The sequence below is a fragment of the Gavia stellata genome, chromosome Z (genome assembly GCF_030936135.1).
Source record: "Gavia stellata isolate bGavSte3 chromosome Z, bGavSte3.hap2, whole genome shotgun sequence".
Classification (NCBI taxonomy): Eukaryota; Metazoa; Chordata; class Aves; order Gaviiformes; family Gaviidae; genus Gavia; species Gavia stellata.
Genome location: NC_082637.1, coordinates 57,479,380 through 57,540,327, shown reverse-complemented (window position 1 = coordinate 57,540,327; position 60,948 = coordinate 57,479,380). Strand labels below are relative to the sequence as shown.

The window sequence follows — 60,948 nt, the reverse complement described above, 5'->3', positions numbered from 1 at the left end:
ACAAGTTCTGTGGCACAGTGCAGACTCAGTTTTAGCACTAAAGATAACAATTTTCTTTTTCAAAGAGGGCGAAATTCACCAGAGACTTGCACCAGTTCCTTCTGGAGAAGAAAAATGTCCCCTGAGAAGAATTCTGACCAATGTTCTCAGCTGATGGGGAATCCAAGCACACTTAATATGCCTTATTGCATGTCAAGGATCTGAAATCAGTGCTGCTCTAAACCTGCATACTTTGATAGGTTTTCATGGAGTCGAAAGAGAAACATATACACAATTGCTCAGATCCTCATGGAATTTTAACAGGACTATTGAGGTCTAACTGACTAAATTCCTGCTTGTTACCATCATTCATTTTGCTCCAAAATTTCTCAAGATTTTGTGTCTTTAGCCAGAAGGGCTCCTGCTAACCAACTTCCAGTGAAATCTGATGAAAAACAGAAACAGGAGCTTAGTTTCAGGTGAAATTATGATTGTGAATGTGCCTGATTGTCCAGGAAGTATCCCTTTGTGGTTAGTGCCTTGAAGTCCACGTTTTCCTGTTCAATTTTTGTTGAATCCCGTAATTGTTCAATGCTTTGGCTGTTCCAGCTGTTCATGTGACGATTGAGATTTTTTTCCTCTGTGCCTTGTCTCCTATGCCAGTTTAGATGCTGACTCTTTTGAAGACGGGCTGTCTCTCAGTGTGTTTGTGCGGAGCTCATGCAAAGTCAATCTTTTTGACGCTGGAATATTTGCCTGCCCCAGCGTTATAGGACTGCATCTTCACTGCCCACTGGCTTTGAGAAACTCCAGAAACCTTTAGTGATGGGTTGGGAAAATCAGTGGAGAGAGAAATATTGGGTTCTCTCAGACCCAAACATTTTTATTACTACTTTTGCTTTTCCAGAGTGAGGATGTGGCCTGTAGGAGCAGAAAGGGAATAAGCCAGGTTTAAAAAAAACCACATTTATACTTACTTACTAGAAAGGATCAAAACTACTCATTAAACCGAGCACAGATAATCCCAAACAAGATGGTTTCTTCAAAAGCCACAGGACACTAAGGTTGAGAGCATCTCACAGACTCTGAAAGGAACAGGATTACTTAACTTTCCCAGCTCCCTGGCTCATTTTAACAAAGATTGGAGAGTGGAGTTCATAAATTTTTTATATTTTTGCTCAGCTATTTTCCATTCATTTGCACTGAATATGGCAAATTCCCACAGAAACTTTTAGAGGTATGTCTTAGATCTATTTAACCCTTACAAAATACTGCAGCACCTATCTTGCTTCCAGAAGGACATCTTTCTCTGTCTTCAAGAGTCCCCTTTATCATATGCAAACACCCTTGCAGTGTCCATAAAAATGTTGTAATGCCCTGGGAGATGTTGGGGGGCTAGACGTGAAGAATTTTTAAGGGAAACATTTGTAAATCATGCCAGTGTTCCAGCATAAGGAACCATATAGCATCCATTTCTCCTGCTGCAGAATTAGTCCTCAGCCAAGAAACTGAAGTTGTTGCATCTCTGCATATTCTGACAGACCCACTCAGGTGAGCACCAGGCAATAGCTAAAGCAGCTGCTTTTGGATGAGTGTTCTTTAAGCAGTGGGTGGAGGGCTGAGTGAATTCATCCCCCGGCTCCACGGTGGCCGCCCTGTGTCTTGCCTTCCCTCTCTCTCCTGCACTCCTGTACATGCCCCCAGAGGCAAGGGTGCAGGTGACTGGAAATGTGAAAAGTCACCTGATAGAATGCTGCCCGACTCCCTTCTCTCTGCACAACATAAGCTCTCCTTGTCTCAGTCTGCTCAACAGACTGCAGTTTGCTGCAAATGCAAAACTGAAATCCATCTTTGTACCGCCTACTTACAGTCCAGGGGGCTTGTACATCTTCTTGCCTTCTGTTTCTTTCCCCAAACCTCTCTTCTCAAAAGGAAGCTCTATTCTGCTGCTAGCGATGCATCCTGAGGGGTGGCTATGTTGGTGTTACCCTGCTTTCTGTGTGTGGGCATTCGTGTTCACATCCTTGATTAAAGGTAGGCTCTCTTTGATATTAGTCTCTAAAATATTTTCTAGTCACTGTCTCTGCTTCTGTTTTCCTGGAATTAATTAAATGTAAAGCTTCTACCAGCTGTTTCTAACCTGAAATCTGTAACATTTCAACAGTATTTTAAAAGAGCTAAAGCAATACTAGTTTTCACACATAAAACTCCTCATTCTGGTTTGGTAACTAACTGAGAAACTGTTTCTAGCAAAGAATGAAAATTAAATAGGAGTTCTAGTAATTCCATTTGGTGCTTGAATTTTGCAATTGCTTAAATAATGCAGGCTAAAGATGTGCACATTCGGTACTCACACCTTCAAAAGTGAGAACTTGGTATGTTTTTGTTCACTGTTGTTTGTGATCTATGGTTAAATATGCTGGAGTGATTTCCGTGCACAAGTCTCACTAAGGTTCAGCAGCGTTTTTGCTTTTAAGACACTACGTCTTTTCTGAAAGTCTGACTTCTGCTGATAACCAAGACATGTATGAATTACACTGCTTGTGTTAGCAAGGCATAAGGCATTGTCTTAAAGCATCACCAATGGGATGAACATCTGTAACTGAAGTATAAAAATGAAAGGCCTAAATACTTGTCTGTTCCTATGACTGTATTTTAAAGCATATGTCTGTTAAGAAGCCAGTAGGAAAATTTCAAATCAAACATGATTTTAGACTCACCAGCTTTAGTCATTGAAACATTGGTAAGAAACTCTTGTTCCCACAGCAGGGTACTTCTAGTCACAGTGCGATGGATGAGGGCGTAGAAATCTGAAAAGGAAATTTCCTTTTTGAGTGGCGTAATACATGATACACAAACATCCAAACTTTACAGACATCCATGTATCTTCTCTGGATGATGCTAAAAGGATGAAACAAAACATCATGTCATGGAAGTTTTACTAGAATTTTCTTTCCATACATGTAAGTTACCAGTAACCAACATTTCAGCTTTTAATTGTGATAATCCCCTGAATCTAAGTATGCTTTGTATCATCTTAGAGGCAAGAAATGTCATTTTTTTCAAAAACAGGGGAAGGATGGCCTAAGCTTGAAAACAGTGCAGTATGCTGAGACTAAGCATCTCCCTGTAGGACGTCTGTGCAGCCACAGGCCCTTGTGTTCACTGAAGGAAATGTGAATTGCAAATTTATGTCCTATGCTGGGCCAGAGACCACACTGCCTGACACAAACCCCTTCTATTTTTAGTATTTGCAGTCATAGAGGCTTATCATGATTGCTTTCCTGACATGTTCTAGCGCAGTCTGGGACTAATGCAAAAAGTTATGACCATCTGAAAAACTAATTTTTCCTCAGCTGTGTCAGTAATATCTTTGGCATCATCATAGAGCTTTGATAACACAGCTGTGCTCAATATGAGGAGCAAGTTCTAAATCTTTGCCTCATAAAGTATTTTGAATGTAAATGCTGTATTATAGTAGTGCATTGAAATAACAAAGTTATTCAAGGAAAGTATTTTTCTGAGCTGATGTCACCAGAGTCCACATGATTTAATCTTTTGTTTTGAAATCAAAGTCTGTAGCTTTTAGCACTGTGAAAATAACTATTTCAGGTTTGGGCTGTATCTAACAGATTAAGAGCATTCTTCTTAACTCTGCAGTAAGGCAGCTCAGTGCCTGTCATATACCTTATTCCCACTAAGCCATCTGGTCTGTCCTGCACTGACTGGGGGTTACAGCTATGATCTGCTTGTTCCCAAAAAACAGCTCTGTATTACAAAGATGCATGCTATTCTATAAGAAATTTCAGTATTTCCACTGTTTTTTCTCGTAGAACTTAATAAATGAACTTCATTCAGAGCAAAAATTGTGCTATCTAAAGAGCTGAAATAGCAAAGATGAAGACAAAATATAGTCATAGTTTTTAAGACTAGGAGGCATCATTATAATTACCTAATCAGAGTCCCTGACATAGATTTTGATCCAGTAGTTGCAGCCTCAAGCTTTTAATTTCTGAGTGAGTAGCTATGCTTTTCGTAAACTCTCAGTTTTACCATAAAAACTCCCAAAGATTAAATCCACCACATTTCTACTTTTTCTATGTCACATCGCCTTATTCTACTTTGGTCTGATACCATGGTGGGCCAAATGGAGGCCCATAGGGTAGATCCGACTTAGGAGGCATTTCCATTCCGGCCATTACCTTACACTTTGAGGAGACAGGGAGCAGTGGGCAATGTCCTCCAGGAAAATGCTTTCAACTGACAGCATACTGGCAGCCCTCTTCCCTCTGTGCTCCTGTGTCTTGATACATGGTCACAAGCACAGGATCCAGAGGTATGGTATGGACTAGTATGTTATCCAGCATCTTCTTTCCTTCTTCTTTACCTCTGACATAGCTGTTCTTTATCTCTACCAACACAGATACCACAGCCTGTGAATCAGAGGAACGGTTATTTCACAAACTCTTCTCCCAGTACAACCAGTTCATCAGGCCAGTGGAAAATGTGTCTGAACCTGTCAGAGTGTATTTTGAAGTGGCCATTACCCAGCTTACAAATGTGGTAAGACTCATTACAGAATACTGCTGAGATCTGGGAATGGTTGCAAATTGCTAAAGCAGCAGGTGTAATTGTGATGGTTGCACCTACAACTCTTATAGCTGATGTTGTCATGTGTGCATATGTGTACATGCTGAGACCTTTGCTGTTCTTTCTGTCAGCTGAGTCGCTCCAGTTGCTTGAACAAGCAGTTCGAACTGCACAGATTCATCTTCTTACTCTGTAGCGTCAAATCCTTCTGCTCTGGACAGCAGCCTCTGCCACCCGGAGCAGCAGTACCAAATGCTCAAGTCTGCTCTCCACAGGGCGAGCCCACTCCAGAGACACCTCATTGTGTCCACGTTATGTAGCATGAGGTCTAGTTCTCCTGTGGGGCCCTTGTCATTTCCCAGTGGTCCTGAGAGATAAAATCTTTTTTTTGCATGCTTTTTTAATCTGTTTGTTTCAAAATAACCTAAGAGTCGTGCAGCCTGCAGAGTGGTGTTTTAAAGCATGGAGTTGGGGATGAATGTTGTGTGTTCTGGGGTGCACTGTATACAAGGATGGGTGCGTCTGAGGTGGCAGACCTGCTGGGCAGGGCGGAGGGACTGTGGAAGAAGCAAAACCTGACCTTAACACTTGCTGAAGTCTGTTCTGTGAAGCAAATTATCCACAAAACAGAGGCTGAGTTTTGATTCTGAGATACCTAGTTGATTCCATAATGAAGTGACAGGCAAATAGTGAGGGGCAACATTCAACAGCAGCCAGGGAGCTAAGTTTATACTATAAAAGAAGACATTTTAAGTCCTCATGGTGAAGGCAGTTGTCACCTTTTGGAGTTCCTTTGTCAAACTGTTTTGTTTCCATGTTGCAGTAGGTTGGCAGGTTTCAGCAGTTCTGTCTCACATTGTAGCCCCTGGCTCCCAGTGCTGTCTTTGGAGAAAAAACCAAACATCATAAGTAAATCAGTTGGATTTTCTCAAGAAAGAGTAATGATTTTTACAATAACTTAGATAGTTTAACCCATAGACAGGAAGCCGGCAGGCCTTTCAAAATGATCTTTGTGCTTAATCTTTAGTACGCAATGTTGAAAATTCATCTACGACATTTTCTATCTTTGGCTTGTAAACATCTTAAATTTTTTGAGTCCACATGCTTAAAAAATAAGAACTACCCGAAGCAATATTCTTGCAGATATTTTCATTGTGAAAGTCAGCCTGCATTGATAAATATATGCAATATGAGTCTTTCTGAATACTTTCAGGCTGAAGGCTCATTAGAACAGGATCCAATATTTTATTTTTGTGTCTCTTGGCAGCACCTTCCTGATTCATTACTGATTGGCAATAGCAATAACTGACTGTAAAAAGAAGGTCTTAGTACAACAGTGACCTACTTCAGCACTGGTTGAGTGTATCTACTCTAGAGGTTTGGACAGACATGCAAGAACACTGTAGTACAGAAGCAATTTTCCTTGAATCTTGAACAGTACTGTACTGTGTAAACAGAGCTTTTTAAACACTGAATCCAACAAAACAGATAGCCACCAGCAGAACCTTATTCCTCTGGTGCTGGTCAGAGCAATTGTAAGTTTTGTGTTCTCCAGGTACTCAGGCCCCTGGCAAAACAGTGCAGCTCTTTGTATGTGTGATATTTGTGGGGCATAATTTTTCAGTAGAGCTTTAAAAATTTTTCAGTAGAGCTGCACATGACGGTGCACATGACTGTGCACAATGCCTCCTGAAAATAGCCAGAAAAAATCTGCTATCAGAATAAGTTTGTGGCCATCTCAGGATACTGTAACTGATTCATGGAGTGAAGTTGTGCATGCCTGTGTTTCTTTCTAGGATGAAGTCAATCAGATTATGGAAACAAATTTGTGGCTAAGACACGTAAGTGACTGCCTTGCATTTCTCATGCATTTTGCATTGATGTGATGAAATGTGTGTTACCTTGTAAGCTACATCTATAGAATAAGTGCTTGTTTTGTAACAAGGATTTTAAAAGTATGAATAAGGAGAAGCGCCATTAACCAAAGCCACATTTGAAAAAGTAATTTCTTTATTCTCATTTTCAAGAAGTTACATCTCCCGTCTTTCCCGTGTGGTATATTCTCCTCCAACTTCATAATCATTGGTTTATCTGGTAAATGTAGTTGGATGTACCCATTAAAGAGTGATTAAATATGCAGTTCTGCAGTCCTAGGCCATCTGCATATTGAAGATTCCAACCAAAACATTTATTAGCAAAAGGAACGTGCCTCTATTTTTCCTGATGATTTTAGCATTTATACATAGACAAAGATCCTTAGAAGACCTAAACTGCTGAGAAGGACAAGCCAACTTCCACCAAAACCAGTTTCCTTCAGGCGCTGATTGTGGTCCACACAAAGCTTTCTGTGAACGATACTGTACTTACGATCAGGATCATCAGGGTAGGCTGCAAGAGCATGGAGCATGGCACCATGATAGGGCACTAGATAGCAATGCAAGAGAGCTGCTGGGCATCCCTCCCTGCCCCTGACTTGGTAATTTGCTACCGCTGTGGAACCAATAATGTCCCCTGGCAGCAACTGCCTGTTAGTGTGAAAACTATGCTAGGGCACATGGAAAACAAGGAGATGACTGGTGACAGACAGCATGGCTTCACTAAGGGCAAATCGTGCCTGACAAATTTGGCGGCCTTCTATGACGGTGTTACAGTGTTGGTGGGTGTGGGAAGAGCAACTGACATCATCTGTCTGGATTTGTGCAAAGCATTTAATCCTGTCCCACATGACATACTTATCTCCAAATTGGAGAGACGTGGATTTCATGGATGGACCCCTCAGTGGATAAGGAATTGGCTGGATGGTCACACTAAAAGAGTTGTGGTCAGTAGCTCGATGTCCAAGTGGCAACCAGTGACGAGAGGCGTTCCCCAGGGATCAGTTTTGGGACTGGCACTGTTTAACATCTTTGTCAGCAACATGGACAGTGGGATTGAGTGCATCCTCAGCAAGTTTGCCAACAACACCAAGCTGTGTGGTGTGGTTGACACGCTGGGGGTGAGGGATGCCATCCAGAGGGACCTTGACAGGCTTGAGAAGTGGGCCCTTGTGAACCTCATGAAATTCAACAAGGCCAAGTGCAAGGTCCTGCATGTGGGTCGGGGCAATCCCAAGCAAAAATACAGCCTGGGTGGAGAATGGATTGGGAGCAGCCCCGAGGAGAAGGACTTGGGGGTGTTGGTTGATGAGAAGCTCAACATGAGTCAGCAGTGTACACTCGCAGCCCAGAAAGCCAACCGTATCCTAGGCTGCATCAAAAGAATCGTGACCAGCAGGTCGAGGGAGGTGATTCTCCCCCTCTACTCCACTCTCGTGACACCCCACCTGGAGTACTGCGTTCAGCTGTGGGGCCCCCAACTTAAGAAGGACATGGGCCTGTGGAGTGAGTCCAGAGGGCCACGAAGATGATCAGATGGTTGGAGCACCTCTCCTATGAAGACAGGCTGAGAGAGTTGGGATTGTTCAGGCTGGAGAAGAGAAGGCTCCAGGGAGACCTTCTAGCAGCCTTCCAGTACCTGAAGGGGGCCTACAGGAAAACTGGAGAGGGACTTTTTACAAGGACATGTAGTGATAGGACAAGGGGTAATGGCTTTAAACTGAAAGAGGGAAGATTTAGATTGGATATAAGGAAGAAATTCTTCACCATGAGGGTGGTGAGGCACTGGAACAGGTTGCCCAGAGAAGTTGTGGATGCCCCAATCCTGGAAGTGTTGGACAGGGCTTTGAGCATCCTACGGTCCCTGCCCATGGCAGGGGGCTTGGAACTAGATGATCTTTAAGGTCCCTTCCAACCCAAACCATTCTAGGATTCTATGATTCTATGATATGTACCTCCTTTCTCATTAGGATGCTGTTCTCCTTTGATGCTGGCCTCCTTTAACCTGCAGGGTGCACTCTCATGACAGCAGCAGCAAGGCCTGTATTTCCTCTCTGTGGTGGGGAGGTAACCTTGCACAGGTAAGGGTCTATACTGATGTAGCAAGACACATGAGAGATCTCAGCATGTCAACAGTGGATAACAGTTTGCATCCCATCCTCTCACAGAGGAGTGAGTAGCAAATCAATGTGAGCAATATTCATATATGTCCAGTGTTTCTCCAAGTCATGGCCTTGTTGTCTTTTGGACCATTGTCCCCTTCTACATGTGCTGCACTTTCAGTCTTTATCATAGCGTGTCGTTTTACAGGAATATCTGAGAAGCAGATATTTGCTAGTAAATACAAGGTTTTAAAATCCTTGTCCGTTCTTCTTTTAGATTTGGAATGACTACAAGTTGCGATGGGATCCCAGAGAATATGATGGCATTGAATTTGTTCGGGTACCAGCAGATAGAATTTGGAAACCAGATATTGTCTTGTATAATAAGTATGATGAACACTTTTCCGTTTTACCCTTTCTCTCAAAAGTACCCTCTTGCAGTGTCCATGAAAGACGTTTTTCTTTTCTTTGCCTCATTTGTCTTTCTAGTGCTGTGGGAGATTTTCAAGTTGAAGGCAAGACCAAAGCCCTCCTTCGCTATGACGGAATGATCACCTGGACCCCACCAGCTATTTTTAAAAGCTCCTGTCCTATGGATATTACCTTTTTCCCATTTGATCATCAGAACTGTTCACTGAAATTTGGCTCATGGACCTATGACAAAGCCAAAATTGATCTTCTGATCATTGGATCCAAAGTAGATATGAATGACTTTTGGGAAAATAGTGAATGGGAAATAGTTGATGCTTCTGGCTACAAACATGACATCAAATATAACTGCTGTGAAGAGATCTACACAGACATAACATATTCCTTTTATATTCGAAGGTTGCCAATGTTTTACACCATAAATCTGATCATTCCCTGTCTCTTCATCTCATTCCTGACTGTGTTAGTTTTTTACCTGCCATCTGACTGTGGTGAGAAAGTGACTCTTTGCATCTCTGTGCTCCTTTCTTTGACTGTATTTTTACTGGTGATCACAGAAACGATCCCATCCACCTCTTTAGTAATTCCCCTCGTAGGTGAATATTTACTCTTCACTATGATATTTGTGACTCTGTCAATTGTCATCACGGTGTTTGTCCTGAATATACATTACAGGACTCCAACCACACACACAATGCCCAAGTGGGTAAAAACCGTCTTTCTTAGTCTGCTCCCCAAAGTCCTATTGATGCAGAGGCCCCTAGAACAGCAGAAAAAAAACATCTCCAGGAAAAACAAGAAAGGATCAGCCAATGCAACAGGCAAGCCAAAGCACAGCAAACACAAAGATACCAAATTACACAAGGAGCAGCGATGCAGTCACTGTGATAAGGCAACTGAACTCACTGCCACCAAAAGAAGACAACTAAGCCATCATTCACTGAAATGGATGGCAGAGCACGTGGAGTACTCCCCAGAAGTGAAGGATGTAATTAGCAGTGTTCAGTTCATCGCAGAGAACATGAGGTCTCAAAATGAAACCAAAGAGGTAAGGCAGGTAACCACCCAGCTGGGCATGGGGCCACACTTCCAGCAAGTGAAAACATGATCTAGGAGGGCAGCCCAGAGGAACTCGAGTTGTTGGGTCTAGAGAAGAAAATTTTGAGATTTGTGAATGGGTCAAAGTTTCCTACAGAAAGGGAGGACATAAATCATCCATTGGGGATGGAACAATAAAAGTGATCTCATCTGTTCTTCTTCTATCCCCAGTGGATAATTTAAGCAGCAAGACAGTTTTAGATTAGACATGAGGCTCACCCTTCAAAGGAAAAGAAGCATCAGCCTGTTGCGGCCATGAGGAATAAACTTTGATCAGCAGTGATTCAGGCAGAGATGATCCTGCCATGGGGCAGGGGATAGACTAAATGGAACCTTCCAAGGTCTCTTCCAACCCTACTTCTGTAGATCCTGAGAAGCACCCCTCTTCCACTGCTCACCAGCTGCTCAGCCCTGATAAGCAGTGACATCTCAGTACTAAGCAGAGTGCTTTTCTGTGTTAGTAACGGAACAAGCAAATTTGGGAACTGCTTTTTAAAGAACAGGGCTTGTCTAGCAATGCGGTAGTTGATCTGGAGAAGAACTATTCTTAGCCAGTGATAAATCTGGTAAAGATATTCCTTTCAGAATGCTGTTGTCTGTACTTTGTTTCAGTCGGGTGTGTTCTGATTTTTGATTTCTGATCAGTGATTTGACTGATTGTGGCATCAGCAATACAGTGTTTTCAGCCATGACAAACATACGTTGAAATAAAAGTTGATTTTTGTGGGAAGACAGCTGAATAAAAACAGACAGCAGATGAATAAAGACATATTAAAATAAAAGAGAGAGAGGGGTTTAAAAATGAGACTTGGCATTTGAACTAATGGATTTGCTTGTGTGAGGTTATAAATCTTCCATCCTAACTGGGATTACTGTCGTAGAAAATGATGCACATTGGAATTTAGAGAATTCTGGGGCCATGTCCTCAGATGTTCAAGATGTTTTTAAAAAGTGTTTAGAACCTAATGAAACATTTATCTTTGATATGTCATGAATTATTTGCTTTTGATTTTGAAGTTTTTTAGATACTCTATGATGGCCAAATCAATTTCAAAATTAAATACTGCTGTATTTGTATTTAAAAACACAAATACTTTGTGAGGGAAATGTTGAGAGGTATTCTATCAGAATATTTTGTTGAAATCAGCACAAATTCATGCAACTTCTGTGCAACCCAAAAATTACTTTTTTCCCCCCCTTTTTTTCCCCCCTTTTTTATGTCCTGCTGAAGAAGTTGCATCTGAAAAGTCCGTAACTTTCTGAATAAAGGGCTACAGATAAGGCCTGGTGACAGAATTCATAGGATGAGTGGGTAACACATGCCAGCCCAAAGCAAAGGGCAGGAATCTATCAGCACAGAGGAGGATGGGGATTGAGCTGAGCCTTGCTTAGTACCTACGTCCTTAATGTTTTGCTTAACCCTAACGTTTTAGCCCTGCTCTCACTGCCACACCAGATGCATAAAACAGATCCATATTCAGCTGATTTCTCCGATGCACTCCAAAAAAAAAGAGGCTTTGCATGAAGCAGTCCGAATAACATGCCACCTTGATTATACAGCTCATAATAAGTCTTCCATTGCCAGTTTTGCTGATTTGCATTTTGCAAATCTGTCCTGCCACATGAAATTGTATTCTTAGTCTGGTGGGTGCATCAGCAGCTCTGTATATTACCTTTCAAAACATACTAGGGATGGGAAGCAGGATTTTTCATTTGAGAAAAATCCTCTCTTCAGGGAAAAAAGGGGGTTTGTTCTTAGGCAAGCACTGAGGAAGTGATTCTGCAGGCTGCTTCTGCTTCACCCAGATGTACAAAGACATGGGTGATATCATGCACTAGTCCTGTATAAATAAAAGCCCTTTAAAAATTGTGGCAACATTTACAGCAGCTGGCATTTTTGCTGCTTTTTTTTTCACAAGAAGTACAGCAGCAGCCTCTTGGGAGAAAACATCAAGAAACTGGGAAAACAAGTGGAAGATCCCTCAGCAGAGAGCTCTTAACCAGTCACTAGTTTTATATGAGTGAATGTTCTTCTGATGCAGTGGTCCTTGTATGTAGGTATAGTTTAAAGGACAGAAACTTCATTAAATATGGTTCTAAGGTATATTTCTCAGACATACAAAATCCACTCTGGCCTGCTTAGCACATGACATTGTGGTTTGCTCAGTCAGGGCCCGTGCTTTACTATAGCCCATGTGTCTAGCTGTCCAGTTTGCTGAAATCAATAGGGCTTGATGGGAGCAACAGTGTGGAAAATCAGGCCAAAATAGCAAACTGGCTCTTGTGTGGGCTGTCAGGATCTAGTGATGTGCAGCTATGGTGATTCTGCCTGCTGTTAAACCACCCCACTCTGCACCCACCCCATGATCAGGTCCTATTGTTAATGTCAGCGTCACAGCCATAGCTTGCCAACAGACTTGAATATTTAGAAAAATTCAGCAGACTAGGACAGTTTTGAATGTTCTCAGACAAAAATTGTAAATACTATTAGAAAATCAGCTCCCTCTAAAGACACTTGAAAACTGCAGTAACTATAAGCACGACAAACAACATTCTTGGCTGCGTGTATGTTCTTCCTCACATTCAAAAGCACAAGGGACATTTCTGCTGCATAATGTCAACTCACAATTGCATGTTACATTACATGTAGTTTATCCTTTTCATTTTTTTTTTCTCTTGCAGGTGGAAGATGATTGGAAATACGTAGCTATGGTGATAGACAGAGTATTTCTCTGGGTATTTATAATCCTTTGTGTGTTTGGGACTGCAGGGCTCTTTATCCAGCCGCTAATAGCAGATACATAACTTGATCCACTGCTTTTTATCCACTTTTGTTCTTGTTTCATTTTCGGTTCAGAACTGTCCCGTATATTTCTCTCCTCTTACATAACCTCTCTGCTCGTCGCCTCCTCAGCACCCAGCCACAGAGGAAAGGAGAGGAAGAGGGAAGGGTTCTCTGGGAAAGCAAACAACCCAAAATAGAATGAGGACTGAAAATGGGAGATGAGCATGTGGTCTTTCTACGATGGAACGCCTGGGATTTTTGGAGTGCCTGCCTGTCTTTCCCTCAGTGAGATCAGCAATAACAATCACACTGAGGATCACAGGAGCAGATTGAAGTTACTGAGCTTTTCCCTTGGTTTCTGTACAGGGGGCTATTAGGACAGTTCAGGCACTTCTGAGTGCACTGCCCAAAGAGGACTCTACCTGGCTTCATTTTTCTTGCCTGATCATAACTCTTCCTCAGCTTTGAGTTAATTTACATTTTCTCTCTATTTCTCTCATTTTACAACAGCTAGTCTTTGGTATGGCACTTAGATGAGGTACCACAGTCCTACTGACTGGACCAATGCTCTTTTTTGTGTTCTTGTGTAGGGCGGCCAATAATAAAAATAAAAGTACAATCAAACCAATCCCTTGACCTTGTAACATTTTCAATACAATCTAAAAGAAGGGGTCCCCATCTTCTGCAATGTATGTACACAAATGAGGGTCCCAGATCAAAAAAGCATATGTTTATGTTTGAAGTCAGACAGGTCTAAAGCACTCAATCATAGTTGAAGACAAACCAACAATGTTGTGCACTGCACGTAGCCTTGCTGACACGAGTTGCAGTATCCTAGAGTGACCGAAGAGGAATAACCTGGATGCACTATGGAAAACCAGAAAAGACCTGAACTATGTAAGGCATCCACATTTGAATGTTACCATGTAAGGCATCCACATGCTTCTAAAAGCTTTAAAAACTAGTTCATCTGCCACTTAACTTTGGATGTGACCAAAGTCCCCTTTACTTTCTGATACTGAATACCAGACCTTGGTGAGCTCCAGTAGGATTTCGAAGCCACAATGCTTTCATCAGGTTAACAGTGGTCCCAGTCCACAGGGTCTGCTCTGAAAACTCTTGTTTGCTCAGACTCAGACATAAGCCCAGAAGGAAAGGGTTTGTCCCTGAGTAGCTCCTCATCACAGACAGAATGGCTTGACAGCATTAGATTGATCTGAGTTTTCCTGTGTTTTTAAAACCCAAGACCAACTTGGATTACACACATCCCAGCAGGAGAAGGCTGGCTATCATGAATCCTATGCAAAGCTGGGCACCTTGGTCTGAACAGCTCTGCAGCAATTTTCTGTTTGCTGGTTCCTCATGGGTCAGCGCTGTGTGTGGACCCTGTAACTGTAGGGACACTTCCTGTGGGACTAAGGTTGCTGCTGTGTAACCAGGTTCTCAATCCTAGTGCGCTTAATCCTGAAACACTTTGTGGATGTGCACCTGATGTGGTTTCTGTACTATGTGGACAGTTTACCCTCAAGTCCCTTGTCTGTTTAGACTCCTGTTGGTTTTGTGCTGAAGGATTCTTCTCTAAAAGGCACTATTCCAATTAAAGCCAATGGCTTCAAGAGTAAAAAGCCCTTCTCTCTTACAGGAGGCTCTAAATTTAACTGTGCAGTGTCAGTGCAGTGATTTCAATGTGTGCCATTTATCAGTGTCTGCTTTGAACCTCACCAATCCTTGGAAAGTATGACTCCCTGTTTCTGAAGTCCCTGACTGGCCTTTTACTCTTTTTTGATGCTCCATAGTAAAGAGAATAGGACTGAATAAATGTATATGTCAGAGATAAAGGTGGAATGACAAGAATATAACTGTCTTAATCAAGTAGCTTAATATGTAAAGCCATGATTTTCTAAGAGAAAAACATATTTTCTGTAATCCCCCTGAATGTTGCATAATTATGTAGCGACTGACAGACAGATATATGAACAAGCATGGTTTGTTTTGTCAGCCTGTCAATTAAATATCACTCCTGGGATATACTTTCTTGAAGAACTTGTATTTTTTTAAAAACTCCCTGCTGTACAATGTGTTTAGAGCTGCTACTAAATGACATTTGCTATGCTGACTGATTAAGCAGAAAGGAGGAGCTTTTGCTGCGACTCGGGAAAAAAAAGGAGAGTTTATCACCTTTGGAAGAAGGGGCAGGCAGCTGAAGAAGAGTACAACGATCTCGTTAGGTCATGCAGAGAGGGAATTAGGAAGGCAAAAGCCCAGCTAGAGCTCAGTCTGGCCACGGTCATAAGGGATAACAAAAAGTGTTTTTACAAATACATTAACAACAAAAAGAGAGCCAAGGAGAATCTCCATCCTTTACTGAATGCAGGGGAGAACATTGTCACGAAGGATGAGGAAAAGGCTGAGGTACGTAATACCTTCTTTGCCTCAGTCTTTAACAGCCACAGCAGGTATCCTCAGGATATTCAGCTCCTTGAGCTTGAAGACAAGGATGGAGAGCAAAATGAACTCCCTGTGATCCAGGAGGAAGCAGTTAACAACCTGCTATGCCACCTGGACACTCACAAGTCTATGGGGCCTGATGACATCCACCCAAGGGTGCTGAGGGAGCTGACAGAGGAGCTTGCCAAGCCGCTCTCCATCATTTATCAACAGTCCTGGTTAACAGGGGAGGTCCTGGATGACTGGAGGCTTGCCAATGTGACGCCCATCTACAATAAAGGCTGGAAGGAGGATCCGGGGAACTACAGGCCTGTCAGCCTGACCTCAGTGCCAGGGAAGATTATGGAGAGGCTCATCTTGAGGGCGCTCACAGGGCACGTGCAGGACAACCAAGGGATCAGGCCCAGCCAGCATGGGTTCATGAAAGGCAGGTCCTGCTTGACCAACCTGATCTCCTTCTATGACCAGGTGACCCGCCTAGTGGATGAGGGAAAGGCTGTGGTTGTTGTCTACCTGGACTTTAGTAAAGCCTTCGACACTGTCTCCCACAGAATTCTCCTGGAGAAGCTGGTGGCTCATGGCTTAGACACGTGCACTCTTCGCTGGGTGAAAAACTGGCTGGATGGCCGAGCCCAGAGAGTTGTGGTGAATGGAGTTAAATCCAGTTGGCGGCCGGTCACAAGTGGAGTCCCCCAGGGCTCAGTTTTGGGACCGGTCTTGTTTAATATATTAATCGATGACCTGGATGAGGGGATAGAGTGCTCCCTCAGCAAATTTGCAGATGACACCACGTTGGGTGGGAGTGTTGATCTGCTCGAGGGTAGGAAGGCTCTGCAGAGGGATCTGGACAGGCTGGATCGATGGGCCCAGGCCAACTGTATGAGGTTCAACAAGGCCAAGTGCCGGGTCCCGCACTTGGGTCACAACAACCCCAGGCAACGCTACAGGTTTGGGGAAGAGTGTCTGGAAAGCTCCCGCACAGAAAAGGACCTGGGGGTGTTGGTCAACAGCCGGCTCAATATGAGCCGGCAGTGTGCCCAGGTGGCCAAGAAGGCCAACGGCATCCTGGCCTGTATCAGAAATAGTGTGGCCAGCAGGACCAGGGAAGGGGTTGTCCCCCTGTACTCGGCACTGGAGAGGCTGCACCTCGAATCCTGTGTTCAGTTTTGGGCCCCTCACTACAAGAAGGACATTGAGGTGCTGGGGCGTGTCCAGAGAAGGGCAATGAAGCTGGTGAGAGGTCTGGAGCACAAGTCTTATGAGGAGCGGCTGAGGGAGCTGGGGTTGTTCAGCCTGGAGAAGAGGAGGCAGAGGGGAGACCTCATCGCTCTCTACAATTACCTGAAAGGAGGTCGCAGAGAGGTGGGTGTTGGTCTCTTCTCCCATGTAACTAGTGATAAAACAAGAGGAAATGGCCTCAAGTTGCACCAGGGGAGGTTTAGGCTGTATATTAGGAAAAATTTCTTTACTGAGAGAGTGGTCAAGCATTGGAACAGGCTGCCCAGGGAAGTGGTGGAGTCACCATCACTGGAGGTGTTCAAAAAACATGTAGATGTGGCATTGTGGGACATGGTTTAGTGGGCATGGTGGTGTTGAGTTAATGGTTGGACTTGATGATCTTATAGGTCTTTTCCAACCTTAATGATTCTATGATTCTGTGAGGGGAGGGGGAAGAAAGGGAATTTGAAAAGGAGAGCTGCATTCTGAGCCCGAAAGCTGACATCTGACTGCCAGCATTCACTGTTGCAGTCTATGACCATAAAAACAATGAAAATATTGTGGCTGACAGTGTACTGCATTGGTGTCTTAGGCATAATAGCTACTACCCCATAGCCAGTAAGCTGGCTTTAGCAAAATCCCTGGCTTTTTGTCAAAGCATTCATAATTGTACAGCTCCTCATCTCCAGTTAGGAGGCCTCTATGCCCCAGCACCGTCTCCCTGTCTTTGTCATTTACAGTACTACACATCTCTCCGTCTTGCCTCTGGACCTCGGACAGTTTAGCTCATCAGCCTGGTATCCTAAGAAAGTAAGATTTACAAAGTCATGTTCTGTCTGAGTGTACTATTTTCCCTTCCTTCCCCCCACCCAGTAACTTTTGGAACTTTCTTTTGCCATTTTCAGCTATGTTTGACACATTCAAGACTGGGAGCCTTGTGTACTGCTGTCAGCTTTGTGAAAGTAGTTGGCTGATTAGAGAGAGTGAGGGAGGGGGACATGATGAGCATCTCACCTTGGAGAAAGCTGCAGTAGAGGCCCACCTCTGAGCAGTCATGGAAGAACCCACACCAAAGTGGCATTTATGCTTGCCCCAACTCTTGTTGGGGGACCTTCTAACTGAAATACCAAGAAAAGTTTCAACCAGAGCTGGTGCCATCTCCGACACTGAGTTGGGTCACACACTGCGCACAGCCACAGGAAAAGTACCCACGTTCATTGCGGAGCACACAGAGTGGTGTGTCTATTCTTAACCCATCATCTCCAAAGCCACATCAGCAACATGCCTTATTATATGTCCCAGTGTAGCGCTGGCAGCAAGAAATCTCCTTTCCTTGAGAGTGATGGCATCTATGAATCAATTCCAAAAGCACAGAAGCAATTTGACAGCTCGACCAGCTCATGACATTCTCTTCCCAAGGGACACCATCTTTCCACTTTCCCCCACTAAAAGGCCCAGAGAAGTTTGTCATATTTGTCTCTTGATGAATGGATGATACACATGGTCCTGCCAAGCAGTGTCCAAGCCCTGGCAAACCCGTGCCCAGAAATTAAGGCAGCACATGTTGAGGCAGTAGTAAGGCAGAGGGTTGCTGGGTTTTTTTAAGATTTGCAATTTGCAATTTGTTGTCATCCACAGGCAGAGCACATGGAGCAGAAGGAAGGAGCCTGTCAGAGGACTGTGTGCCCAAATGTCCTCCCTAGTTTTGTTTCGTAGTGACAGGTCAGGCTGTGGGGCATGCTGAATGCATTTGTGGGTCAGCAGCAAAGAGATTCAGGGAAGCTCAGAAAGAGCCAGCACAAAGAAATAATGAGTAGTGAGACTACAGATGTAGTAGTCCCAGATGCAATGCTAGGAAGACCAGAGGCCAAAAGCCATACCTGTGTGGTCTTCATACATCTCTCACTCCAAGGACCTGAGGTCTGCTGACCTTTAGCAGCATAAGCCAGAAAAAGCAGCTTGGCATCAGACACAGCCACGTGAAACACAGCCATGAGTTGCCTGCAGGTGGGCAGCCGAAATGTCAAAGGTGAGGACAGGACCATCTGCCAGCTAAACACCTGAAGCACTTGCCCAGGAGAGGATTTTGTCATCTGTCATGAGTAGCAGGCAGCCCCCTGGCAGCAGTGCTCAGAGGGAAAACTAATTGATTTCAAGAGTCTGTAAATGCTGGAAAGAAGAGCTTCCTGGCTGTTTTCCTACGGATATTTCACAGCACTGGCCAGGGGAACAAACTGACTCAAACAATGCAAAAAGAGAGGAGCATCTGGTAGTAAAGTCAATGTGTAAAAGTTTTATACCAGTGTCTTAACATAAGACATCTATCTGTCTGTATATGCTCAACTAAATGGGTCTGTTCTAGGTTCCTGCAATATAATAACCAGATCTGAATGCTCCCTCCTCAAACTCACACAGAGAGCTAAAAAGTTGTGAGGATTTCCCAAGAACATGACAACCCCTCTGTTTGAATAGATTTGAGACAATGCTTTTAAAATGGACTACAGCCTAGATTTTGTTAACAACAAAACAACGCAGCCCAGCGTATGAGCACTCTCACCCCAGGAATCATTTACTAAATACATCTTTATTAGTAGTGATTGCACAAGAGAACAGAACTTTCTGCAGTGACACAAGAAGATGGGATGATATTAACTCACAGAGGTCTGGTGTGCACACATAATCCAAACACAAGAATACCTCTGTGTATTTTTAACACCTAACCTCCATCCCTAGGGAGAAAGTTTCAAGGCTAGCTAAAGATTTAACAGTAGATTCACATTTAGGTTGTCGAAAATTGGATTTCCAAATCCATTGCTAGCCTTGAAAACATCTGCAAGTTCTGAATGGGATTTTCTAAAGCACTCCATGTTGGCAGAACATTGCCCCAGCAAGGGTAGTGAGAGCTTCACCTGTTCATTTTCTGTCAGGTCTCATTTACACTTTTAACAGCTGTTTCTAATCATGCAGAAGGGTCCCATTTAAATGAATCAAAGGAATGAAATTCTGAATTGCCTGGGAAACATGAACAAGCCAACACCCAAAGATGTGTCTTCCCAGTACCCAGCCCTGTCCCCAGCTCTCAGGAAAAACTCCATTTCTGCATAAACCACAAGTTTCATTTGCTGAAAACGATGTCTGCAGCTTCCCTCCAACTGAACTGTTTAGGAAGGTCACTGTTGCTTTATGGAGTAGCATAGCCACCTTTCTCCATGTGATATGCTTCAGGTGATCTTCCACTTCTCTTGTGAACAAGCAGGTGCAGGAATCATAGTTTCTAAATGCAAAGCATGGGGAAAATCCTTACTTGTTGAGCCTTTTGATACATTACAGAGCAGCAGGCAAAATTGCAAATAATACTGAAATGTGGGTAACACCCTGTAGCTCCCTGATGGCCAAGAGGACAGATGAAGTGTGCATGCCATAAAGGCTGGTAGCAGATGGGCAGACTGGTAAGTTCTACCACTGCTGAGCTGACCCTGTAGCAAGGTGAGGCCACAGAGTCAAGGGTTCAAACATCCCATCTAAAAAGTATTTGTACTTTTTCTGATGCGCACGCCATGCGATTGTCAATTCTCACATATGCACAAAGCAATCCAGAGATTTTGTGGGTTTTACTTGGAAATGTAGATAAACTGAGTACTGATTTGTGATCCTACTATAACTTCTTTTATAAAGTAGCATTTTAATTGACAGATCTGCCTTTTAAGTATAATCATTGTGCCAGAAGTACTATTTCCAATTTTAACTAATAATCTTGGCTTTTATTGTAATATAACTAAGCTACTAGTAAAATACTTATAACCCAATGGTGCAACCCCCATTCACTTTAGGACTCAGCTGCGCACCAACCCCTTCTTTGATCTCAGCCAAATCTGTAACTGGTAGAGTTGTATGAAGATAGAAATCTCTAGTCAATGCCCACTGTTACCGCCACCTTCCCTTATTCTTGCTGTTGCTTCCCATCCTGTCCAACAGAGACCAAGCTTGAAGGCACCACCATCCCTTGGCATTATACATGTTGTATGCTACTGTGGGAGCATTTTCTGCAAAGTGCTGTTCAGCCACATCTGTAACGCAGGGGTAAAGATGAGAACCGAACCCGTCACTGACGCCACCAGAAATAACCACAGGAAGATCCGATCCAGGACTTGAGCTACAAATTTCCAGTCTTGGACAACCTGGGAAGGAGACAAGGAGAACAAACAGAAACAGTAATGAGCCCAGTACTTTCTTGATACCACTACATATATTTCAGCTCCAAAAATCTGTTTTTAAAATTAGAATTTTGTAGTGTGCTGTATGGGTCACCTTTTGAGCACCCAAAGCTGCAAGTCACTCAAAACACTAAAACAATTCCATAGTTTCACACACATGGTAATCAGACTTCTTTCAGCCTGTGCAAATGCTTATAGCTAAGACCCTATGTGAAAGTTTGCAGATTCAAGCTTGAAGGTGGCTTTATAATGAACTGGGTTTCTTTTCACAGAACAACATTTCCCATGAAGTGCCAGGACTTGGCTCTAGCACAGCACTTTGATGCAGACATTGCTTCCAGAGCAAGTGGTCCCATTGGCTTGTGTTTGCTTAAGTGCTCTGTTGGCTCAGATTGTACGCATACAGGAGGGGGATTTTGCATTGTGAGTACTGGCACAAGTCTGCACACACAAAAGAGCTATTTATAAAAGCAATTCAAGGGACTTCTTTTATTAAAAATTATTTCAGCTTCAAACAGAAGGCTTCAGTCCCAGTGACTATATTCTCACATATTGCATGTTTGATTTACTGTTCATCTTTCTGATGAAGTCCTCTCAGCACAGTTTGAACAAAGCCCTGGCTTTTGCTATGAGGGTGCTAACTGAAGTTTTTCTCTTTCCATATGCTGCTAGGTGCATTGCTCTGCTGTCCTACCCTCGCATGAGATGCATTGTTTATGCACACAGTAATTCACCATTTTAATAGCCAGGTGGATTGTTGCGAGAGTGAGAAAGATGGTAGTTAGGGACTAATCTGAACGGATGTTAGTGAAAATCTAGAAGACCTCCACTCAAAACAGGGCAGCTACACTCTGCATGGTCGCTGGGAGGCTAGGTCTGAGACCTAGCAACTGCCGTAGAGCCTGCCTGTAAGTGTTGTGAAACATACACTTTCAGAGCATGTGACAGTTCAGAGGTTTTCCAGATTCATGTCTATCCCCAACTTCAGCAGGATGAGGTTGTTCAAATAATCCCAAAACAGGAACTCCTCCAGGAGAGGCTGCTGTGGCCTCTTCTGTTTGTGAAGAGCAGGGACTCTCACAGCACAATACAGTTCCCTTTGAAGCAATGCATTTTCCCAAAAAATGTATTATTTATCAAGCAGGGGAAGTTCCTCAGGTGAGAGCAGGAGGAAGAGGCAAAGGGAAAGGCATGCAGAAAAGGTAAGAGCTTGGAAGCCCTTGCTGTCAAGGAAACTGTGATTCCTCCTTGCCCTCCCTTCACCTACCTGTCTGATGAAATGTTCCTTTTTAACATGCCTGGAAATGTATCGAATGGACTCAGCTGCCTTTTCCAGAAAGGCAATAACAATTTTCTCTCCATCTTTTGCTTGCTTGTATTTCTGCCTCCCCGGGAGCTTTGATTTCAAGGTGGTTTTCTTTTCTTCAGTCTCTGAGAAGGAGTAACGATCTACATGGCCCTTCATGCAGAGCAGCCGAGGCAACTTCTGGAGGAAGAGTCTTTTAACCCAGGGAGCCATGGGATGATAAGTTGCTGAGGAGCGGTGGTGGACGTTGATAACAAACACAGTCACGATGATAGAGAGGGTCACAAAAATCATGATGAACAGCAGATACTCACCGATCAGAGGGATGACTTTGGAAGAAGAAGGGATTATTTCCTCAATCACTAAAAGGAAAACAGTAAGGGAGACTAGAACTGATGTAGACAATGAAAGCTTTTCTCCTTCATCTGAAGGCAGGTAAAACACCAGGACAGTTAGAAATGACAATCCCAGGCAAGGGATTATTAAAAAAAGAGTGTAAAACAGCGGAAGGCGTCTCAACACAAAGGAGTAAGTGACAAATGGGTAAGAGTACAGCCCATCCTTCCTGTTGCCTTTCATACCTTTGGCATTTAAGATTTCCCACTCCCCATTATCAAAGAAGTCTTTCCTGTCTACATTTTCATCCACTAAAATCAAGTCCACCATACTGCCGTCATATGTCCATGACCCAAACTTCATGGAGCAGTTCTGCCTGTCGAAGGGGAAGAAGGTCACATCCATCGTGCAGGAGCTCTTATAACTGGCCGGTGGCGTCCAGGTCACCACTCCATTGTACTTCACTATGACTTTGGTCATCAGGGATCCTTCAAAACGTCCATCAGCACTGGGAGTTGGACAAGAAGAAACAGTACCAAGTTCAGGACTACATTTGCCCCAGTTCTACCCCCTCACAGCTCTGCTTTCTACTCATCACCTGGAGCACAAGGGAAGCCAACATTCATACTGCCTAAGGAAGCAGCCTTCTGACAGCACATGCAAGCTTCACGGTGGCTGACATGCCTTGCCCAAGCTCTGGCCTAAGCCTGGAGCGAGGAGCCATGCTACTCACTTTTCAAACAAAACAATGTCGGGAAGCCACAGGGACTCAGAAGGGACACGGATGGCGGTGATCCCACCGTATTCCTCTGGATTCCAGGAGAGCTTGTGATCGACCCATTCCTGTAACAAGCCAGCAGAGTCCTCTGCCCACTCATACACGACAGTTTCATTCCTCCTCCCACTACCTGCCTCAGAGGGAGTGCATTGCACAGCACAATGGACAGAGCTTGGTGTAAAATTGCCCAGCTGCAGAAAGGATGCCAGGTAGGCATGGCTGGGAGATGTTAATCCCCACAAGCACTGCCACTCCAGCCACAGGTGGGCCCCAGCAACCCATCCCTTTCCAGGCAACCTTAAGGCAGGCACTCCTGAAGAGGACTTGACTCTCATTTCACTCACCACCATGCCCAGCCTACCTGAGGGTAGTTGAGAAGGAAGGAGCCACTTCCATTGGCTATGGCACCTCTTCTTCCCTCTGAGAACCAGCCCACAGTGTTTTTGGCTGGCACTGACCCCATAGAGAGCCAGCTGGCATGGCTACTAGAACCCAAGTGACAGAGAGGTGGCCTTTAATTACTTTTCAGTGGAGACCTGGCTTTGTTTTTCGGATGGGAAGATCCTAGCAAAGTGACTCTAGCAACCTGGAGATTTCCACAGAGATGCACTGGAAAAGCAGCTTTCTGGTCCCCATTCATTACTGATGTGGGTTTTCACTTGCCCACAGGAATAGCAGCAAGAGGAAGCAAGTGCTGTAGACTGTAGTCAATACCAAGAAGCAGAAGATGAACCACTTTCCATTAAGCTCCAACACTAAGAGCTCCCCAGGGATGCGGGGGCCTCAGCCTTCTCTGGGCAATTTCCTCCATGACTTAAGGATGAACCAAAAAGCAATATTCTCTGCTCCTTCTCCCACCATATTGTTCCCTTTCACTTCTTCAATTCCACATGCTTTTCACTGCTATACCTACAGACACTTGTTATTGCAGTCCTTTACAGTATGACAGCAACCCAGAGCCTCAATAGAGACCTAAACACAGACAGTGAGAACAAGCGTCTTCCTCCTCCAGGTGCAGAGAAGGGATGGAGCCCAAGGTCATGAACAGGTGGCTGGTAGACACCCCTCCTACAATCTGTCCCAAGGCACAAGGAAAGGACGGTTGCCCAGGGTGGTACCATGGCAGGATTAATGGCCCCACTACCTGCACCAGAAGAGATACGGACCCACTCTCTGAACTGCCCAAATGGCTGGCATCTCCTGTCAGACCTAGCCCTCCACCCCTGGGTCCTCCTGCTGCTGAAGGAGGAATGGGAGCTGTTCAGGTATGGAAAGAGAAGAGGGGTCATTGCTGCTCTTAGCCTCAGCAGCAGGGACAGAGCACACCACTTTTAGTGTGAACTTTTCTCTGTGGATGGGTATCTACCAGATGTTTCCAGCAGCCTGGGCTATTAGGTGGGCACAGACTCACATGTGTCCTGGACACCTCCTGTAACAGGTGCAAGGGGATTAGGCTGGAAACATACCTGTTATGCAAGGGGATAGTCAGGGCTGACTGCAGCAGCCAACACAGTCAGCTCACAGCCTGCACTAATACAATAGAAGCAAATACTCTGTGAGCCACCTGGAGATGTAATCATCACTCTGGAGTTGAATTGGAGCAGCCCCTTGGCCTGGGTTATTCGCTGCATCTGCAATAATCCTCCCTCCCCCCTGCCCTGCATTGATTTCTCTCCCAGCTAAAGTGCTCTTTTGTGTCTGCAAGGCAAATGGTTGTGTGTCTTCTTACTAGAGCAGAAAATAGATTGTGTGCAGACTTTGAAGATGAGCAGTTTAAAATGGGAATCTCCCTATGGGCTATGCTGACATAAACTGTAGCGGCAGATGCGAAGGGCCCTTTCCTCCCTTCTCCCTTTCTTCCAAGCTGCTCCAGACCCTCCCACTGCTCTCCTCTTCCTCCAGTTCTGCCAAATTCCCATCTCTGGGCTGTCACTCAGGTGCTTAGCCCACAGCAAGTGGACCAAGAAACACTGGACCGAGATTCTCGACCCTTGCTAGTAGACTCCGTAGTTTGCCCGAACCCAGAGCCTCAGCAACTGGTAAAAGCTCCTTTGCACCTTGTGTGTCTGCCTGCATGCACATCATTAAGTCCCAAGATCTTGAGCATCTGGATGTTTGAGGTAAAAGAAAAAAAAGAAAACCCTTGGATTTAAGCTTTGCTCGCCTAAGAAAAGCCAGACTCTTGCAGAGAAATGATGACTCTTACTCCCCCTCAACCTCACACACCCAGGGTGAGGACCAGAGTTCCTTGACCTCCCCAGATCCTGCAGAAGGACAGGGTCTGTGTCATTAGAGAGTTCTGGTTTGTTTTAGTGTTTTTCACTTTTCCCTACCCAAAAGAAAAAAATATTTTAATTGTGCTTAGTTTTATGGACCTTTTCCTAGCTGTTGTGCTTATGCACTCTAATAATCCTCCCATGCACTGGATTGCACGTGGGACCAGTTCACACTAAGCCTACAGGAATGCATGACTCCCAAAGCAGGACACCTGGGTCAGGCCACAGGTATTTAGTGCTCAGCCTGACCCCCGGGGGCATCTGCATGTGCAAAAATCAGACCCTGTGTCTCACTTATTTTCTGCTCCCTTTGCATTTCATTTGGGCCTTGATGTTCTCAACCCCGCAGATAGAGAAATTCTGAAAATTGCAGTACTGAGTTATCCTAGGGAGCTGCCCTGCCTAAATCTGAGCAAAGTCTCCAAAGGCCTCCAGAGAAATCAGCATGTCTACAGTGCGGACTCCTGGGTAGGTCCTTCTTTTAGCCACAGCATGAGGCAGAAGGATCAGATACAGTGGCTTCCCCTTCGTCTTCCCCCACACCCAAGAGGCAGTGAGTGGATGGTGGCATGTCCCTACCTCCTGTCGCATGTTTGGAGTAAGCTGCAGCAGAACCTGATTTCCCACAGCTGTCACCACTCCAGTCTATGACTCTGGGGAGGTCAATGCTGCAATATGAACAGGGTGCTCAGCGTGGATGGGCTAACCCGAAATGTCCCCACACAGGTTCATGCAGCAATGGAGAGAGGATGGGTGGGTGTCTGTCTGCATTAGCATCTCAGGTGTAATGCCCTGGGGCAGCCTGGACTTTGGCCTGCTAATGTGAGTCAATACTTCAGGTCCCTCTCTTCTGCAGTCACTGTAACCTGCCTGAAGATGTCACCCAGCCAGAGGGATGAAGGCTGCCCCAGGGCATAGAAGACTTTGCTGTCCTGGATGGAGCAAGCAGCCAAGTCTTCCCTAAGAAGGAGATGGTCAGACCCAGGATGGTCAGACCCAGGAATATTCTGTCAAAGGCTGCAAAAGGCTGTAAAATCTTTCTGGGGACGCTTGCAGGAACAGAGAGAATGAGGAGGGTGGAGTGGGTTGATTTCATACCTGCAGGCTTCAGGGCTTGGACCTGCAGGGGGAGGTGGGTACTGTAGCCTGAAAGGAGAGAGGGTGGGAATGGGGAGAGGACAGAGGGGTGGCAAGCGGTTACCTTTGTAGGAGGGCTCTGCTGTCTGCCCAAATGGCTACTCAAACAGAGTGAGGAAGCCAAGATCTGGCTCTGTGTACATGCGAGGCTCTTCTATTGCAGCTGAGAGTGGGGAAAATGCAATACCACAGTTCTTTCAGGGCAGGCTCTCAGCAGTTGTATTCGGATCAGCAGCATATTTCCCCAGCAAAAGGGGAAATTCCTGTCCTCCCTGCAGCAAGGGGAACTCTGAGCTTCTCCCTTTTCAAGGGAGAGACCATCTTTGTATATAATGTCCATACGGCCTTTAGGGGTCCTGTTCCATCCAGCAGCTCACACTCAATGCAGCAGTACAGGTACCGGACTGAGACCAAAGACTGAGCTGCACTTTTCCTCCACCAGCACGGCGACCCCTGGGAACCACTTCCCATGGCCTCATTTCAAGTATGGTTTGGGTTTTATGTCTTCTGCCTAGGATCAGCTGACATGTTTATAGATACTCACATGGCTGAGAGACTTAAAATAGTTGTCACAAGGTCAATAAACTGGTACAATATAATCTAAACCAAATGCAGTGTTCTTCAGGAGTGAAGAAGAAAGGAGACCTAGCAGTTCAACTTGCAACTTTCCCCCATTTGTGTAAATTATCGTCAATTCCGGAAGCAATTATGTTCGAGAGATCTGATTAATTTGCCACAGATTTTAATGCGGGTGGGGCAGGTAACATGCTAGCCTTTTCTTTCTCTGTACTTAGGCTGAAGAAGAAATCTATCTGAGGCACCACTCTTAGCTTGGGCAAGACATACAGTACTTGAGTGACCTCCAAGTCTGAGACAGGATAGTCCCTCAGGGCACACACAGCATCTCAGGGACAGCCACTGCAGTATCAGGAGATGTTGATTCCCTGTAATACAGCTGACTTGAGTGCACAGCTGGGTTGCAGGCCAGGAGAAGAGGGTATCCTATTTCCTAAAGGCCCACCTGCCTGCCTTTCTGCCCCTTTATGCATTTGATGAAGTGAGAGGAGTGAAGTAAAAACTTCAGGCAAGGTAACATGGTGCTGCTTTTTTCTGGCCACTCAGCATCACGGAAGGGGGTGGATGGCGCAGTGGGCGGCAGACTCGGATGGCCGCTCAGCTCAGCAGCCCCACACTGTAAAGGGAGGTCTGATTTGGTCTAATTTACCTGCTTCAGCCACACATTGGTTGTCATCAGCTGATTCTTCTCATCCTAGGGTGACACAAGATAGAGAGGATTGCATTACCAAAACAGCCAGCAGAAACAGACCCTATTCCTGCTGAGTCCAACCCTGTGCTGAGCAGAGGAGATCCCTATGGTCCTGTTTCCCCATGGGCCTGGGCTCTTCAGTCACTGTTGGGGGAAGTGAACTGACTTTCTAGGTGCTGTCCTTGCTCTTGCTATGAGCTTCTGAGGGTAGAAAACCAAGGTCTAGCATTTCACAGCAGCCCAAAGGAATCAGATGCCAAAGAGCAGGGAGGCAGCAGGGCTTATCCAGAAAGTGGGGTCAGGACACACACGGTTATGGGCTCACAGGATGGCTCATCTCCCCGCACTGCTCAGCCTGGAGTGAATTTGGGAAGAGATCAGCTGAAACATTGTCCTGAATGTGTAAATAAAGCACAAAAGTAGAGTCTGCCTTCCGTGGCACAAGGGGATGCTGCCAGGGTCCGGGGGATGTGAGGAGCACACTGTTGTGCAGGTTCCTCTGGGCCCTGTGCAAATTCCACTGTGCATTGCAGTGATGGAGGGGAAAGGAAAGGGAAGGGAAACTCTCCATGTGGGCAAAAACATGGGATTGTCTGTTTTGCCTCTAGTGTCTTGTCTGAGTGGCCACCTGGGTCAAGATATGAGCTGTCTTTGACCTGGATGCAAGCTTGCTTAGAGTGAACAATGTCCAACCAGATCTACCCTTCTTCACCCCTGCCCTGTAGCTGCCTTGTCATTAAATTCTAAACATAAGCACCAGGGACTGTCTGGCATGGAGTGTTGATTAACACATGATGCAATGAGGCCTTATTCCCTGAGAACAGTGGAGAAAAAAGGACCTTCATGTTTGCTGCAAAACAAACGAGTCTTATGGCCCGTGCTGTGCATGGGGCAGGAGATCATATCACCAGCACCGCATCACACTCAGCATTTCATTGCCTGACCATCATCACTTTGCATTTCGTGTGTCAGGAGGCAAAAGCCAACAGCATCACCAGCACTCCCAGATGGATGCATGACTGTCTATAGAAGAAGGGATGTTTTACCAAGCCCAACACAACACTTACCACATCCACAAGCTGTGATATCTTTAACCCAAAAAGCACTTTGATGGTGTCGTTGGAGTTTTCCACGGGGCGGACCCATTTCTGATAGCCTTGAAATAAGTGCTTGAGGAGTGCATCCTCATTTTCAGCGACTGAACTGAAGGCAGCCACATCTGGAAGAGAGCGACAGAGAGTGGGCGTGTGCCAGAAAGCAGTCGTGGAGAACAACACGACCTGAAGAAGTGAAGCAGAGCAATGATGTGAGACAAATTTGCCTCTGGGCAGCTCTTGTCAGTAAAATCCATATGAATTCAGATACACAGACTCTCAGCAGAGCCAGGGCGAGGGAATGGGAAGGCAAGACAGCCCAAGCCCAACTCACACACAAAAAAATCATCAGACCAAAGCAGTGATGGCTTTGTACTCTGTTTCTGTTTCCGGTGGCCTTTTTGTGTTGAGTCAACGTACTTGCCCAGTCTTTCTTGTTTACTATTCTTTAGAAGATCTGCAGGCTCAGAGCATCAGATGCTCTCTTTCACTCTTGAGTAGTAAGTATCCAGCCTGATAAATGTAACCCTGAGAAAGAGTTCTGTTTTTTCAGATACCTGTTGTGTACCACAGAGACCTGGGGCCACAGGGGAAATCTGGTCACTGTGGGGCAATCCCTGGCTGGTTGGCTTGCAGCTAGAAACAGCAGCAATACACTGAGGGTATTTCAGGGCTGAGGGATTTCACTTGCACTTGGTCAGTGTCTATGGCCTCTCTGAGGTGGAGGCTGCCCTGTGCAAGGATTGGGGTGGTGGGATTTCATTGCTTGAAGCTACAAGGCCTGTAAGTCAAATCTAAGGGAGCCTCATGCAGCACTTGGAAACAAATCCTCCTTCTGGGGTTAACCAGGGGATAGCAGCAAATCATTGAGAAAGCTGAATTCTCCCATTCGGGGGTGGGTGGGCAACAGCATCGGCGAAGCAAAAAGCAAAATTTGCTCATCTGGCAGCAGGAGGAGCTGGATGATGCAACCAGGGCCAGGTCTGCCTGCAACCAAGCATGGAGCCATCGTGGTCTGTACCTGCAAGGCTTGGGACTCCCCTGCTCCCTGCCACCATGCTTCCTCTTCCACCTGCTACCATGGAAGGGAAAGGACCGTTCAGACCCTCCATCCTTTCCCAAATGCCAGCCCCACTGTCCGTTATGCTGAGGTCCTGACACAACCACCACCTCTTCCCTTGTACACACACAGAGCACCCAAGGATGAGAAGGATTTCACCTCTCTTCAAAGGCACCAAGGAGGAAAAAGAAGCTCGTGGTGATCGGCCCTGTGCTGCAGGGGTCACAGCAATATTGCTGTGCCAGCAGTCAAAGGGGACCTCACAGGGCACTGCCTGGGGCACACCTTGTCCCCTCACCACCAGTGCCCTGCCAGCCTCAATGTGAGCAGGACACCTGTGCTGGGATTGCCAGCCATTAGGTGCAGGAGAGGTCCGCAGACAGAGGGTCACGGCCAAGGGACGGTATGAGGACAGGGCAATGGGAGAGCCCTGGCAGAGGAGGCACAGCTGAGGGGCTCACACATGCTATGCAGCAAACATCAGAGGTAAGGCAGGGTCCCTGTGCCACGGGGAGAGAGGAAAGGGCATCCGAGCCCAGCAGCCCCTCCAGAGAGAAAACCGGAGGCAGAGGGTAATGCTCTGCCACATGCACGGAGGAAAGTGTGTGACCACAGACCACCATCCCTGTCCCTGTCCTCTTCCCCCAGCAGCTGCTGCCCATCCCCTGGGCAAGACAGGCTGTGCAGCCTCATGTCCCTCGGCAGGGTCTATGTGAGTCCATGGGCAGGGGGAGACCTGGCAGAAAGCAGCACAGCTGAAGGGCTGCCTGAATCAAAAACCTGCCCCCACAGCAGAGCTTCCCATTGGACAAAATCATTCCCTGATGCAGTCTGTATTCTCTCAGGATAGTACAAGGTCCACGCAGCACTGTCATCCCCTGCTTCCAGCCACAGCAAATGCCCATTCCTCTTTGACGAGCTGTAAACTCTGAAGCCTAATGACTGCCACTCACAGGGTAACAATTACTTTACTGTCAGATGTTCTAGCACAGCCTGTGCTTGTCCTCTGTTGTTGGATGTGCAGTTGTGGTGGGGTTACCAAACCCTGGGGAGGTGGAGGCCTGCTGGTCAGAGGGAGCTTTCACACTCCTTTTCACCTGCTTTGCACCACAGGCAGGGATGGGCTCATGCAACTGTCAATACAGTTTATAGCAGCCTCTGTGGCCACCCTGTGTCTTGCTGCTTTCTCACAAGCCTTTGAGGTCTGCTATTACCAACTGGGAAACCACAAATGCCCCTTCTGCTTGCTCCAGGGTTTATTCTCATGCCAGGGCTAACCCTATCTCCACCACAGCAAATGGGGGACAGAGACTGGGATCTGTCCTAGGAAACTGGATTGCCTGCCCAAACATGCCAGACAGGGGTTGCATCCACAACCAAAGGAAGAGAAAGAACATACTTCTCCCCCCTCACTACCCACAACCTCAGTGGTGCAATCCACTGACACATAAGAGTCCCTGCAGAGACCCTGGCTCCCAGTCCTTTTGCTTTCGATTTAGGAGGTTCACAGGGGTGTGTGGTTGTTTTAATTTAACAGGAAAAACATTGAACAGTAAAAATCCATAACCCAAAAACATGTAGGATCAAAACCAGCTTTATCTTAATGCTGGAATACATTGCTCTGGGTTTATTTGTGTATTACTCCCTACACACACATACACAACCACACACACTATGGGCACAGTGTCCGTGGCTGAGTATGAACTCCCTCACAGGAAAACGGTGCCATTTCACAGGACATACCTCACATGAAGTCCAAGGGCCCTAATACTCCAAGAGGGTATAGCAGAGAGGTGGTAAAGCTGGTTTTGAGGCTGGGTGTGTTGATTCTCAGCTGCTGGGGAATCCACAGAAAAGAGTGAAAAAGACTTGAGAAGTCTCACAAAGAAGAAAGCCAGAAGGAACAAGATTGATGCCCTTATAAGACAGCCTCAGTACTTGCAGGAGGACAGTTCAAAAGCAGAAGTTTTTAATGAGAAGGAAGACGTATCAAGTGGAAAAAATAGCCTAACAGCTCCTTTGATCAAGCCCCATCTGATGATTAAGTTAGATAAAGCCATGGAGAAACCACTGAACAAAGTAGCACTGCCTTTGAAAAAACAGAGAAGCGGCCATAGGACAGATGCATCTCTGAATTTATCATATGGTGTACAGAGAAGGCAAAAGTCAGGGAGCTCCCTGGCAGGTTATTGCACGTACTAGTAACCGAGCACTGTTTGCCATATCTCCTTTCCCCCGGATTTCTGTTTCTCTCTGTGGTCCATGCCAGGAGCAGTTCCCCACAGGTGCAGGAGCAGGAGTGCTGGAGAAGGGAGTCTGCTAAACAAACGTGCAAAACACCCCAAGAAATACAGACAGGACGCTTAGCCTCTCATCAGCTCGCCGCCTGAGGCATTTCAGTTTTCCTCCTGGTGATGGAGATTCTCCGGTAACTGCCTTTAGCAGTGAGAGTCGAGCTTAGGATGTATTTGTTAACTTCTACCCAGTGACCACCCCCCTACCCCAGTTATGAAAACCTTGTTGCCAAACTGGCTGTGGCTGCAATACAAAGGCAGCGGCTGATAGAACCCTCTTTCGCTAGTCAGACAGTGTTAAGAAGAGGACCAAGGGAAGCCAGCATCTACACTGTCCTAGCAAGCAGCAGCTAGCTGGCCAGCAGAAAAAAAATCTTGAACATCTGCAGCTCAATTTGGAAGAAGAAGAAATCGCACTTACCTGAGTGGCTCAGATGCAGCACAAAGAGCACTAGGCAAAGCATGGGCACACCGGTGGCTTTTCCTTTAAATCTGATCTTTTGTTTTCATAAGCAAATCAGTCACATCATAGTAGGGAACTAAAACAATCTACTTAAAAATCAAGGTGGACCACTGAGTCTGCAAGGCAAGACAGCACCTTTCGAGCCTTATCTTGCCTCATTATGACGCTCCGTAAATCACACTTCATTGATTTTCAGTCAGCTGTCACATCCCGTAAGCCTAAAACAGGGCTCTGGGTCCTAAACTCTGACTGATTTGTTTGTGGCGGTATTTGGGTGGCTATAGCCACTGCGGTCTAGGATTAGAAGTGAGGCAAGGTTTTTATGGAGGAGAAATGTCTTTTATTATGCTGCCAGTTACAGCTGGGGAAAAAAACAGGCTGCAGATCAGCCCCAAAGATAGATCACATGCCTGAAAGATTGTCTGCTTGCTCCAGCTGTATCAGTTGGTCTAATAAAAGAAGCAGCCTCCCTACAGACCTAACTTAGCTTTTTCATTTTTCATACTACACTTGCCATTTTACAGCTATAAAATGGATTTTGGGAGGAAAAAAACAGTAAGATATAGGTGGGAAAATAGGGCTGATTTCTAAATTTCTCTCTCATCACTCATACATAAAACATCACAACAACAGCACAGAAGTGCTTGCACAGTACTATCTATTGGCACAGCTTAACAAAGTATGTTGTGCCAAGGCCTTGTGTTTAGCAATGAGGGTGATGGGACCTTGGATTATTTAGCCAGTTCTTCTATAGGTGTCACTCCTCCCCAGCGACACCTTGGACAGGGCTCCTTTCAGAATGCGCCAGAAATTGCTGATATCAAAAGGGACACGGGTTCCTCTTTTCCTGTCCCTCTGCCAAGGGATCTCAGGATCTCCTCCATTTTCTTCCCAAATGAAAGTCACTTTTCCGTCTCTCTTCAAAGAGGACCTTTTTTCCTGAACTTTTCAAGTTCAAGGAAGAGTGGTGCAAAATTCTTTTGGTTTGCACCCAGACCTGAAACACTTCCTTCTTTGATTTATTCTTTCTGGCTATTCTTTCTGTCTCTCTGCTGGCACAGTAACCCCACACATTTGCTGCAAACAAGACCATTCATGGCTATTTGCATACCCTCAGAGTTTGTCTTCATCCACTGATACACATTGGTAATCTAGAGGAATTTAATTGCTTGCTGACTATTATGTGGGAAGCCTGCTTTTTTCAGCAACAGCTGAGCCCATGTCTTGCAGTGGCCCAGGTTTTGCTACAGTCATAAGCTATGTGATTGAGATTTGCCTTATCTAAGGTCCTCACAGAGGATTGGTAACTGGCAGCTGTAAACTTATCAGACTATTCAGCTTCCTGTAATGAAAAAGATGTCATTTCAGTGTGGTTCAAAGTCATGTTGATGCTACAGGTAACCTTCTTGTAGTGTCCTACTACCTTATTCGTGCTGCTGTGGACTTGCAGCCTGCCTCATCCATAGCTCTCGGGCAAGCCACTGGCAGCAGCTCAGTGGGTTTGCCTTTTCCGCTACCGTACTACACATGGGAAATCTGCAAGGGCCCTCGTTAGCTCCTCGGCTCTGACAGTGTTCACCTGGCAGGGCTGGAGGAGTGGCTGGTTTCCTCTGCACCTTTCTTCATCCCACCTACAGAAAGTAACTCAGAAACAACAATGCTATCAAGAGACTCTCTTGAATGAAGTGCCATGTTATCACCATCTGCTGTCACTACCAGACTGCTCAGTTTACGCATTAGATCCAGACCAGGCATAAGCACACGACTCGTCAAGGTGCACAGTAGGGTCCTTTTTTCACGCTGGCACCAAGAGAACGGCAGACATTTGGCTGGAGTGGTACGGACAGACAGTGCCACAATCTGCCATAAAGATGAGCATGGACTAAGCACAATTATCCTGCCCTGATGCAAATTTTCCTTTATCAAAGCTACCCCTTAAAGACGTTCTGTGCAAACTACCCCATGCTTTCCTGCATGTTTCTGCTCCTGTACAGGGCTCAGCACCCTCAGGCATCAGCCATCATTTTTACAGAACCACAGCTTCATGACTGCAACCCCCAGCCTTTGCCCATTGACACCTCTGATCGTGATTACTGCCTGAGATCACTTCCAGGCGCTGCTCTGTTAGACAGTGCTGTGTCACAGGCTGGAGAGAAACTGGTTTTCATAAGGCTTCAGCCTGCTGCCTTGAGGTAATGAAGTTAATCTATTAGCTGGCTATAGGAGTAGGTTTTTTGCTACTACATGGCAGTTACTTGGATGGAAATGTGATGTAGGCTTGCTTTACCATTGCCTCCACCCACTGCCTAGATTGTGACAAGAGGTAGGGACCTAGCTTGCCTGGTCTTTGGCTTCCAAAGTTTTCTGGCAACCAGAGGAGGGTATTGGAGACATAAATCCTGTTTACTTGCTGATGATGCTTTCTGTTTACAAGTCCTTATTCAGTCATGCTCTCCAACATTTTGGGAAGGGAGGTTCACATGAATACTCCATTTTACCAGCTGGGCCATGAAGCATGAGGAGCATCCATCCTGAGATAGCAAATGAATTCCTGGTTAAAACTTGAATCTTCTCTGTTGAGAACCTGCCTTTGCTTTTCCACAGGTTTCATGGGATTTGTAACTGATACGAAGCTTGAGGTTATGATGGAGAGTGCCAACCCATGTTACCCAAAGTCATCATGCAGCTGAGCGTGGAAAACACGTTTTCCAGGGAGAGGTGGCAGTACTGGCTGGTGGCCAGAGGGTGGGGAACCTGGACTGAGGGGAGAAGGATGGTGGGAAGGAAGGACGTGGGTGGGAGATGCTGCGAACCAAAACCGAGAGGCCTCATTTCCAGAACCAAGAGCCGGAGAGGGGTTTGCAGCATCGCCAGGATTGTTAGCTGCAGGGAGGAGAAAAGAGAGGCTGCAGAGGCGAGGCTGTTGCAGCAGCTATGGGTCAGGAGGCTCCCTCCATGTGAATGTGTCTTCTCCCTCCCCAACCCACCTCAGCCTCCCTGGTCCCTGGGGCTGGTATGCCAGGAGCCAAGGGAGGCAGGCCTGGGGTGCCAGTATTTGGGATGGAGCCAGGCTCCCCAGAGCTCCCAAGGGAGGACTGAGTTGCCTTTGTGCCACCTCACACCACACAGGGAGCCAGCAGGCGAACACCAGTCCCAAAGGGGTGAGGCACAGTTTCTGGAGCAAAAGTGGGGTGGGAAAGGGCAGCACTCCTGGACCCTCGTCTTTGCCCTGGCACTTCCCGTCTGATCCTCCCTGCTCTCAGTCCTTGCCGTCAGCAGACACCTCTCCCCACCAGCAGCTTCCTAAAACATGCATCGTCTCTGGGCGAAGGATGTTCTTCGCCCAGATCACCAGCAACTTTTGCAGCACCAGCCACTTCCACGTGCCAGAGGGCACAGAGTTTGCAGCCAGCCATCCACCTGCCCATCCACCCTGAGCCTCTCCCCTCTCCTCCAGCTCCCTGTCTCCCCCAGGCACCTTCCTGCTGTCACTTCTCTTGGCTTGCTTACAGCCCCCACCGAGCACAACCCCATTCAGCTTCTCCCTCCCTGCTGTTTGCCCTCCATCCCTTCCTCCTCCTCCATGCACCCTTTTCCCACGGGCAGCTGCACCGCATCCCATCAGCCTTCAGCTCTCCTGCGGTGCCCCAGCACAGCGGCCACTTTACTCCTCCTCCTTTTTTTCCTCCTCTCACGACGAGAGAAGGTCCTTTCACCTTCTCCTTGCCTTTTTCCTTTTCAGTCTCTGTTGTGGACGTGTCCCTCCCGCCTCTCCCATGCTGTTCCAGCTCCCCTCCCTGGCAGGACCCGGGCAGTGCAGGCAGCGCCGCGATGATGTGCAGGCAGCACTCTCGCTGGAGTGCCTAGGGCCGTGCTGTGTTAAGGTCTGTGGATATAATCGGTCCGTCGGACTCGTCTGGGCTACGATGCGGATTACGTGCTGTGTGAGCTTTATTTGGGAGCGAGAGTAACGTGTGTAGTTTTGAAAACGCGTGCTTTGAATGATGCATTTGTAGCTGAACTCTGCATAATGTCAATCGGGGCTAGGTAACAAGCTCTAAAAATATGTAAGAATTTTGCAGTTGTGCACGGACCTGTTTGTGGCAGCAATTACCACTCGCCTCAACAGATTTAACCTCTTTCACATAGTGGGCAACGGAAAAAAGATCTTTGTGTCAGCTGGGGAGCAGGCAGCCACTTAGCACAGCAAGCCGGGAAAGGGCTGACAGGAACCTCTGATGGAGACTGACAGAACTGAACTCACGTTCCAGCTGTGCTCAGACAGTTGTTTCAGTGGTGACCAGGCCCTGTGAGTACAGGGATGAGGTTTTGCAGATCAAGAGCCGTCCCAGTCCTGGGTTTTCTTGGCGCCTTCCTACCGTGATGAACTCCTGCCTGCCCTCCTTCCCGTTTCCACCACATTTACATGAATGCAGACTTGAGACAGCTTTGAGTCCCTGTGCCTTCTGACAGTGTACAGTCCATGCAACTGCCCGCAACCTGTTTCCCTGTAAAAACCTTCCACTGCTCCATTGGGACTGGAGACATACAGGGCGATGGACCTTTTGGAGGTACACAGGCTCTTCACCACTGTATGCACATTAATGTTTCTAATAGATGGTGCATTGGCTTCTGCATTAGACTCTTTGTTTTCCTTTTTCAGTTCTAACCTTACAGTGAGGTCTCGTTCAGGACATGGCACTGTGTCTTGGGGCTCTGTGGTCAATTTCTGCATTTTGGTGACAGTAGGTAGCTCTGAAATATGAGAACTTCCACAACTGTCTGGTCTGAGTTGATAACTGTAAATGAAGATCTGGCTCAGCTCTGCTAATTTTTTAGCTTGTCTTTCTGTTTTGTCAAGCTCATCTCTGCTTTGGTAAATGCTGGTCACAGTCCAAACTTTAGCTGCAGCATCATGGGCTTGCTGTTCAGATGTCAAGGATTGCAAGACTTCAGGGGTAAGCAAACTATTAGCAAGGGTCAAGACTTTGCAGGGTGTGAGAGAAAACTCTGTTTTGAAGACAACTGCTCTGGGAATGACAGAAGCACCTGGTTCATGTCCATCTCTGCATCGACCTCTTGGCTTCTCATTTTCAGTGGTAACGCCCGGTGCCTGGGAGCCCTTATCCCAGCCTATACAGTGCTCCATGACAAGAGGGAGAGTCATTGTCCTCTTTTCTGCTTTCTCCTTCCAATTTAATACCAGCTTTTTATCCCCAAGGCAATCATAAAACCCAAAGGGCAATTCTTGCCACGTCCTATGGCCTCGATAAGCTGCCTGAATCCTGGCAGCAGCTTTGTTCATTTCGTCCATTTCTCTTCAGAGACAATAGCCCCGCCACACAGCCTGAATCGTGGTAGCTGATAGATTTTCTTTTTGGAGCCGCTGTATCTGGTGTGGGAGGGTGGGGGACTCCCGTGGAGAAACCATAGCAAAATCAAACGCTTTGTCAGAAATTGGATGAGGTCTACAGGCTCTGTTCCTGCCTGCATTTGAGGGCATTTGCTCTTTATAATCTTTTCCTGAGTTAGCAGAGATGGTTGCTTTGTGGGTCCACATCATCCACACATGATTCACAAGGAGGTTTCTCTTTAGCTTTAGAAATACATCTTGACACAGATAATAATTCTCTATTGTCCAAAAGATGAAAACATAACATATTTGCTAGGAACGCTTGGAGGCTAAATATTCTTTTGTCTCTTTCTTCATTACGTTACTGAAAGTTGCTCTGGTGCTTGTGGCTTTTTTCATGATGTTTCAATAAAAAGAAATGCAATTGCTGTTGTCCGTTTTCCTCTGCTGCTCTACGCCTGTTGATAGCTGCTTGGATTACAGAAAAACAGTTATTTCCACAGTTAACAAGTTCTCCACCATGTGCATTTTCAGCATGTGTATTAGCAGTTGCATTTCTGTGGAAAAATGATATATATTATATACTCAAATCTGCAAGTACACAATAGCCTTATGAGATTGTGCTTCATGAATATACCCTCATACTTGAATTTTTGTACATCATGAGTTGTTCTACCTTTTTTTTTCTGAAAGCTACTATTTTTACAGAAAATGCAGCAGTACCACCAATTGTCTCAGCCACATTCAGCCTCACAAAACTCCGGGGATGAGAAACATAGCTCCTCAACATGGGCTGCTGAGCTACAGGACAGGTGCTTGTGCCTGCATCTTTAGCTTTCAGAAATAAATTGGAAGAGGACAGGAGGAAAAAAAAAAAAAAGCAACAAGTGTTTTTGTGGCCACTCTCTGGTTGATTCAGACTTGTTCTGACCATTTCCCTTCACCTTGAGGGCTCTCCAGAAACTTTCCCCTGCCAACCATTCATCAGCAGTGTGCCTCATCACCCCTTACATGCCCTCCCCCCTCAAAACTGGAGATGATAGAAATGTTAAAAGGCTCCCTGTTTGTCTGACAGACAATGTGAGTGCAGTACAGCCACCTCATTCAGGCACTGCTTTGCTGAGATTTTACATGCCTGACTTTCTAGGTGCCAGCCAGATGAGAAGATGCTGAAGTCCTGCAAAGGTAAACTGAGTCTGCTCCACTTAGAAATGCTCCATCTCCAAATGGTGTCTGGGTTTGCTTAAGTTAGGCGCCACTGGCAATGCCAAGCACCTTCAGCCACCCAGGATCCAGGCTGTTTAGTCCTTCTGCGAGCAAGACCCCTGACGTTTGAGATGCACGCATCTTTTGCATATCAAATGGTTGCAAATCTTGCCCAGGAAGAAGGAGGTCTGGGCCTTGGGCTGGACCCAGCCTGGACTCATATTTCAGAGGCTGTGGCATGCCGAGAGCAAAGTCCCCCCGACTCAGCTACATTACGACCAAGAACTTTACAAAGTGGGAATTTTAACATAGCAGTCAGGACACTCAGTTGAACAGGGCAGCTCCTATGAAGTTCATGCATTCTACTTCAGATCACCCCTGGTTAAAAAACAGAAACTGCTCTGTCAGCAGCCAGTTGGCAGACCAGACCTCACCTCTGTCACAGTGGTCACCCTAACCAGCATCGTAAAGCCAACTTCTCCAAGGGAAAACAGTGCTGGGGAAGTTTGCAAGAGGTTCTTCATTTAATACCTCCTGCTAAGTTGCTTCTGTCCTTCTCTAGTCATGTCACAGCAGGGCTCAAGTCAGTCCACTGCTGTTGTGAAGACTACCTCCTGATGGTTTGAGCTGGGATGTGAGCCTTCTACCCAGAGATGGCTGCTTGCCATGCTGAGTCTGTATTTTTGGGTTAATGTAAAATAATTTATGAAGAATAATATTTATTCCTTCTAGAGGTTTCTTAAGATTAGCTAGAAATATTCATAGGTAGGAACCAATGAGGTAAAATATGTAGGACCATCGTTTTGAACATCTGTGGCGTATTTTGGGCTTCCATTTTCACTGGCTCATGAACAGATAGTACACTTAAATGTAGACCCAGAAACCTTTCACATACAATAACTTCTGGAATTTCCTGTCCATAATAACTTAGTATATGAAGCCAGTTTCCAAGTGAAGTCAGAGTATGTTTTTATGTAATTTGCAAAAATTAACTTTTAGGCAACATACAATCATAACATAAGGGATAGGAAGGTAATGTTAGCTAGTAGAATGTCCTGTAATTATTTGGTGGCATATGCAACCAATGGATATATCTTAAAACTGTATAAGTTTATCAAATAGTTTAAAGTTTTTAAACTGAGAGGTTTTGAGACCCAAAAAGGTATCTCTGCTGGATGACATCTTTGAAATCTGTCATTTATCTTGCTTCTGACAAGCCAGAGAAGCTGAATACAAAACCCAAATATTTACAGCTTCACCTCACTAGAAAGCATAATTGATGTTACTTATAAAAATATGTAAAGATGAGATTTGTCTTTTCTACCATGCCAGAATATCCTATTTCCTATAACTGTTTAATGGCCTGTCTGTGCCTAGTCAGAAGAATTAACCTAATTAAGCCGTTTAGGTAACCTCATCGAATAGCAAACAAAGGCTGGGTTGGGATAACTCCCTGAACTGGGAGCACAGTCCAACAGTTTGTGTGTATTAGTAGAAGGAGGCACGTATTGGGTCACAGCCAAAACGCTCTGCAAACTACTGCTGCGGCACAGAGGGTCTGAGGCTGGGAAGAGGAGCAGCTCTCCAAAGGAAGGCTGATAAGCGCAGGTCCATACCCTAACAGACCGACAGATGACAGGGAAGAGTGCCAGGAGACAACTTGCCATGGCTCTTGTAGAGCTTGCAGAACAAATGAAACTCCCACGAAACTCCACAAAGGCCCCAAAAGGCCTTTTGACTGCTTCAGGCTCTAATGAAACAAACTGCGCTGCTGTCACCCTTCTCCACATTATCACCCTTATTTGCCCTCACTGGGACAACTCCTCACATTCACTTCCAAAGCAATGTGCCTGCCTCAAACAATGTTTCAGTCAGCCAACAGACTGGTTTCATAAGGTCTGCCATGTTTTGAGGCTCCCAGCAAGCCCAGAAAGCATGATGCATTAACTTCAGATGCATCAGATAATCAGCAAAATCTAAAGGAGCAAAAAAAAAAGACTGCAGGAACACTTCAGAATTTAATTCCTCTACGGATAATGGGGATGATCATTTGACTAGGAATGCTATCAGACACCTTATTCACTCAGGTAAATAACCATTTATCATTGCCGCTGGATTTTGCCTTACCATCATCTCACAGCAGTGCAGCAGACTGTCACACTGCTGTGGAGTCCATCTACCATTTGTGACATCATGAGCAAACACTTAGCAGATGAAGCCATATATGGCTTCATGACATTGTTGCCAAAGAACGATGCTACTGAGTCTTGTCTGAAACAATGATGCTGCCCCAGTGCCCCCTCTTCTGCACAAGGCTGATGAGAAAAACCCACAGTGGACTTTCCAATGATACAATGCTACCTTTTTCAGCAATACAAAGAAGAAGTCCCAGCCCCACGGGATTCAGCAAGGCTTTGCCCAAAACGTTCAGAGTTAGGCTTTCAGCATGTCAGCACAGGCAGCAATTTTACTGTTGATTTTGGTGGGAGGAAAGTTACGCCAGTGGTGAAGACATTGCTCAGAAAGCTCTCAGCTCCCCGGAGAATCACTGAGCTCATTTGTATACCTTTTACATATATTATCTTATATATAGGAATCAAAAGACAAGTAGAATGAAAGTAAAATCTCAGCTTGAAAGCACAGAGAGTAAAACCCATTGAAGTAATAAGCAAGCCTCCTCTTCCTTCAGGCCAAACTCATCCATTAACCCGAAGCAGTCTTCAGCTGAGACCTGCTTTTAATTCCAATGCCATTTCCAATAGTGTTTTGCATTTTCATCTCTGTGGCACATTTTATAGTATGAAACAGTAAAAAGTTACCAGTCCATAATAAAAGGTTACTGCCCCACGTTCCACATATCCCAGTGCCCAACTGCTGACAACCTCTGTAGCTGAGCAGGTCAGTGTCTCATTACTGTGTATAGAAGATCAGAAAAGGCAAATATGGTAAGAAACACAGATGTTTAAATTCTGAAAGTATTCATACAAAAGATAAAATGAATCTTTGGTAAGACAGAGGAGAGATGCTGTAGAGGAGCAAGGCAAGGCACACAAGAAAAAGTGAGAGAAAATGAGATAACATTCAAGATTAGAAAATATTTCTAGTGGGGAGAAGTCTTACTTCTACAGCCATATCTCACCACAGAGATGATGGGTTCAGTAGACAGCATGATCACAAGACTTTGTGGTGATAGTACTGTCAAAAACAAGCAAGCGCAATATCATCTACTGCACGTGCAAGCTTATGATTTCTTCTGTGACTGAAGGAGTAAAAGGTGTTGAAGGAGCCTGTTTTTTGATTTGGTGTAGGAATCCAGTCTGTCAGGCAGCATGTGGAACAACACAAGAAAGCACCATCTGCAGATACTAGTTTAATTCAATTACATCTTATCACTGAAGTTATATACATGTCAATTACCTGACAGCTATTAAGCTATGAAGCAAAAAATGTAAGTCATAACAACCTTAGTAGACAGGCCAAGAGTTAAATGTCAATATTGATGGAAGAATGGTTATCAACAGAGTGATACTGTTAGATTAATTATAATGTCATCATAAGCTTGCTTGAACATTTGAGTGTAAAAGATATTACATATATATATAGAGAGAGAGATATTTTTGGTTACATGAAAAGTTACCACCCGGAAATCTGATTCTGTCAGCTGATGGCAGTATCAAAAAAAGATAACTCCACTGATAACTATAACTGTGGTTTATGTGTGTGCATATTTTAAAGAGATTACCTCCAAATAACTAGCTCCAAATAACTAGTTCCTCAAGCTGAAATAGCCATATGCACATTCACTTGGGGGGATAGACACATTTCCTATTACTCACAGCAAGGAGATTTCCATGCTGTAGTACCTGTAGTGCAGAACCTTCCCAGTTCCTCGCCATGCTGGACACATAAATAAACTCTGAGCAATTTCAGTCCCTTGCCAGTCAAAAGAAGAAAACTATAAAAAGGATTTTCCTGTCTGGACTCAGAAAGAGAGAAATGAAGATCAGAACTGAATGTACATGCAGACTACAGAATTAGAGGTTATTGGTAAATAAATTCTTTTTCAGTCCTTGGACATAACACCACAAACATTCATTCATTTGGCAGTGACTCCTGGAGTCCCTCAGATAAACCACCACCTCAAGATTACTTGATAAAACACCGTATCAGCTCAAGACACCTATGAGACAAGCCTGCAAGTGTAGATCAAGCTTAAAATTTTAGAAATGGAAACATTTATCTGTGAGGCCAGTCTCTGTGGCCTGAGCTCACGTGGCATGTGCTCTAGTGAGAGCAGAAAACCCCACCTTGGTGCTCTGCAGCCAGCCTGGGAACAACTCTCTCCCCGTTTAGATTTTCTTTGCATGCAGGTGCCATTCCCCTGGACCTGACAGCATCAGTATCAGTGAACTGATGAATGAAGAGTCTGATCCTATCAATACAAGAAAAGAAGAAAAAAAGAAAAAAAAAACACAAAAAAAGAGTGAGAACTCTGGATTGAGCTGTAAAAGTGGGTATCCTGAAGCTTCCTTCTCTGCAGAGCCAGCTGCTGTGGTTATTATCCTAAACCTGAAAGTGCAGGTGGAAGTCTTGGGATTTCTTAAGCCCAGAACAAGATCCCTTCCTCTTAACATAAAAAAGTACCACCCCTGAAAATTCCTTCCTTTCTGAGCCACAAGTCCAGACTGTAATGCACCTGAAGCCAAAAAAGTTCACTTCTTCTTGCATGTGTGAAGACACTTCTGAAAAGAGATGGTGTTGGGGATGTGTGACTGACCCCTGCAATGGAAGAAGGCCCAGAGGACATGGGCAGGAATGATGAGCTCAGGGAAGAATGTAAGGAATAATGACGAATTGTCATGAAGAAAGCTGAAATTAACACAAGAGGGACTGGATGGTAACCTTTGTTTCAGGTATACAGCTGTATCAGTCAGTCATCAGATTGCACAAACAGCCTTCACTGAAATAATTCATTGAGAGTTATGTTTTCCTGAGCTAGCCAGACCAGTGTGGGAGGGGACTATGCATGTGTTTCAGCCCAATATTAAGTATAAAAACTGAACAACTCACAAAATCAGCTTGGAAGAGAGCAACTGGCTTGAGCCAGGTTTAACCCACATATTCCTTTCTGGCAGCTGGGGACACACAGTGTCATGACGGTGAGCATTTAGAGACCAGTAATGGGAATTTGTACAGTACATTTGTATTGTGATTCTGCTGTATATTGCAATTGCTATATTGTGCTTGTGCTGCGATTTCAGTATATTGCTGTATCACTCTGCTAAATCAAAGACCTGGGTACATGTATGAGCACCTGGTTAGAGAGTATTGGACTCTGGCTGGGGGCTGGTAAATAAGCCCAAGACAAAAGAAGAAACCATTACTGAAGGCAAGACCTCCTTCTTTTTCTGGATTACCTGTCCCAGGTCACTGAATTGAAGATCTCCCAATAGGAAATCACATGTCTTTCACAGACTCAAATACTGAAGTTGGTTCATCTGTAGATGACTAGTATAGCCACAGACCCTGAACCTTTAATAGTTACATCCAGCAAAACCTGAAAGGAAGTGAGAAGCCTGCCTAATTTGCTCAAGTGCTGCCTGAGTTTAAAAAAAAACAAAACAAAAAAAGAACCAACGACTAGCCTCATTGTATTCTCCATGCTCCTCCCTAAATAAAAGACCTTTTAACAGACCACTAGAACTAATTAAGATGCAGAGGACAACCACTTTTTCAGAGGTTCCAGGAATGTGTGCGCCCAGGCCTTACAGTCTATCTCCCCTGTACAGTGGGAGGAGGCAGCTGCAGGAGGATCACTAGATTATTCTGCATGACAGGCAATAAAAGCTTGATACTCAATGCTAAATTAACTAATAGTGGCAGGACTGTGGAGAGATTTAATTATTACAGTGATTTAATTATGACAATGTAATGTATCTATTCTCAGGAGAGGTTCTTGAAAATTTTCTTCTCAGTAACTGATTTAAATGTTTTCTTTGACTTAAGAATATTTAAGATGACTTTCCTTTGGAAACTTTTTCAAGTTATTCATAGTGGATTAAACAACAGCTTTGCAACATATTTTTTTCTGCACACTTTTAAACTTCTTCAGTCTGTATAACACTGTAAGACCTTCTGCCCAATTAGCGCAATAAAATGCTGCAGTTCTGTCAAAAGACCTCAATAAGAAGATAAAATATCCTTTGAAAGCACTGAACAGGCACAAAGAGAAATCTGTAATAGCAATTACTGTCAGCATCATATTTTTGAATCATGTATCCTGTTTTGCACTTTCTCGTTTATTAATAAATCATTATCATGGCTAAGGTATGGCAAATAACCTGCTGTGCTTAAAACAGCAGGAGTTACAGACCTAAACTTGCAGTCATGACAGACTGTAAGCATCAACGTGCTTTGGCAGATTGTTTGTGGTTGTTAAATTTAGACAATAGCTCAAAACACCCCCTTCCACCCTGCCAAAGCCACCTGATGAAGGTGTAAGCTGGCAGGAAACAGATAAGCCTATAGACTAAAACATAAAACAGATCTCAGGAAAGAGACAAAGCAAAAGGGCAACTAGGAATAACTGCCTGGTTCCAGAGAAGCATGTAATAAGAAAAGTCTTTTGAAATGGACTTAGAAACTGTTGTGGGTTTAGTTTTAACTCAAGAAACTACTTTGCTTTTCTTCTTTGAACATTTAAACTAGAATTTGATTTGCACTTCCTTCAGCTGCAAGAGAACTCCTTCAAAATTCACGCAGGGCACCTGTACCCTAAATCCTATGTAGAGCTGAAGGAAAATGAAATCTCAGCAAGACAGAAGATTTCTTGGAAATCTCAGTTTCATTCATTTCTTGCTGCAGTTGTTAAGACCGCACTATTAACAACATAGACAAGGTGGCAGTTGGAAGCAGAGGAGAAAAAAAGGCAGCGACGAAGGACTCTGTCAGTGTGACAAGCAGTAATCCAAGTATTTAGCTATTAATTTTTTTTGGTTTGAACTGTCCCAGTTAGACAGGGAAATCTAATACTTTGCAGAGGTGTAAGGAGGAAAAAAGTAAATGCTACACACAGGTCAGATACTCTACCACAGCAAAAGGGAAATTGGGGCTACAGGGGGAAGTAAGCCAACATTTCTCTTTTTAGAAGCAGCTCTGATTTCTGCCTGTTGAAGCATCAGCCCATTTCAAAATAAATCTCTCAGTCCAGATATTAAGGGTGGAGCATTTTTGCCAATTTTGCTACTTTCTAACTTCCCTGAATTGTTTGCTTTATAAAATAAGCTTCAGTGAAGTGCAGTTAAATGCATTTAAGCAAATGTCAGCTACTTCATGTGCAATTGGACAACACATGTTATTCTACATTCCCACCTCCACTTTTTAACTCCCAATCACTTTTTCCACAGGTGTTTATGAACTCGCTGCTATGTGCAGGTACCAGTTGTGGCCAATACAAACAGTAAGTAATGCAACCCTTTTTTACAGCTGATTGTGTGACTGTAACAGATCCCACTTTAAAAAAAGAGGAGATTTTAACAAATGCTTGAGGAATATATTGTGCTTATTAATTTTACATGAAAAGCTAGAATTCTTTTCCTAGCCTGGCCAGTAGCAGATAGCCTTCATCTTCTCTTTCTACGTTGCTATCAATCAGAGAGATTGCTGTACAGTACAGGGTAGGGCACAGTGCAGGCAAAGTCAACTGCTGAAAGACAATCAGTTGTTTCCATGCCAGCCTTCTTTCCCCATTTCAGAGCTCTGCAATATTGACAGCCCTCACAGAATCACAGAATCACAGAATGATAGGCGTTGGAAGGGACCTCTGGAGATCATCTAGTCCAGCTCCCCCCGCCAGAGCAGGTCCACCTAGAGCAGATTGCACAAGAATGCGTCCAGGTGAGTTTTGAGTATCTCCAGAGAAGGAGACTCCACAATCTCTCTGGGCAGCTTGTTCCAGTGCTCTACCACCCTCAAAGTAAAGAAGTTCCTCCTCATGTTTAGATGGAACTTCCTATGACCACTTTTGTGCCCGTTACCTCTCGTCCTGTCACTGGGCACCACTGAAAAGAGACTGGCCCCATCCTCCTGGCACCCACCCCTTCAGTATTTATAAGCATTGATAAGATCCCCCCTCAGTCTTCTCCTCTCCAGACTAAAAAGACCCAAATCCCTCAGCCCTCCCTCATAAGAAAGATGTTCCAGTCCCCTAATCATCTTTGTAGCCCTTTGCTGTACCCTCTCCAGCAGGTCCCTGTCCTTCTTGAACCGGGGAGCCCAGAACTGGACACAGTACTCCAGATGCGGCCTCACCAGGGCAGAGTAGAGGGGGAGGATAACCTCCCTCCACCTGCTTGCCACGCTCTTCTTGATGCACCCCAGGATGCCATTGGCCTTCTTGGCCACAAGGGCACACTGCTGGCTCATGGTCATCCTGTTGTCCACCAGGACTCCCAGGTCCCTTTCCAGAGAGCTGCTCTCCAGCAGGTCAGTCCGTAACCTGTACTGATGCATGGGGTTATTCCTCCCCATGTGCAGTACCCTACATTTGCCTTTGTTGAATTTCATAAGGTTCCTCTCTGCCCAACTCTCCAGCCCGTCCCAGTCACGCTGAATGGCAGCACAATCTTCCAGGGTGTCAGCCACTCCTCCCAGTTTTGTGCCATCAGCAAACTTGCTGAGGGCACACTCTATCCCTTCATCCAGGTCATTGATGAATATATTGAACAGGACTGGACCCAGTACGGACCCCTGGGGAACACCACTTGTTACAGACCTCCAACTAGACTCTGTGCCACTAATCACCACCCCCTGAGCTCTATCTATCAGCCAGTTTTCAATCCATTCCACTGCCCATTCATCTAACCCACACTTCCTAAGCTTGCCTATGAGGATGATGTGGGAGACGGTGTTGAAAGCCTTCCTGAAGTCAAGGTAGACAACATGGGCCCAGCAGAGCCCACATCTACCCCTAACATCACTGCATCAGGAGCTAATGAGTTTTTTTAAAAGGAAAAAAAAAAAAAAAGAGTTGCTGCAGGAGAAATTCAAGTCCATTGTCAGAATGGACTGCATCTCTTCCTAGAAAAATTCTTTGATAATAGGAAAGCAAGCATCAACAATTGGGCAGCAGTCCCCTCTTCAGCCTGATACTACTGAAACCCTCAAGATCCCTCTCAATGGAAGGAACATTTGCTTGAGTCAGCCGTTAAACCAGCTTCACCAATATGAAAAGCTTAAACACCGAAGGACTTTACACACCAGCCATCTATCAGCATACCTTAAATTTACTTTGCTGACTTGCTTTTGTTGGGCTGCTTTTCTGGGGGATTATGAAGTTAAAATACCTGAAGGAAGGGTGCAACAAGCACAGCAGCCAGAGCATAAGGTGGGGGGAGACAGGGATCTTTGGCCGGAATGGAAGGAAATAGTGCTGAATAGTAAGAGAGTGAACCTTTATATTTTTCAGAAGCAGCTGATGTAACGCAACAGATCATTGCAGCCTGAGGAGAGGACTTATTTCTTCCCATCCCCAGCTCCTGGCCCTGCCTTTTTCTCGTATCAGATCCGATACTGTTGGTCTTCCTCTGCCTCCCCACTACAGGCCAAACCTGCTGCTTTAGTGAGCTGAATTGCCCCACAGAAGGGCGCAACCAGCACCAGAACCAGTGCAAATAAGAAGGGTGGTAATGGAAGTCAAATGGCAGTGGGAAGAGGGGGATGGCAGGACCACCCCAGCCATAGGGGTGTGGTGTTATAGCAACCCACCGTGCCTCAGGAAGTCACACTTTAAATTTCCAGAGGGTATTTTGCAGAGAAAACAGAAACAATCTGCTATCTGGCCACACATGCCAACAGCATGGCAACAGTTGTTTAAACGTCTTTTCCTTGTCAACTTTTGAATTTGAGCAATTTCAAGTTTATTTTAAGTATAAAGCATAACAGCAACAAGACTCGGGAACACTGTGAGAAAAAAACAGCATCTAAACCAGGGAACTATTTCAGAAGAAAGATACAAAATGTCAAGCTAGTTTTGGCAAAGTCCTGGGAAAAGAGGAGAGAGAGCAGTTAAAAATCTAACACACCATTTGCTTTTTATTTTTAATCAGATATAATAAATGTACACAAAAGGATGCATCAGCATTTTTGTTAATCTTAACTATAAGAAATGGTAGGGAAAGTAGATATATGGCATGAGTGAGGTCAGAAGTATCAAGACTGGTTTGAAACATTTCAAAATGTCATGCTAGCAGGATATTAAGGGAAGCTTTTAAAGACATGATGAACAGGGCTTGATTAATACCAGAGCTAGAATCCACACTAGACACAAGTTTGACATGGACTGAGAAAAGTAATTTTCCTCATGTCTAATATATCCAGGAATTTGAGCTGTGAAGGCTACAACAGGGTTAGCATGATGCCATTTTCTCCGATTTTTGAATGAGTTTATTGACTAAACAAATTATTAAACATTTAGTGCAAACTGCTGCACTACTTTGCCATGCTAAATTCGTTTTTAGAAAGAGTCTTAATAAGGCTCACGGAGAGGCAGCAGCATTTGAGATATTAAAAACCAGTCTAGCACCAAGCAACTCCCAAAGTCTAATTCCATAACTGCCCTTTGGTGGACGCCTTTTGGGGGGCAGGAAAAAAGAAAATAAAGAAAGAAGAAAAAAAAAAAATCACAGTATATGGCAATGAAAGTCACAAATGCCTGACACCCTGGATAAGTAAAAAAAAAGTCTTCATTTCCTGAAGCTACACACAGTTGAGATGCGAGTTAAGAGCAAGAAAGACGAGGACAACATTCCACCTCTTACAGTGTTTATGGGAACACCAGACTCCAACATATTGGGGACTGTATATTATCAGGGTACTTTTGAAAAGCAGTCACCCTAAACAGTATGCTGCCTTCTTGATCCTGCCAACAGTCCAGTAACATACATGTTCAGTGCAGCACTGCACTTCAGCAGTATTTCTAAGTGCCATCAAAACAAAACCCTCTGCTACAGCTCTCATCAGCTATGCTAATGAAATCTCCTCACCTCCCTCACAGCACACACATGGTGAAAAATTACTCCAAAAGAAGAGGTTCATTTACAGACCTCACCAAAGGGATCCAGGAATTAGACTTTTTGCAGTGCTTTGAAGGCATAGCAAACTGAGGTTGGAAGTTTTCCCAGTCTGAAATGTGTATCTTATCTTTATCTTTCTGCAGCACTTGCAGGTGTTCTTAGCCGGCCTAATTCTGCTCCTTCTGAAATCAGTGAAAACTACTTCCTGTGGATCACCAAAGCCAACATTAAATGCCTTGACAAAGCTTTGCACTAAGTGTACAACAACCTCAACTTCACTCTCAGCCAGCTTCAGTTCCCCATCCCCTGTATGCATAAGACAGCCTTGTTAAAAAAAAAAAAAAAGATTTTAAATTTATTCAACCTTACATCCTTTCCTTCTGTAAAGCAATTCAGATTTTGTAAACTAAATGCACATTCTAATTCTGAAATGGCTGCATTTTCAATATATTAAAAGTGTATCAAACTGAAATGACAATGAAGAAAAAATGTGATCTCATTTGTATGACTGCTTATTTACTGTTTTAGAATTCTGGAGAGTCTTACACACAGAATTAGAGAGCATTTAGCTTTTAAACTAAATTTTGCGGCCTAGCAAAGTGAAAACTGATGTTCATGATCTCTAGGCAGGTACTTCTACAACTTCAAAATAGTCATTGGGCAAAATCACATAGCCTTTTCCTGCCAATATGTCTTTTTCTTTCTGAAACTGAACAATTTCTCTCAGTTTTTCGATTTGTCTTTCCTGACGCCGGCATCGCTGTTGCGCTGTCTTGAGCTTCTTCCGCAGTTTTTCAACTTGTTCCTCTAGCTGCTGAATTCTTTTTCGCTGATGAACTGTATCCTCTACGGTATAGTTGTGATCACAAAAAACAGCAAGATTGCTAGGGGTCTGGAGAGGAGGCATCAATAATCCAATACTTGGATCTACAAATCTGGCATCTATTTGAGACAAATGAAAAGAAGGCGTTGATGGAGATGGCGGTAGTACCGGAGCTGCTGCTGCTGGTGGTGGCGGTGGTGGTGGTGGTGGCGGCGGCGGTGGTGGAGGAGGTGGTAGTGGATCTTCCGGCTGTTCTGCAAATTCTTCAGGCTAGAAACAACAAGAAAAAAAAAGTACATTTTCATGCTTAACATTGTTTACAACACAACTCCCTTACTACAGCCTCAGAATAACATAAACAACCAGGATTGAAATTAATAAAATAAATTCCAAAGCCTACATTTTCTAAATTGACAAACAGTTCTGGGCCTGTTTTGTCTGGCTTCTCAACTGGAGATATTTTTAAGCACCTTCATTTTCAGGGCTCTTTGAAACTCAAGCCCTTGATGTCTCAAATTAATGAAAAACTGAAGAACATAGCAATTACTCTCACTTGAAGACTTAGGTCAAACGCATATCCACGATTAGCTAAGAAGCAAGAACACAGGCTGCACTTCCATTAAATAGAGTTCAGCTGTCCTAATAACTCATCACTGCCATCCCATTCCCCTTTGTCCCCCCTTCTTTCTGCTGCATCTTACCATTATACACTTCGACCCTATCAGCTAACTTAATCAAAACCAAAGCAGAAGCAGATAATCTGCTGAGGTAGAATAAGGGTCACCTACTGAGGGGGCTGATAAGCTGGCAGAGCAGAAAGGTAGACACAGCAAGGCCTGCCTCTCAACATCTGGAAGGGACTGTGTCACTGGTTTCGGGCTGCAGCATAAGGGTTTGGTTTCAAGAGACATGATGAGCCAAAATAAACAGCTCTTCAACAGCAAAGCAACCCTCCCAGCCCTGGTATTTACTCTTTGCTCAAACACAGTAAGTCACTAAGATGACAGAAAGCTATTCGCTCTCCCACCATCACTGCAGACATCTTCTGTCCTTTATGAAAACTCAAAGCAATGCAACATGAGGTATGACCTACACCTGTGCCTGTGTGTGGAAGGAGTGAGAAAGAGGACTGCACGGCTGGCAGATGGGATGGAGAAGGGAGAAGCATGATTCTCCCTTTTGGCAGCAGCAGAATATCGATCAGCTCAACTCCACACGAAACTGAAGTCTTTATCATACTGCTCTCAATAGGTTCACCTGTACGGGTCAGGACAACACAGATCACTCACCACTTGAGTATAGGCCAGAGCAAAGAATGAAATTCTTTCTGCCCCAAAGGAATGCAGTATAATTCAGAAATGCTTCTGTGCACATGATGATAAAAAAGCACTGTTTAAACAAAAGAGCTTGCATATTGCCTGTCAAAAACAAAGCCTAAGACATTCTCAGAGAAAGAGGCACTGAACCAATTTTCTAACTACCCACCCCATGCCAATATTATTACTACACATTAAAGCCTAATGACAGGGACAATGTTGACTATAAGAGCAGCTGACAATCCTCATCATCTAAATATCAAGCTCATCAGATCTGAAGGTCATGTCATCAACTTGCCTGACTTCACATGCAAACAAGCTAATACTTGATATTGGGGGGTCTAGATATCCCTCCTGCACAAACCACACTTGGTAGACAGTAACTGAGAAGGCAGTTTTGTGATTGGTGTTGAGGGGAAGTTTCATATGCACTCAAATATTACTGATCACTTTAAAGTACAAAACCAGCCAACTACCACTCTTATTTCTCAATTATAAGAAATCGCTGCTAACAGTGTGCCTATCTAATTCACACATGAATATTCTAAAGAGCTTGACCCTATCAGCTATCACTTTCAAACTTTCCTACTAAAAAAACTACAAGGCAAAGATGTAATTGGCAAAAGAGAAATTTACCCTTGTTGGAAGCACAAGCACAAATCAGATCATTGCTGGCCAGCTGAATTCACAGAGATTTCTATTTGCAGCTTATCCAGCACATGCTACCTCTATAAATACATTACTATTGTCTCAACATATCATGGAGAACAGATCATTGGTATCACTGACACATCCTAAGTGAATTCTAATTACTTCTTACCGCCAATCAATGGTTCTCCTAAGACATAAGTAAAGAAAAAGACGTATTTCAAAGCACATAATGCAAAAAAGATAAAAAGCTGTATTTCAAGATCAGTGTGGATTCAATTCCAAAACAACCGCTACTATTCTTTGTTACTACGTTATTTCTTGAAGGTATGTGGCAGTTCATTTAAAAATGCCATGAGACCAACAGGAATAGCCCTAAATCCTTCTCCATAATTAAAAGGCACTCTTTTGTATTTTTGTAGATCCAGGCATCATAATGAAATGGGGACTGTGGCTCACCACTAATCCTGCTGCACCAATTGGGCTTTTGCAGACGACCCTATACAGCCATTCAGCTTTCAGACTGTAAAAGATTTTGCAACTATTTTACACGCAACGAAGAAAATGTGTGTCATACAGATAGCAGGGAAGCATATTCAAACAAAAAACTTAACGCAGCCGTGTTTACCTGGAAATTGTCTGCCTTTCCTTACATACCTTCTGCTGATATTCTCTTCTCTGATACCAGCCACTTTTCATTTTTCAAATATATTCCCTTTTTATTTCTGCATCAAATCCAGTGTTGTATATAAAGAGAAAAATCAAACAAGCAAAAGTCCCAGTTTTCCTCTGTGCACTTCATCCCATTACAGTCTTTCACCCCCTAGACCTATCACATCCATTCTCTCCTTTGCCCCTTCCTCTACAGCAGAGTGGCAAGAGATCTAATATTTTATATCCTTTACAGGAGTTAAGAATCAATCTTTTCCATTCTTGTCTTGCAGTTATTACATCAAGAAGGAAGAACTCATAACTGACTTGCATCTCACGCTAAGCTCCTTTAGCAGCACAGTGAAGGGAACAATGTATCTCACATGAGATCTACCATCGGAAGTTCACAAACAGAAGTTAAGGACCAGTCTGGCTTATGAACACAAGGTAACTGTTAAGGCAAGACAGAGAGGATTTCAGCACAGACAGCAGGTGCAGCTACTGTTCTGCCCCTCTGTTTGCATCTCAGTTTAACTCTGCGAAGCCAGAGGACAGAGCCCTTTAGAAAGGACAGTTAAGTTTCAGAACTAAGGTCCGTCATCTCTTCAACGTTAGCAGTAGCCACGAGTCAGCAAGGGAGAGTACAGTGCAATTTGTAAGTATTATTGAAGGCTCTCCACAACTTCAAATATGTCACAAATACAGTTGGACAACTTAACTACATGGCAAAACTTTCTCAGTTTGCTGCCATTCCATTTAATTCAGCACAAGGTTTTAAACCAAGTTACGCTGCTCAGGCTTCTGTGTATGCACGTGAGCGGGTTAGAGCTACTGCACGTCTGTACAAGGCTCTGCGTGCTCCAGAGCCTTGGACAGCCTACACCTCTGCTCTTGTCAAAGCGAATGAGAACAGCTGTTGGACGTGTTTCAGCCACCAAGCCATCCACATGCCTCCAGGTGCACATGTTCAGCTGGTATCCTTCACAATCTGCACCTTCTCCCCGCTGCTCTGCTACATCAAGCCATGCTTGGTGTAGACTAACACGAGCAACATGCGCACATTCCAGTATCTTAAACTACGAGTGCTTTGGGTTTACCTTTTCACTGGGTTCAGTATAGCAAAATATTGTGGGCACTGCATTTTCTTTCAGAAGCTTGTTGTTGCATTCCCTTTTAAAGCAATCGGGAGTAAAGTGTTCTGAACAAATGCTGCTATACTTGGTTGGCTTGAAGTTTTTCCTTTTAACAGCAGCTTCCCATTTCTTGCAGAGATCAGGTCTTGTCAGAGGAAACCTGTAAATAGGAATTACTTTCAGCTTTTCCGGACAGCTTTTTAACACGGGGTCGGGCTACAGCTAAGCACCGCTGTGGCTGACTGCATGACCGCTTGGTTCTTCCTCCGACGGGCTCATCTTCGGACCCAAACCCCTCCTGCCAACACAGAACTCCCACACGGACCGGGCTGGGGTTCTCAGCCCTCTGAAAACTCGGCGGGGGGACCCCCCTCCCTGAAAAAGGCAGCAAAAAGCGTCCTGTCCCCCGGCCTTCCTCAGAGAGACCCCAAGGACGGGGGAGGCGAGGCGCTCCGGGCCCGGCGGGGCTCCCGCCTCAGCGGCCGCGGGCGACCGCCGCGCCCCGCCCCCCCCCCGACGCACCGCGCGCGCGTGTGCCCTCTCTCCTCACAGACCCCCGCGCGCTCGGCGCCGCCGCGCGACCCCTCCCCTCCGGGCGGGCGCGCGCGCCGCGGCCCCGGCCCCGGCTCCGCCCCCGCTGCGGCCCGGCCCCGCCCCGCCGCCCGCGCTCACTTGTGGAAGGAGATGGGCTTCTCTTTGTCGTATCGGTTCCGGCAGCGGTAGGCGGAACAGGACTGCACCATCCTTCCTCCCCCGCGCCCGCCGCGGCCCAGCGCCAGGGAAACGAGCTCGCGGGCGCCGTTAATTCACCGCCGGGCGCCCATCCTCCCCCTCCCCCCCCCGCCCGTGACCCTCCGAGAGGGACAGGAACGGGACGCGGCCTCTCCCAACTCCAAGATGGCGGCGCCAGCTTCAGCGCAACTCTCGCGGTACTGGCGCGCGCCGCGCTCGCCCATTGGCGGGTCTGCGCGCGGGGGCGGAGCCTCCCCGGAGGGCTCTCCAATCAGACCGCCGCCTGCGAACGCGAGGCGAGGTTCCCCTCGCTCCACCCCCTTCCCCGTGGCCGTGCCCTGCCCGCCCTCCCCCTCCGCCGCCACATCTGGGCAGCGGCTGCTGCGGCGCCCAACCGCCGCCTCCCCCCGCCCCGCCCCGCCCCGCCCCGCCCCGCCCCGCCCTCCCGTGTCCGCCGAGGAGCCCCCGCGGGGCCGAGGCGGGGGACGGCCGGCCTGGTCTGCGGAGGCGCGGGCCGCCGCGGAGGCAGCCGGGGTCCCCCCGGGCCAAAGGCTGCAGGGGCCGGCGGGAGCTGCGCCCGCGCTGCGGCCGTGCCTGCAGGGAGGGAGACCCGTCAGGGGGCTCTTCCGCCCGGGCAGTGCCCGGGGCCTTGGCCGGGGATGCTCGCCCCACCCGGCAGGCAGGGCTTCGGGCGGGCGGGCGTGCACAACGCGGTTGTCACACGCGCAGGAAGTTGTCTCGGTGAGCCCGGAGGGTTTCCAGGCTCCCTTCAGCAAAAAAAGAGGGGAGAGAAAACGAAAACAACAGAAAGACCGCACTGCCGTAACACACAGTTGCATTACGGATACGTAAAGAACTCCGCTTCACTCACTGAAACTTGCCTTGCAGGTATACCGCCAAATATTAGATAGCAATCTAAATAAATCCATCTGTCGTTACAAGTTTATTTCAAGCAGCTTCTGCATTTTTCCATCCTGTAGGCTCACCTTTCAACTCTGCATTAGATCAGCGAGTAAAACCATCCGATATAACTGACCAACAGGTCTTGTCAGAGGACTGACGAAGGGACCTACCTTTAGTGTCGCCTCCGTCACGTATCACATCATATCTACATTTTCTTTGTCAATGACCCCAGAGCCAAGGGAATCTCCCCAGCTTTTTCTCTGTCCCCACCCAGGACCTCATTTTCTCCTCAGTCTACTTTCCCTCTGTGCACTTCCTTCGAAAGGGAAAGAAGAGAAGCTGTACTGACTTCAGCTTGGAGGCTGTGGCTTCTCTGCCTAGACAGCCCTCCTTGCCCAGCTGCAGAGAAGGTACCAGTCACTGCCATCTGCTCGCCCAGGAATATGACAGGAAAAGCCCGTACAGCAAGCAGCTGCAGCAATACTTCCACAAAGCCGCTCACATTAGCTGTTTTCAGTACTCAGTGTTGGCTGAGCACTGCTAGCTCTGCCCCTCTGCTGCTAGGTCAGCCAAGAGACAAGGGAACAAGAATAAGCTCTTTCTAGCACCACCTTCCTCACCAAGAAAGGCATGCTTACTCCTCCCCTATGTACGCAATTGCCTGTTTCTGGCTGTTGCCTGATGGCTTTCTTCTTGCTGGAGTCCTGCTGCTGCCAGTTTTCTGGGCAGTGGTTCTGCCACCGCCTCAGGAAGCAGCAGAGCAGGGTTGGCCCATGGGAAGATGAGCTGGGGGTGGCTGAAGCCAAGGCAGTGGCCCTCACCAGCCTGGGCAGAGTCCTGCAGCGCCTGAGCGGGGCAGGCAGAGCAGGCACTCGTGGTTGGACCCACTGACACACCCAGATGAGGTGAGGTGATGAACCAGGTACGAGGTCCACAGAGGGAGTTCAGGCAGGAGCAGCAGGAGATGGTGCCAGGAACAGAACTGGAAACACAGGTCCAAGGTCCACCCAGGAGATGGGGCTGGAGAGAGGAACACCTGCAATGTAGCTGGGCAGGGACTGAAGGCTGAGTTGAAATGGAGCTCCTGCCCCATGGGCAGGGTGTGCAGTTGGGGGCCCCAAAATAGGTTAAGTCAAGGTCATCAAGACCTTAGTGCACTTAGACTCTCGTTCTCCTGCGGATCTGAAGTGGCATGTCCGGGGCAAAGTCCTGCCTGGTTTGACACTGGTGTCTCTGATCCTCCCCCGCTCCCAGTTTTGGAGCAACCCTAGGCGCAGTGGAGGCACAGCGTGGCTGCGCACATGTAGGGCTACAGCAGAGCTCAGCAGCATCGCTAGACCCTGGGAGAAGAGGCCCTTGGTCTTGATGTGCAGGGAGGAAATGTCTGGGGAGAAAGCATGAGTAGATTGCAGAAGGGTGATGCTTAACTGAGGGGATGCTGGTGGATCCCACCATGGATGGGGAGAACTGATGAGTGTGTAGCTGAGCCACCAAGACCCTCAGTCAGCAAGCCGACTTAAAAGAGAGCTTTCAGCAGCTCTGTCAGTATCACGTTAGTATAACCAGCAGAAGGGATTTTTAAAAGACTGGGTGGGAAGGAATTTCCTTATCCTGTAAAAATTGGAGAGGGGCAGGGGGAATTGTCGCAAATGAAGACAACAAATAAATACCACCCCCAAACTGAAAAACAGTAGTTTTATGTTTCAACAATGTTGAAAAAACATCTAAGCTCTTTCAAACCTGTTCTCTAAACTTTTTTTTTTTTTTCAGAAGAAAAGCTACTTCAGATCCATCTCCTTCTTGCAAGCGGCTTTTGCTTTGACAAGTTGGCATGTTTCCTGATGGCCAAGCGTTCCCCCGGCAGACTTCCCAGTCCGCCTCGCAGGGAAGCATTAACCCTTGGCACCTGCACTACCCTGTGCGCGTCCGCCACAGACCCAGTGCACGAGCACCTGCCCACAGCAGCCGTCACGCGTGGGCTTTGCTCGCTTTCCTGCTGCAGGGCGCGTGTCGCGGCTGGAGCACCCCCGGGTGATGCCCACAGGAAACCCCTCGTCCCGGGCGAAGCCCCCGGCAGCGCCTCCTCTCCCGCACCGCAGCCGCGGGGCGAGTTTTCGGGGGGAAGCAGCGCGGCTCCGCACCGACACCCCACCGGGGCAACACCGGGTCTGCGGCGGGAAGCCCCTTCGCGCAAGCCCAGCGGGCGGGGGAAGGAGCGGGGGGGTCGGCGGCGGCGGCGGCGGCGGGGAGGCGGCGGCGGGGCGGGCAGTCGGCGGGCCCAGGGCGTGGCGTGGGGCCGGCGACGCCGGGAGGCGGCTCAGTCCCCGCTGCCAGCCGAGGGCGGCGGGCCCCGCGGAGCAGGCGCCCAGCCCGGCCCCCGCCGCACCGGAGCCGCTGCCGCCGCCGGCCGGCGAGGGCGGCAGCATGAGCGGCGGGCGTAGCGGGCGATCCGCCGTGAAGATGGAGGCGCCGTTTTACCCCGAGGAAGGACTGGAGCTGCTGCCTGACTTCGTGCCGCTGCCGGGTTTCGGTACCGCCGGCGGACCCGGAGCCGATGCGGCGGCGGCGGCGGCGGCGGCGGGGCAGAAGCTGCTGCTGGGCGCCGGGAAGAAGCGGGACCTGGCGGCCACCGCCCCCGGGCCGCTCCCGGGGCCCTTCGCCCTTCGTCCGCCCGCCGGCGCCCGCGGAAGCGCGGCGGCTCTGCGCTTGCTACCGCCGCCGCCGGCCGCCGCCGCCGCCGCCGCCCCGCCGCCGGCCGCCGGCTCCGCGGAGCCGGCGGGCGGCGGCGGGGCGGCGGCGGCCCGCGGCGGCCCGGAGGCCGCGCTGGGCTCGGCTGCGGAGCTGCCGCTGCTGAAACTACCGCCGGCCGCCGACCTGGAGCAGCTGCTGATCCAGGGGGGCGCGGGGCTGGGGTCCGGCAGCCCGGGGCCGGCGGCGCCCGGGGCGGGGAGCGGCGGGGCAGCGGCGGCGGGTCCGTTTCTCTATCGGCAGCCGGTGACGCAGGAGCAGGAAGGTTTCGCCGACGGCTTCGTTAAGGCCCTGGCCGACCTGCACAAGCAAAACCAGCTCCTGGCGGCGCCGCCGCCGCTCTCCACGCCGGGACCCTGCTGCACTGCCCGCCCGGGGCCGCCGGGAGCCCCCGCCACCGCCGACCCGCCGGCCGTCTACACCAACTTGAGCGGCTTCAACCCCGCGGGGCCGCTGAGCCCCTCGGGCAGCGCCTACCCCGCCGCCTCCGCCCCGCCGCCACCGCCGCCGCCGCCGCCGCCGCCGCCGGGCCTGGCCTTCGGGGCGGCGGGTCTGGGGAGCGGTCGGCTGCCGCCGGCGCGGTCCCTGGAGGAGCCGCAGACGGTGCCCGAGGTGCCGCCGTCGGCGGGCGGGGAGGGCGGCAGCAGCGCACCGACGCCGCCGTCGCTGTCGCCGCTGGACGCGGAGAGCCAGGAGCGGCTGAAGGCGGAGCGCAAGCGGCTGCGGAACCGCATCGCCGCCTCCAAGTGTCGCCGGCGGAAGCTGGAGCGCATCGCCCGGCTGGAGGAGAAGGTGAAGGCGCTGAAGGGGCAGAACGCCGAGCTGGCCGCCACCGCCAACCTCCTCCGCGCCCAGGTCACCCAGCTGCAGGGCCGCGTCCGCAGCCACCTCTCCTCCGGCTGTCACATCAACGCCGCCGGGCATCCGCCCCCCGCCGCCGCCGCCGCCGCCGCCGCCGCGCAGCCCCGGGAGGCGCCCCCCGAGGCGGCCGCCGCGCCGGAGACCAGCGCCTGCTGAGGAGGGAGGCCCCGCCGCCAGCCGGCCCCATCCCCGCCTGCCGCCGGGGCGGCGCGGAGGCACCGCGGGGCCGCGGTGCTCGCCCGCCGCCGCTCTTCTGTCGTTGTTATTATTATTATAATTATTATTATTACTATTTATTTGCGCCCGGAAGAGGCGGTTGCAGGAGCCGGCTGTTGCTAAGCGTTTCCCGAGGTCTGTCGGCGTTGCACGCAGCAGCGAGGGTCTCCGTGGGTGGTTTTGGGGCAGGTGGTTGGTTGTTTTTTTCAGTGAAGTACTTGAGGTCTGTAGAGATTTCGGAAATTAAGGAAATCCTGTTTACAGAAAGATTCAACTTTATTTTCATGGGGGATATAAAAAGTGTGTTTCCTAATACACCTTACTGAACTGTATAGCAATGGATAAGCTTTTCAAACTTAAAAAAAAAGGCAAGCCAGAATCGTACCCTTTTGAAAAGATGTGCGTGTATATATATATATTTAAAACATAATATGGCTATGTATATTTTCTTGGTATTGATAAAGAACTTTTTTTAAAATACCGTCTTTCTCTAGAGCTTTAATTTGCCATTGAGAGTTAAGACAACTATGTGGGTGCT

The 60,948-nt window shown here is 46.7% G+C and overlaps 4 protein-coding genes across 5 annotated transcripts; 2 read left to right on the top strand and 2 right to left on the bottom strand.

Moving 5' to 3' along the window:
• The first annotated feature begins 1,729 nt into the window (after positions 1-1,729).
• CHRNA6 (cholinergic receptor nicotinic alpha 6 subunit) lies at positions 1,730-12,877 on the top strand. Its single transcript, XM_009817179.2, is given in 7 exon segments — positions 1,730-1,852; positions 1,854-2,013; positions 4,403-4,542; positions 6,366-6,410; positions 8,823-8,932; positions 9,035-10,022; positions 12,755-12,877. Coding segments are annotated over 7 exon segments (1,689 nt in total).
• An 8,862-nt stretch (positions 12,878-21,739) lies between these two features.
• CHRNB3 (cholinergic receptor nicotinic beta 3 subunit) lies at positions 21,740-29,060 on the bottom strand. The gene is given in 5 exon segments (XM_009810613.2): positions 21,740-21,946; positions 21,948-22,887; positions 23,113-23,222; positions 27,796-27,840; positions 28,905-29,060. Coding segments are annotated over 4 exon segments (1,284 nt in total). The 5' UTR covers positions 27,823-27,840; positions 28,905-29,060.
• Positions 29,061-50,709: 21,649 nt separating this feature from the next.
• On the bottom strand, positions 50,710-55,693 carry THAP1 (THAP domain containing 1). Of its 2 annotated transcripts, XM_059833836.1 has the most exons (4): positions 55,623-55,693; positions 54,915-55,110; positions 51,414-51,472; positions 50,710-51,314 (listed from the first exon to the last, which is right to left on the bottom strand). In XM_059833836.1, the coding sequence occupies exons 1-4, from the start codon at positions 55,691-55,693 to the stop codon at positions 51,002-51,004; spliced, it is 639 nt and encodes a 212-aa protein (XP_059689819.1). In that variant the 3' UTR covers positions 50,710-51,001. The 2 variants fall into 2 exon arrangements, with proteins under 2 accessions (XP_059689819.1, XP_059689818.1); XM_059833835.1 differs by having other exon boundaries at positions 50,710-51,472.
• A 3,316-nt stretch (positions 55,694-59,009) lies between these two features.
• On the top strand, positions 59,010-60,350 carry LOC132320734 (transcription factor JunD-like). Its single transcript, XM_059834026.1, has 2 exons — positions 59,010-59,274; positions 59,377-60,350. The coding sequence occupies exons 1-2, from the start codon at positions 59,010-59,012 to the stop codon at positions 60,348-60,350; spliced, it is 1,239 nt and encodes a 412-aa protein (XP_059690009.1).
• The last annotated feature ends 598 nt before the right edge of the window (positions 60,351-60,948 follow it).

Bases quoted from the DNA above. Each gene is read 5' to 3' on its own strand.
- THAP1 (XM_059833835.1), bottom strand. From the start codon at position 55,693: ATGGTGCAGTCCTGTTCCGCCTACCGCTGCCGGAACCGATACGACAAA. The intron at 55,111-55,622 runs GTGAGCGCGGGC...TCCTATTTACAG, and splicing joins AAGCCCATCTCCTTCCACAA to GTTTCCTCTGACAAGACCTG. The intron at 51,473-54,914 runs GTAAACCCAAAG...TGTTGTTTCTAG, and splicing joins ATACTGAACCCAGTGAAAAG to CCTGAAGAATTTGCAGAACA.
- LOC132320734 (XM_059834026.1), top strand. From the start codon at position 59,010: ATGAGCGGCGGGCGTAGCGGGCGATCCGCCGTGAAGATGGAGGCGCCG. The intron at 59,275-59,376 runs GCGCGGCGGCTC...GCGGCGGCGGGG, and splicing joins GCCCGCCGGCGCCCGCGGAA to CGGCGGCGGCCCGCGGCGGC.